At 43.9% G+C, this 61,058-nt stretch overlaps 2 protein-coding genes across 2 annotated transcripts; both read left to right on the forward strand.

Annotated features, from left to right (window-relative positions):
* Positions 1–48,623: 48,623 nt before the first annotated feature.
* LOC311015921 (protein NLRC3-like) lies at positions 48,624–54,897 on the forward strand (the record flags this gene model as incomplete). Its single annotated transcript, XM_084013363.1, has 3 exons — positions 48,624–50,282; positions 51,554–51,727; positions 54,720–54,897. Exons 1-3 carry the CDS (start codon positions 48,760–48,762, stop codon positions 54,895–54,897), a joined length of 1,875 nt encoding a protein of 624 aa, XP_083869489.1. The 5' UTR covers positions 48,624–48,759.
* A 1,407-nt stretch (positions 54,898–56,304) lies between these two features.
* LOC311015818 (stonustoxin subunit beta-like) lies at positions 56,305–58,198 on the forward strand (the record flags this gene model as incomplete). The annotated part of the gene is made up of 2 exons (XM_084013260.1): positions 56,305–56,314; positions 57,108–58,198. 2 exons carry the CDS (start codon positions 56,305–56,307, stop codon positions 57,623–57,625), a joined length of 528 nt encoding a protein of 175 aa, XP_083869386.1. The 3' UTR covers positions 57,626–58,198.
* Between the last annotated feature and the right edge of the window lie 2,860 nt (positions 58,199–61,058).

Genomic DNA, 61,058 nt, shown 5'->3' on the forward strand with positions numbered 1-61,058 from the left:
CCCAAGATCAAATGAAGGGAATTGCCCCCACGATACAGGGCCTTCTGGACGTCGGGGTAATATACGAGTGCCACTCCCCATGGAATACTCCCATATTACCGGTACAGAAAGCAGGGGGAAAGGGCTGGAGAATGGTACAAGATTTCCGCCCTATAAATGATGCAACGACTCCAGATGTTCATCCAGTACCAGACCCACACGTAGCACTCACGAGTTTAAGCCCAGTATTTCGATACTTCACTGTCATAGATTTGGCAAACGCTTTCTTCAGTGTTCCACTGGCACAAACATCACAAGCCATGTTTGCTTTCACGTTTGGGGGCAAACAGTACACCTACAATCGGTTGCCACAGGGGTTCAGGGACTCGCCAGGTCTCTTTAATCAGGTACTAAAAGCACACCTACTAGAACTCCAATGGCCACCAGGGGTTGTGCTCATCCAATATGTAGATGATCTTCTCTTGGCAGCAGAAACATCTACCCTCTGCCTGGAGGCCACTGCCCTACTGTTCTCAGTTCTGCACAAAAAGGGCTACAAAGTCAAGAGAGAAAAAGTGCAGCTATGCAGAGAAGAAGTCCTATTCCTAGGCCGACAAATCTCGGCATCAGGATTGGGAGTATCTACGGCCCACAGGGAATCAATCCTACACCATCCAAAGCCCACCACGGTGGCAGACATGCTGTCATTTCTGGGACTAACGGGCTACAGCCGATCCCACATACCTGATTACTCCAATCGGACACAACCTTTGCGGACAATGATCAACGAGGTAGGGGCTCGAAACCTCACAGAACGACTACCCTGGACTTCTGAAGCTGAACAAGCATTCACTGACATGAAACAAGTACTCTCCCAAGCTGCTGCACTCACCTCACCGGACTACACAGAAGTGTTCCATTTGGATGTTTCTGAACAAAATGCATTTTTAAATGCTGTTTTGTATCAGAAAAAAGGGGGAGAGAGGAATGTGTTGATATACTACTCTTCAAAACTCGACGCAGTGGAAACCGGACAGTCAATGTGCGCCAGATATGTTGCAGCGGTAGCAAAAGCTCTCCAAAAAACAGCACATGTAGTGATGTGTCACCCATTACAGGTCCACACTGAACATGGAGTTGCAGCGTTTTTGGCAAGTAAGGAGTTTACTTTCAGCATGGCCAGAAAAACCAAGATTCAAAGAGAATGCACCAGGCCACATATAACCTTTGTCGCAGCCGAAAGGAACATGGCTGGAAACTTTGGGAAAGGAACCCCACATTCATGTGAAGAACTTGCGGTCAAGGAAAGTAAGCTCAGACAAGACCTGAAAAATGACATAGATCCCAAAGCAGAACTCTGGCTCTACACTGACGGATGCTGCTACAGAGGAGAAAACGGACTGAACCAGGCATCATATGCAGTGGTTCAGCAACACTCCAATGGAAGACATGAGACGCTCAAAGCAGAAGTAATACCACAACCCGCTTCAGCGCAAATGGCAGAAGTCAAGGCGCTCACCGAAGCCTTGAAACTGGCCAAAGGAAAGACGGTGAACATCTTTACAGATTCTGCTTACGCACATGGGGCGGCACAAGTAGATGCACCCATGTGGCAACGGAGGGGATTCGTAACATCCAGCAACGCCCCAATCAAACACCAAAGAGAAATACAAGAGCTGGTGGAAGCAATCACCCTACCAAGAGGAGTATCCATAATGAAGTGCAAAGGACATGAGAAAACAGGCACCAGGATCAGTCAAGGAAACGAGGCTGCAGATCAGGCGGCCAAAAAGGCAGGAGGATATCAGCCAAAGCAAATGATACTTAAGCTGACGCCCCCCCAACCTAAACTCACCGAAGAAGACCTAAAAAAGATACAAGAACAAGCAGGCCCGTACGAATGGTCGACATGGACACAAAAGGGGGCCACAAAGAAAGAAGGTCTCTGGAGATCACATGATGGAAGGATAGTGGCACCAGCAAAATTAGTAGCGACCCTACTAAAAGAAGCCCATGGACCAACCCATGAAGGACAAAGACAAACACTGTTGAACATTTCAGCACTCTGGTGGCACCCACACCTAGACAGCATGGCAAAACTATACTGCGAAGAATGCGTCGTCTGTGGAAACCACAACCCAAGAAAACCATTCAAAACGCCCATGGGATCCTACCCCGTACCTCTCGCACCATTCCAAGATATTAGTATAGATTATACAGATATGGGACAGGAGAACGTAGTACAGGGAAAGAGGTACATCTTGGTAATGGTAGACAGATTTTCAAGATGGGTAGAAGCAATCCCCACAAATAGAGAAGACGGGAAGACAGTAATAAAGTGGTTGCAAACAGAGCTAATACCCAGATATGGGGTACCGAAACGTATCAGATCAGACAACGGGACACATTTTAATAATCAGATGCTGAGTGAAGTGGAGGCATTCCTGGGGATTGCACACAGTTTTGGCTCGGTCTACCATCCACAGTCCCAGGGACTGGTGGAACGCGCAAATCAAACATTGAAGGCTAAAATAGCCAGGGTATGTGCGGGCAGTAAGATGACATGGTTGGAGGCCCTCCCTTTGGCTCTCATGGCCATGAGAACCTCAAAAGGGGGAGGCACGCACCTGTCGCCCCATGAGTTGTTGACGGGAAGGCCAATGCCTGGCCCGCCACGTGATGGAGGACATATACCTCCTTTAGATGTGTGTCAGATAGAAAAATCCGACTACATGAGAGAACTAATATCTCTTGTCTCAGCCCTCTCAATACAGGTGCAGAAGGCACAGGAGAAGGATCCCGAAGAGCAGGGGACGATAGTCAAAGTAGGAGACTGGGTCAGGGTCAAGGTTCACAAAAGAAAGTGGACAGACCCCAGGTGGACTGGTCCGTACGAAGTGAAGGAGGTTACTTCACACTCGGTCCAGGTCAAGGGAAAAGCAGGAGCACCCTGGCACCACCTGACACATTGTGCCCCAGCATCACCACCTACTCGCTCACTCCAGGAAGTGAGAACAGATTTGGCCCAAAATGACGACTCCGAGGAGTTTTAGGAGACTCTCCGGAGATCCGTCTGTTGCACCGGAGGAAAGACGGAGGTGGAGATATGCAGACTATCTCCCATGGGGGAAAACGATGTGCACCGTGATCATGGGTGTAACCGGGGTGGCGGTAATACTCCTTCTACTAGGACTCGAACTAATAAACAAAGAGCGAGACAATTCCACCAACATTTACCTAACCCGTCCCAAAAGGGAACAAACGAAAACTTTCCAGATCCCCGAAGTCGCGTGCGGTGCTAAAATAGTTTTAAATTATACTGCCGGGGATACCACAATGTTCACATTCGACCTGTGCTCCGTGATAGACTGCGGGGAATCCCAAGCAAGTTGGCGGGGCTACGATGTCTATCTGTGTCATAGTCCACAAATAGTGGAGAGCTGCGAGGCCACTGGGAATGCTTACCAACGTGGGTTTGGGTTCTCGGTGGATTCACAGCCATTTTGTGCCGCGTGGTATTTAGTAACAAAGTACACTGGGACCTGGTCCGGTTTTACCAGACACACACACAGCGAGTTTTGGGACCACATTTCGTTCCAAAGAGATTTCAGTCCAACCGGCAATCCGCTCACTCTCTCTATCAATAACATTAAGGCAAGCTCCACGGGAAAAAATCGCATATGGATCGCATTAGGAGTAGACGTCACCGGAAAAGACCAGATACGAGGAATACAAGTAAACATATACCCGCCCAAATACGCCCCCACTAGTAAAGGTAGTGCAACGAATACGACCACAGCTAATTCCACTGCCCTAAAGCCGCCCACTACCAGTCCGATAGTGATGACCCAGGATTACACAGAATTAACTCCTTTAGACGTCGTAAAAATGGCTACAGGCTTCGGAGAAAGTAACATTTGGTTAAGGTGGATTACGGATAATGCTAAGCGCCAGAACATGACGGGATGTGTAGCATGCGCGGCTGCGCGTCCTGCCATGTTTGTCGAACCTGCCCCCTTATATCCAGACAAAGACAAAGTAGGTTATGAATGTATGATGAACTTAACCAGAAAAGCCACACCCTCAGGATGCCAATCCCTGGCATCAGTCTTCCCACCCATTGATAATAAAACTAGGGCCGGCTATTTTACCGCCATAAAAGGAAAAGATCCCAGGTATCAGTGTTTCAACTTCGCCAGCAGCAAACCAAAAGTCAATGTAGGAAACATACCCTCAGACTGGTGTAATAGGACAACATCTGGGGATGTGATAGGACCATGGGCCCGAGCGGGACTGTTTTACTATTGTGGAGGGTTGCGTCTCTATTCTCGAGTAGAGGCCGACACCACCATAGGCACCTGCGCCATGGTCAGACTAGGGATGCCCCTTACGTTAATAGGCAGTCGAGTGATAAAAAACCCCTCAGGATCTAACGCCCTCGTCCGGCGAAGAAGAAGACATATACTTGCTAAAAGGGACACAAGCTTGCAAGACCCATTTGGAGGGACCACATACGTGGACGCCATAGGTATCCCTCGAGGCCTGCCAGACGAGTATAAATTGGCCAATCAAGTAGGGGCAGGGTTCGAATCGATCTTTCTCTGGATACTCCCCAATAAAAACGTAGACCGCATTAACTATATCCACTATAATCTTTTGCGCCTCGCTAATGCCACTAGGGATGCAGTAGAAGGGCTGGCGGAGCAGCTCGCACCCACATCGATCATCACTATGCAAAATAGAATGGCGCTAGACATGCTCCTAGCTGAAAAAGGGGGTGTCTGTGCCATGTTCGGAAAACTTTGCTGTACCATAATCCCCAATAACACGGCCCCAGATGGCTCAGTCACTCGAGCATTAGAAAACCTAAGAGCACTCTCCAAAGAAATGCACGAAGCATCAGGGGTCGATGACTCGTTCACCAAATGGATGGAACTAGTGTTTGGAAAATGGAAAGCGGTAATAATATCTTTAGCAGCCTCAATAGCCATCTTCCTGGCCATACTAGTCACCTGTGGGTGCTGCTGCATTCCATGTCTGAGAACCATGGTTTCCAGGTTAGTGCATACTGCACTGACTAAAGAAAAAGACCCACCAAAATATATGATGCCCCTACTAGCTAATGAGGAACTTGAGGATGGGAGCCTGGACATGGAAGACGAGGAAGGAGAAGAGTACCTTTAAACAAAATGTTCACACCTAGTTGGTGTGAAAAGGGGGATTTGTGGAGAAAAATGTAAATACATAAGCTAATCACACATGTTTTAAATTACTACACACACATACACACCCACAGGCACAGGCGAGAGAGCAGCGGGGGTAGGGGCCAAACAATATACATAGGACACATTCCTTAGCGGAATCCGCACAGGGGGGGAGTATATGATATATGTGCATCTCGACAACATACATACACATACATAGAAGACAGCACCCGGAGGGATGGACCGTATGAGCCAGTGTGGGTGGAGATACCCAGCGCTCCAACCAGGCCGCGGCTTGCTAAAATTACGCTCCGCCTGCATCTATTGAATGAGCCAATCAGACTCATGGGGAGTCTCAATGAAATACCCTGCGCACTCTGTGTAAGCGCCTTTTGAGTGAATTCAACCCTATGTTGAGTTGACTACTAGGTCCGTGCACGTATAACTGCCGGAATATGTTTTCCTGATATTTGTGCTAATAAAGCGCTGTTATTGATATAACCCATAGACTCTCCTCGTATATTCAAGCTTACTATTTTTTTTCACAACAAGACACACACAGCCTGATCTCACATCGCAGGCGGAAGCGGTGAAGACGTCAGCTCGGAGTCGTTCCAGGAGAAAGAGGGTAAGACTTATTAGATTTATTAGATCCGTTTTTGGTGAATGTGACCAAACCTACCTAAACCTATTTTTCAGGTGCATTAATAGATGTGTTGTGTCCATGCGCAGTGCATCGCGCAGTACTGATTGTCTTTATTGATTGTTTTACAGCTGCTGGAAGCGAGACGGAGTGTGCTTGCTGGCGATGAGGTGGACCGTTGGAAGTCCGCCACCACATACATGATGTCTGATGAGGAGGACGGCGTCGTTGGCGGGGTGTCTGGATGGATTGTGCGACCTCCATCCTCTCGTAGCCAGGAGCTCACCGAGCTCTGTGCGACTCTACAGTCGCGATTAGAGAATAATCTCAAGTACAGGGCCACGCACCGCAGGCGGCTGTAAAATTGTTAATTTGTTTGTTGTGTGGGCAAATTTGTACAGTTGTGTTGTCAATAAAGCTCTTTCTTTGAATACTTCCTCCTGGCAATTTTTCCTTTCCTCAATAAATTCATTCATATTTATATTTATAAATATATAAACAAATAAAAATAAATATATGTGTGTATATATATATGTATAAATATACATATATATATATATAAACATATATATATGTATATATATATATATATATGTATATATATGTATATATATATATATATATATGTATATATATACAGTGATAGATCTGCTAACCAATCACTAGTGATTATTCTTGTTTAAAAGACCCAGTGTGACCAATAGTAACACATCTGCCAACGGGGGTGGGGTTTACATTTATAATGACTCATCAGGTTGACCAATAGTGACAGATCTACCAACGTGGGTTGGCTTTACATTTATAATGACCAGATCTGCCAACCAATCACGAGCGATTATACTTGTTTAAAACTAGTGGTTTCATCCAATCCTGAGTGAGGATATTCAAGCCATCTCTGGCCAGGCGGGGTTTCGCCGCTATTCATATGCTAATTAGAGCCTTCGCCGTGGTTCGTTTCCGACAATTTTCGGCACAGACGAACGCGGCGTTCGCAGCCTGTAAATTGATTAGATTACAGGGAGCCAAAGTTCCTACACTAACTGTACCTTCTTCTCTAGACAGACAGGTGTAGTCGCCGTCATATGGCTCAAACCAGGGTGGTCGCGTGTGAGTTGGCACAGGGGGAAACAATTGGTGTACAGTGGTGCAGTTCCTGTCAGCGGCTAGAGACACAAAGTTATACAATTTGCGGTCTGATTTCTCTGGTAGCTCTTAATTTGGCTGGTGTTGAATTAGCTAGCGTTGTATTGGCTAGTGTCGAATTTACAATCAGTGATTCAGCTGCGGTGCGATTGTTGTTGCCATTCGATTGTCGAGACTGAAGTTCGTGTACCCAGAGTATCGGAATAACCAATATCACTGCTATCAGACTGATTAGACACAATGTTCCTCTCATACCGCATCCCGTCCTTCGAAACGGATGCCACAGTCTATCTGCCATGGTGTGGTGTTTTTACTCATCTGTCTCCCCTGGAGTGCTGTATGCTCTCTTACAGTGTGTCAGATGAACCCACGTTCCTCTCTCAGCGATGTGGACTGCTGTCGGTGTAGATAGCAGAATCTGATATGGACCTTCCCAGCGAGGAGATGACCAGTGATAACTGCAATGAAACTTTTAGTTGAATCTTAGACATTTCTGATAATTTAGCCATGACTTGGTTTCTGAAATGTGGACCGTTATCACAATACATTGTTTCTGGGAATCCGAATCTTAGTGCAATAATAGTAGCAAGGATTTTTGCTACCACTATAGCGTCGTTTGTGGCTGTTGGTGTGATTTCAACCCATTTTGAAAACATATCTCCTATTACCAGACAGTATTTCTTCCCCTCTGATTTGTTTAGTTCGATGAAGTCCATGCATATTGTTTGGAATGTATATTAAGCTTTCGGGAATGCTCCTCTTTTAGGTCTGATTCTTCCTTGCGAGTTGTGCTTGGAGCAAATCAAACAGGATGCACAACATTTTTTAGAGTAATTTTGGAATCCATATGTTGTAAAACATTTACTTATCATTGTCACCATCCCTCCTGTTGAGACATGGGTAATTCCATGGCTCAAAATAGCTGCAAATCGATAGAGGGTTTTAGGAATGATGGGCTTACCCTCAGGTCATCTCCAGATGGCATCGTCTGTTTGTTTTGCTCCTTTGTCTCGCCATAGTGTTCTCTCAGTGTCTGGTGTTGTGGCCTGCATGTCCTTCAATATATCATGGTCAATGTGCTCTGTGTCAGTATCAGCTACAAAAATGTAATCTAAGCCCCGTCCCTCTGTCGCTGCGCGTTTAGCTTCTTCGTTTGCTTTGCGGTTTCCCCGTGAAACTGGATCAGTCTCGGTAGTATGTGCTGCGCATTTACACACTGCTACTGTTTTTGGTAGGAGATTAGCATCCAATAAAGTTAGTATCAAATCTTTGTGTTGAATAGCTTTGCCTGTAGATGTTACCATGCCTCTTGTGTCCAAATAATATTATCTCTGGCTGCCATAGGTTGATCATAGATTACACTCTGCAGAGGTTGTGCTAATTCAGCATAATTAGCAATCCATTGCCTGCAAAAGCCTGTCATGCCTAAGAATGACATCATTTACTTTGTGACCTTGTTCAGCTAAAAACTTCAGCAGTGCTAAAGTGTCTATTTTACAGTCAGCTTGAGTTTTTGAAGCCATCAGAATATCATCAACATACAATAGAATTTTGGTGGGTTAAATTTGGCTAAATTTGATGACATCGCCTGTGTGCTGTGTGTGTGTGTGTGTGTGTGTGTGTGGGTGGGTGTGTGTGTGTCTCGGCATGACCTGTCCGTTGAGATAGTCACGCAGTTGATGAGTCTCGATGCCGTCTGAGTCCTCTGCCTCTTGCCCCTCCTCCTCGTCCTCCTCCGGACCTGCAGCCTCTCACCCAATGTCCAGTTTTAGCAAACATCGTTCCTGTCTCTCGACCTGCTCCCCTCCGCGCCCCCTCCCTCCTTCTCCTCCTCTCCGCCATCCACCCCGCTTTCTCGGTGCACCCTCTCGGTAAAACACATTGCAATCACTCCTCCAGTCATCACCATCATCATCAAAACAAAGTAGTCACTTATCTCCTCCTTTCCCTTGTTTCTGTGTATGTGATGAAATAAGAGGATTGAATGTCTTACCGCTACAGGTTTTACCCCCTTGTTCTGCGCCCCATGGGTGCCCTGGTATTTGCAGAGCGGAGGCTTCTGGCGGTTCGGAGGAGGCCAGAACATGTGCCGGCCTGGGGTGGAGTGGAGGTGGCCGCAGATGAGGCTGATCCGGGTAGGGGGAGGGACAGGCGTCGGACCCAGAGTGACTTCGTCATCATCTCTCCGTTGTTCTCGGCGAGAATAAAGAACAGGATAAAGATTAGAACTTGTCTGTTTGTGTACTTCTTTTTCTTTTCACTCCTGCTCTAGTCTAATTTCCTTATCTTCCTGCTCCCAATCTCTTAGTTTCCTCCACATTTAGTCTTCCCCGAAACCCATATTTGTGTGACGGGTGGGAGGGGGACACCTGGCGTTAATCCTAACAATCAGAGCGCAGCGAGTCACCGGCCGGGTCCCCCCTCACGTGATCAGAAGTGACGTGGGTAAATAGAACGCCGTGCAGTCAGTCTTCCTTTTTCAAACCGAACGGCGCGACTATTGCAGTGGTGAGAGCGCTGTTAATTCTGCCGGCGTTGATTCAACACAACGGTGTACCTTTCGTCTGTGATCTGGTCACAGCTGTAGTTATCAGCTGTAGTCGTCCTTGTCCGTGTCGGGTGGATGGCTGGCAGAATGAATGGTCGGTGAAGATTTTATCAAGAAGCTGATTGTAGCCACTGTTTTTCCCTAGGTTATTATGGGTCAAAGCTATGTTGCATAGCTACTCTGTATGCCTTATTTGAGTGTAAAACCATCTCCAATTTGTTATTTATCATTTCTTTATTTTATTTTGGCGAGGCGTGTTTTCTTTTCTTTTCTTTTTGTCAGCCGGGGCGCGGAGAATTTAGAGGGTAGTGTAGACTGCATGTTCAGTCCAGTGGGTCTGTTTTGGCAGTAGCCAGTAGTGCAGTGAGGCCTTTTCCTTTTTGTTGTTTGTGTGCAGTAACATTAGCCTACGAGTGGTGCTTGATTTGCAGTGTACTTTTTGACTAGATGGTGCGTCAGTGAACTAGTTAGAGGACTCCATTGATAATATATATACATAACTAACCGTGTGCGGCTAGCCTCATTATAGTCCTGCTATGATCTGTCCCTCTGAATGATTCCACTCGCGGCTGGTTTCTCCTTTTCCCTCGCCCTTAGTGGAATGCTTATGCCTGGGTTTTGGGTTGATTGTTGTGTGCTGTGCTTTTCTTTTTGAAGCAAACAGAGTAGGTAAATCTAATGCAAGTAGTGACGTACACCTAGTGTTACAACTTGTGAGTGTGTGGAACAGTTAACGAAATCTAATTTATTCTGTTTATCCCTCTGCTATTCCAATATTTATTGCTAAGTATTTATTGACACATGTCCATATGTTTTTATTCCAAACAAATTCAGAAAATAAAGTGCAGTATTTTTGTACATTGTCTCCTCCCTCATTCATTCACTTGAATACCTGTTAGTGGGGAATACTGGAATTACACTGTAGCTTGTTAGCCCTGACACTTGGTTGTAGTCTTAGGGTTGGCTAGGTTACATTTGGCGTTGTCGGCAGGATTGGAGTTGATGTAAAAAATTTGCCTAGTTGCTTGCATTTATTTTATTTTTTTTTTTTTTCCTCTTCTGTTTTGCTGTTTTATTTTCTTTTGGAGGTGGTTCTTCAAAGTTGTTAAAAAAAACAAAAAAAAACAAACATCAAATAGGTGGGAAAAACAGTGGTTACTACAAGGAAGATCCATCCCTCATCGTGCTCAAGTCGGGCTGCCTCATCATCATGTCTCTGGAGGAGCAGGTTCAGAGTTTGACGGAGATGGTTAACCAGCTTAAAGCTGACAATCAGAGACTCAGAGGGCAGGCAGGTGCCTCTAATACATCAGACTCAGGCCATGAGCCTCTTGACAATCCTAATGTTCCAACCTCGGTTGAACGTTTATTATGTGTACCACGAGAAAGAAAATGTCCTCGGTTTTCGGGTAAAATGTCTGTTGATAATATGTCTGTAGAGGACTGGATTGAAGAGGCAGGCCGGTCATTAGCAGCCCGTCGAGCATCTAAACTTGAGCAGGCTTTGTTTTTGTATGATTTGTTGGATGGGGAAGCTAAGCGGGAGATAAAGTTTAGTCCAGCAACTGATCGAAATGACCCACAGAAAATCTTTGAAATTTTGAAAAACAACTTTCGTTGCTCTAAATCCCTTAATGCATTATACCGCCAGTTTTATCACCGCCGGCAGTTCGAAAGTGAATCGGTAAGGGAGTATTCCCATGTGTTAATGGAATTGATGGAACAGATTAAAGAGAAGGATGAAGATTTGGAGCATTCTGATCGTATCCTCCGTGACCAGTTTGTTGAAGGCCTTCGTAATGACAAACTTCAAGGTGACTTACTAGACCAAATTTCAGCAAGCCCGCGCCTAACTTACAGGGACATACGTAGTGAAGCCCTTGACTGGCTAAATAGGCGAGCACAATCTACAACTCGTGCCCGAGCTTACTCCTGCAATTCATATGAGGCAGATACTAATGCAGTGACAGCCAGTCCTTCCTCAGAACTATCAGAATTGAAGGAGTGCTTCCGTAAACAGCAGTCTCAGCTAGATGCAATTTTATCTCAGTTAGGGCAGACACACAGTAATCCCAGTTCCAATAGACCAATGTTCCAATCTAGACCATACAAATTCCAAGCAGATGGGAAACCTATATGCTTGCGTTGTAACAAAGCTGGTCATGTAGCAAGAATGTGCAGGGTCACGATTCCAGGAGGCCAGGGGGTGGCAGCACGGGGTGACTTACACATGGGAGGGCAGACAGTGGTAGCCAACAATAGCGTCATGCAGCAGGAAAACTAGCGCCCTCCGGTGTTGGGAGCTCAGCACCTGGAGGGGGTTTCTTGGGCTCAGATCAGAGTAGGACTCTCTCGACCAAAGCTCGTCTTATTGGAAGTTGTCCAGTCATCGACATCCGTCTTGGAGGTGTACTTACACGATGCCTTCTTGACACCGGTTCCATGGTGACAACAGTAACCAAGAGCTTCTTTCGGCAGCATGTGCAGCCTCAGACCAATGAAACGATGCAGCCATGTGCCTGGCTACAGCTCAAAGCTGCTAATGGACTGGCTATACCTTACTTAGGCTATATTGAGCTGGACTTGGAGGTACTGGGCAAAGCACTCCCAAAGATAGGAGTGTTAGTTGTGAAAGATGCAGGGGACCCCACCACTCGACAACAGAAGATGTCGGTGCCGGGCCTGTTGGGAATGAATGCAATCAGCCGTTGCTACCAGGAGCTCTTTGAGGAACATGGGCAGGATCTGTTCCACTGTCCGCCAGTACAGATGGTGGATGACGGGTGGAAACGAGCTCTCTCTGAATGCCAAACCTTAGAACGTCTCTCCGGCTCTGGCTGCATTGGAAAGGCAGTGGTGCAGCCAGGTCCAGCCCTTCGCATACCTGCGGGGTGCCTTATGTTTGTGCAGGCGACTTGCTCCCTCCTCCCAAGCCCTATTACATCATGTCTTTTGGAGCCCCTGCCTTATGGTGAGGGACGATTGCCAGTGAACCTTCTTATTTCATCTGCCCTTTTGCCAGTCATCCAAGGCAAAGTGAGTGTACCAGTGGTTAATGTAGGGACAGAAGATCAATGGCTCCAGCCCCACATTACTCTTGGAAGCCTTCATATAGTGGACCCCACCCCTTGTGATGATCAGGTAGTCCTAGTGCAATCAGCAGAAGCTACTACCTCAGCTTCAGTAGATTTCTCGGTGCTACAATGGCCGAATCTTTCTCCCTCACAACAACAGGAAGTTTGTGGCCTTCTAGAGAAATATAGAGAAGTTTTTAGCGAAAATGATGGGGACTTGGGTTGTACGTCACTAGTCCAACATGAGATAACCTTAGAGGATACAGCCCCAGTACAACAGCGTTACCGTCGTTTACCGCCATCACAGTTTGCACAAGTCAAAGCTCACGTTCAAGAACTAGTGGAGAAAGGTGTGGCCCGAGCTAGTAGTAGCCCCTATGCTTCCCCAATCGTAGTGGGGCAAAAGAAAGACGGTGCCATCCGACTTTGTGTTGACTATAGGCAACTCAATTCCAAAACGAGGAAGGATGCGTATCCCCTTCCAAGAATAGAGGAATCCTTGGATGCACTGACGGGAGCCACACTGTTCTCCACGTTAGATTTGGCCTCTGGATACAATCAAGTGCCCATGGCAGAACGTGACAAGGACAAAACTGCCTTTTGTACACCTTTTGGCTTATTTGAGTTCAACCGCATGCCATTTGGGCTATGCAATGCACCTGGTACATTCCAGCGCCTGATGGAAAGAATCTTTGGCGATCAAAGTTTCCAGTCTTTGCTATTGTACCTTGATGACATAGTCATATTTTCATCCTCTTTCCACCAGCATTTACAACGGCTACAGTTAGTCCTGAGCAGGCTCAAAGAACACAACTTAAAACTCAAATTGAGCAAATGTCATTTTTTCAAGGAGGAGGTACAATATCTAGGCCATGTAATATCGGCTAGTGGAGTGGCAACTGACCCTGATAAAATTCAGACCGTCCTGCAGTGGAAACACCCTACTACCCTGACTGAACTACGGTCATTTCTGGGTTTCGCCTCCTATTACCGCAGGTTTGTGGCAGGTTTTGCCAAGCATGCAGGTCCCTTACACAAGCTTGTAGCTGAAGTCCAGGGTAAGGGAAAGAAGTGTGGAGGATCTAATGCCAAGCTGGGGAACCGCTGGGATGACCACTGCGAACAAGCATTTCAGACATTAAAACAGGAACTTGTAAGCGCCCCTGTACTTAAATATGCTGACTTCTCAAAGCCGTTCATTCTTGAAATTGATGCTAGTCATCAAGGTCTGGGGGCTGTCCTGTCTCAGGAAGTAGACGGCAAGAAAAGACCCATTGCCTTTGCAAGCAGAACTCTGAGACCAGCTGAAAGAAATATGTCAAACTATAGCTCAATGAAACTTGAGTTCCTGGGCTTGAAATGGGCAGTGACGGAGCGCTTCAGGGAGTATCTACTGGGAGCCAAATTTATTGTCTATACTGACAATAACCCCTTAAGCCACCTGCAGACTGCCAAGTTGGCTGCCGTGGAGCAAAGGTGGGCCTCCCAGCTGGCCGTCTTTGACTTCCAGTTGAAATATCGGCCTAGAACGGCTAACCGGAACGCCGATGCCCTGTCCCGCCTGACAAGTGACTCGTCCACACAGTCCATTGCAGCCCTCGTCTCTGGCATTACTGTGCCGTCTGAAGTAAGGGCACCCAGGGTACTATCACCACAGCTGGCACAAGAAGCAGTGATCGCCACCATAGATGCAGCTCCTGTCCGGTCGCAAGCAGACGTACGAACACTCCAGGCAAAAGACCCAGTGATCGGTGCGTTCTTGGCATATTGGAGGAGGGCCCAACCACCTAATAGACAGGAGCGGACACAAGAAGCGCAGTCGGTCCTGGAGCTGGCCCGTCAGTGGCGCAGAATACGAGAACAAGAAGGCATTTTGTATCGGGAGATACAAATGCCCCCAGCACGTGATGTCAAGCTACAGTTACTCCTGCCCAAAGCCCTGCAAAAGGAAGTATTAGTGAGCTTACATGACAACCATGGCCACCAGGGGATCGAAAGAACAACACTACTAATCCGTCAGAGGTGTTACTGGCCGAAAATGCATCATGATATTGAGCAGTGGTGCAAACAATGTGAGCGGTGTACCCTAGCCAAGGGGGTGGTCCCTACTGCACGCAGCTATTCGGGCCACTTGTTGGCTGCCAAGCCTCTGGAAGTCCTCGCCATCGACTTCACATTAATGGATAAGGCCAGTAATGGCTATGAAAACGTTCTCATTGTCACCGATGTCTTTTCTAAATTCACCCAAGCTTTCCCCACTACTAATCAGCAGGCAGAGACGGTGGCTAAGGTCCTGACGGAAAAGTGGTTTTACTCCTTTGGAGTGCCTAAAAGGATCCACTCGGACCAAGGCAGGGCATTTGAGGGAGAACTACTGTGCAAGTTGTATGGAATTGACAAAAGCCGAACAACCCCATATCACCCAGAAGGAAACGGACAATGTGAACGTTTTAATCGTACACTCCATGATCTCTTGCGGACCCTCCCCCCTGAGAAGAAGAAGAAATGGCCACAAGCACTTCCACATTTGCTGTTTGCATACAACACATCCGTCCATCAATCCACAAACCATTCTCCATATGAGCTCATGTTTGGGCAGAAGCCCCAACTCCCAGTGGATTTCCTACTCGGGCTGACAACAGCAGATGCGGAGGACACCCCCCCAGTTGACTGGGTCACTACTCATAAAGAGTATTTGGCTGAAGTGTATGCCGATGCCAAGACCCGTCTGTAGGCCGCAGCAGCCTCTAGAGATCGTCACAGTCTGCCTCCAACCCTTCTTCCAGTGGGCACCAGGGTGTATCGTAAGAGCCACCTGCTTGGTCGGCATAAAATTCAAGATCGTTGGGATCCAAGAGTACATCGTGTGGTGAAATGTCGAGATGAGAAGAATCTTGTGTATCACATCACCCCTGAAGACGGGCTGGGCCCAGATGTGAATGTCCAACGTACAGAGCTAAAGACTCTCCCATGTCAGGATGAACCACCTGTTGACATTCCTGTAAACATCCCACGTGACCCAGGAAAGGAGGAAGAGAGTCCGGAGGCGGAGGAGGAGGAGGATGCATGGTTCCAAGTTCTACCTCACCAGCCAGACACAATCCCTCTTCGTGATATACGGCAAGATGACTCTACGGCTGAAAAACAAATACCCCGCCTTAGTGCATCAGCAGGTGACCCGCACGTAAATCAGGCCACCCCAATGAGGACATTGGGTGGCACAAGTAGTACCCCTCTGGAATCGTCAGATTCAGGACCCCCTCAAGATGCGATGCCTTTGGGCGAAGACATGATCTATCGGCCTCGGCGAGTACGGGCGGGCCAACACTCTAACCCCTTCCGGTTGCCACAGACGGCTACCCAACATCTGGAGGGCCAACAAAATGCCATTCAGTCAGTTGATTTTACTCCCAGCTGTTATTTTAGGCCGTGGCGTTAGAAAATATTAGATAACCGGCACCGGGACGGTGGCCTTTCAAAGTGGGAGGAATATGTGACGGGTGGGAGGGGGACACCTGGCGTTAATCCTAACAATCAGAGCGCAGCGAGTCACCGGCCGGGTCCCCCCTCACGTGATCAGAAGTGACGTGGGTAAATAGAACGCTGTGCAGTCAGTCTTCCTTTTTCAAACCGAACGGCGCGACTATTGCAGTGGTGAGAGCGCTGTTAATTCTGCCGGCGGTGATTCAACACAACGGTGTACCTTTCGTCTGTGATCTGGTCACAGCTGTAGTTATCAGCTGTAGTCGTCCTTGTCCGTGTCGGGTGGATGGCTGGCAGAATGAATGGTCGGTGAAGATTTTATCAAGAAGCTGATTGTAGCCACTGTTTTTCCCTAGGTTATTATGGGTCAAAGCTATGTTGCATAGCTATGCTGTATGCCTTATTTGAGTGTAAAACCATCTCCAATTTGTTATTTATCATTTCTTTATTTTATTTTGGCGAGGCGTGTTTTCTTTTCTTTTCTTTTTGTCAGCCGGGGCGCGGAGAATTTAGAGGGTAGTGTAGACTGCATGTTCAGTCCAGTGGGTCTGTTTTGGCAGTAGCCAGTAGTGCAGTGAGGCCTTTTCCTTTTTGTTGTTTGTGTGCAGTAACATTAGCCTACGAGTGGTGCTTGATTTGCAGTGTACTTTTTGACTAGATGGTGCGTCAGTGAACTAGTTAGAGGACTCCATTGATAATATATATACATAACTAACCGTGTGCGGCTAGCCTCATTATAGTCCTGCTATGATCTGTCCCTCTGAATGATTCCACTCGCGGCTGGTTTCTCCTTTTCCCTCGCCCTTAGTGGAATGCTTATGCCCGGGTTTTGGGTTGATTGTTGTGTGCTGTGCTTTTCTTTTAGAAGCAAACAGAGTAGGTAAATCTAATGCAAGTAGTGACGTACACCTAGTGTTACAACTTGTGAGTGTGTGGAACAGTTAACGAAATCTAATTTATTCTGTTTATCCCTCTGCTATTCCAATATTTATTGCTAAGTATTTATTGACACATGTCCATATGTTTTTATTCCAAACAAATTCAGAAAATAAAGTGCAGTATTTTTGTACATTGTCTCCTCCCTCATTCATTCACTTGAATACCTGTTAGTGGGGAATACTGGAATTACACTGTAGCTTGTTAGCCCTGACACTTGGTTGTAGTCTTAGGGTTGGCTAGGTTACATTTGTTTTTCCACAGCTTAAGATATTTGACGCTGTCTTTATCTTTTTCCTGCATATACTTTGAATCTCCTGTATATCACCTTCCGTGTTCCGGCCGCAACACGAATGGCTGTTACCCATTTTTATTTTATTTATATCTAGTTCACCCTATTCTATTTTATTTTAAATAGGTTGTATACTCACAAACAAATATAATAATAATAAGAAGAAAAACATACACGGCAGAAACTCACAAACAAATATAATACGAACGTGCTTAGCAAAAAACTAATGTTTGTCTTACCTGAATGATAGCGCTTTTCCTTTTTTTTGTTAACTCAGGCGGCCTGGTGGATCAAAGTAGTTTACGTCGTTCCAAAGACGTGTTACTGGCCTCAAGACCCAGTACTTTGAGGTAGGGATCAAAGCAGGTCTCGTCGTAACAAAGACGTACCTTATACTGTTCTCAGATCCAGTACTTCGAGGTGCTTGTTTGACCTCGGGTTTTTTACTGACTTCGCAAGACTCCCTCCTAATCAAAACTACCCGATAGGAGAATCCCTCCTCTCCTTTTTTTTGTAACTGGTCGACTGTTGTCAACACAGTTCTCTGTGTCTTGCTAAATGAGTAGAAAACCTTTTCATCCGATCTGGTAAAACCCTTCTCGGCAAGTTGAGAATCCTGGATTGCTTCGTTGCTTCTTGGGCCGTAGCCCCCGGACTTTAAACCGAGCAACCCTAGACAGCTTTGCGGCGCTTTTCGGGTCTCCCACCCCCTCAACGCTTTTCGGACCTAAGCCCCCGGACTTTAAACCCCACGCTTTTCGGACCGTAGTCCCCGGACTTTAAACCTGGCTGTCTATTACTGGCACCAGACGCAGTCTTCGAGATCCTAGATCTCGGTCGTTTTACCAAATGGTGAAAACTTTCTCACTCAGGAATTTTGTGTTTGCCCGATTTGTTTTTGATGCCTCAGATTCCTCCTTCGTTCGGACCCCGTCACTGCTCTCCTCTCCAGCCGGGCCCGCCTTGCAAGGTGTTCAGGTCCGGTAGTTGGAGAAAAGAAACAGATATTGGGCCCCACGTTGGGCGTCAAATGTTAAAAGAATTTTTCCGTAAACGACTAAATTCACCCAAGGAGGAGATCGGAGACATGGGTAAAGTCGACGTCTGACTTTAATCTTGTACAAGAGGAGCAGTTACAGTGCAACAACGTGTGAGGATGCTACAGAGGAAGTGCTCAAATCACTGTTGTGACTTGAGTCTTTTAAAGGCACAGGAGATAACGCGTCATTGACAGTTAACCTTCATGTAGAACAAGACATCATGACTACCAGGCCTCTGATAACATTTAGGTCAGCAATGGGGATACTAAAGTAATAAACAGTTCAACACATAAAGCTGTAACCTGAACTAAGAAAACTTTAAGACATGAGGTTATACAAAATTCTTATAACAGAATCTGTAAACCATGGGCGTCAGAAATAAAATGCCATAGCAGAGAAAGAAATATGGTTATACTTTGTAAAGTGGTTCGGTCCTGTCAGATTAATATTTGAAAATATTAAAAAAATTAAATAAATTGATTCCACAACTAATTTAGAGGATTTATTTATGCTCGCTTGCAAATACCATTTGTGTTAAATGCATTCCTGTTGATGTTATCAAATCAATGAGTTAGGTGGAGAGGACAAGTCAGAGTACAATCTCCAATAAACTACATTTCCCCTTTCTGGATTATTCCTGATGTATCACGTTCTTTCCCTTTTATAATAACAAGTCCTAATAACATGGAGCTTCTATTTAGAGCTAATTTTCCCAAGTGAGAGAAATCAACATCCTGGTAATTAACTACAATACATGTTGAGGACCAGTCAGCTGTTATTGACCAGAACAGGGAACCTCGTATCAAGAGACTGAACACTGCAAAACTCCTTCAGTGGTACTGTCCATATGACTTTACTTTTTAAAGTATTTTTATTGCGATAAATTAATTAATCTTCTTTTTTTGTTTTTCTAAGTTATGTGAAACTTAAAAGTGGGATTTTTTTTTCTAGCATAAAATTGATTTGACTGGACTACACTATAAATAGATTTTTACAAAACTCAGTTTAACAGCTTCTATCAGAAGTAAAACTCAACAGAGCAAGATCGCCCCCATGCACTTGAAGCAAGAGTCTGGGCCAGTCTGGGCATGTTACAGGCACTTTATTGGTTAACAGTTAATTTTTCACTCTGGACCACACCATCCACGGAGAGAACCAACATACAACGGATAATATGGAGTTAGATTTGAGTCTTTATTACATGCGAGAAAATAAATGATCTGAGAGAATAAAAATTTTTGAGAGAAAAAATTATCACACTGATAGCAAAAAAGCATTTGATGAGAGAAAAAAAAATATTTGAGAGAAAAAGTTTTCATACCAATAGCAAAAGATAATAATATTTGAGACTAAAAAAAGTTTTGAGAGAAAGTATTTTCTCATAGAACATAAAAAAATATACATTTTTAAAATTATTTAAAAAAGAAAAAAAAAATCTCTCTCAAAATATTTTTTTTTGCTATCAGTGTGAACACATTTTCTCTCAAAACCTTTGCTCTCGAAGCAATTCTTGCTCTCGTGTCAGGATTTTGCTATCGTGTCAGGATTTTGCTCTGGCCGTGAAAATGATGTCAGGGGCGGGGCCACGTTCCTATTGGCCGGTCGGGTGAGCCCCGTCTTGGGAGTCAAACTGAATCATTACGCCATTGTCGATTCACAGGCATGGGCTGTGTTCGAAATGCCATACTAACGTACTGCCTACTACATACTCAACGTGTATGTACTGCATACTGCCTACTAAATGAACGTTTGAGTATGCTGCTGTTCACATGGAAGTTTACACATATCATACTACATTTGTTTTTGTTTTTTAACTTTATTGACATCTCGTCCTGATCTTCTCTCACGTAACTGAATCGATTACATTAGCGGTTCTAGCTCCCGTTTAATGGAAATTACTTATCAAAATATAAAGCATGATTATTATTACACTTAATTAAATATTTCTAAATATTTTTAAGTCAAATTACAATTGTCAAATGTTTTCTACAGTTTATTATATATGCACGCTCTCATGCTTTCCCTCTTTCTTCCTCTTACCTGAGTAGCTTCTTCACTCGCCATCGATCGCGACTATTAAGCAGCTTTTATCGATCATTAATCGTCCGTTCATAGATCGTATTATACCTCTGACCACGGAACACCAGCAACCTTCACCGCGGAGACGACGGAGGCAATCTGCCCGTCGGAGGAGCTACATTATTCACATACATGGAATTTGTATTTCCCTCTGAAGTAAGTAATATGACTTATCTGGTTTAAATACGTTCCTTTATTATTTGATTATCAATAGATGTGCATATGCATGCATGAACAAATGTAGGCTACATGTAGGCTAATATAAGTGGTATATAATAATATCATGTATGAGTTTGGTGTGATTAAAAATAAACAAGTACAAGCAAGTGGGATATTAGTGAATAATTTATTAGACAAATAATCCATGTTATACAGGTTGCAATACGTGTATGATAAGAAGAAATAAGTAGTTTATCAACAAATGAATAGGAAAACATTCTGAATGAATGTAATATCTGATGTTTTCTGTTACAGGTTGGTGCCAGACGGCCGTACTGCAGGTCAATCCTCATGTTCCCCCGATGGGCCTCTACTTCGGGAAGGGGATTTAAGGAAGGACTTCTGTCTTTCAAGGTGCATGTCCACTGCTTACTAACAGAACAGATGGGTTCCATGTCCATAGTTCCACGGTGGTGATGGGGGTGACAGCGACGAAGCCAACGAGCCACTCCAGCAGTCCTGGGACATCCTCAGAGGCTCCAGCAGTCCTGGGACATCCTCAGAGTCTCCAGCAGTCCTGGGACATCCTCAGAGGCTCCAGCAGTCCTGGGACATCCTCAGAGGCTCGCAGCTGCAGTGTCTGCTCCAAATGTCCAGATCCCTGTGTTGCAGGAACATGATTATTGTTGAGGTTTTATTTGTGTTTATCAGTAGTGCAGTTTATAAGTAATACCACACAGTAGTTCTTTCAGACAAATGTTTCCTGTTAAATGTTTTACGATTATTAGGTTGTGTACAAATCTAAATAATAAATATCTGAATATATATATGATTGTTGACTCATGTTTTCGGCCTACAGGTCTATTTCCCTCCTGCTCTGGAGGAGAGACCCTGCTGCAGTGGTTGGCATCATGGCTGAGGAGATGGGGTGTAGTGGGGTAATAGCAGGTCTTTGCTCCATCACCTCATCCATGACGACAAACACTTCCAGTGTGCAGCAGTGACCCCTCCTCCCTCAGTGCTGACACCGTCAGTTCCTATAAACAACATATACATACATACAAACACTTATCGTAATCATTGTTTAGATCAACTATTCACCACTAGTCATATATTAGAATATGGACAGTAATACTGTTCCACATGGGATAAACTTAATGGACTCTGATGTTTAACACATTGTAGATATTACCCAGCACTGACTTTGCCTGATTATTAATAAGAAAGACAACTTCATTCATGTTCAACAGAACGTTTCAGGTAGACATCTCAGGAGAGCAGTACATCTCCCATCTATATACGCTGGTGTTCAACCTTATATCATTGAGAAGCTAAATATGCACCAGTAGTACTTAAGCCCTGCATATGAGAATTATAACATTTAACACCACATTTTTAAGTGAAGCCTCTCAGAGCAGCATTCCTCCTGCCGGTGAACGTCTCCTCATCGTTCCCTCCACCGGATGAGGGGCTCGGTGTCTGCATCCGTCCCTTTAACGAACAGTGCACCGCGTTATTTACCGCCGTTAGTAAATATATAACCACGGTTTAACATAAGCACTATATTCTTAGTTAACGTCGGTAAAAACGGCACATTTGCCGCTTCGGTTCCGCTCGCTAACCTCTATGGTAAATTACCGTCTGTAGGCTAGCCGGCTGGCAGGACCTTCGATTCGTAACGTTATCGTACAATTCCAACAACAATAAAGTAACGTTCATTATCAATACGATTTAAAAGTCAGCTGGAAACATAAAAATCGTGTTACAGTATACTTACATGTGTACGCGGTTTGTGTCGGGCTGTCGCCAGAATCACCGCAATCGTCCGCCATTATCCAAAACTTTTCAGAAGTCAGACGAGCCGCAATGCATTTTGGGGAAGTTGAGTAGATCTCCCAAGACTCCCAAGACGGGGCTCACCCGACCGGCCAATAGGAACGTGGCCCCGCCCCTGACATCATTTTCACGGCCAGAGCAAAATCCTGACACGATAGCAAAATCCTGACATTGGAGCAAGAAATTGCTTCGAGAGCAAAGGTTTTGAGAGCGAGAAGAAAAACGTTTTGAGAGAAAATGTGTTCACACTGATAGCAAAAAAAATATTTTGAGAGAGATTTTTTTTTTCTCAGAAATAATTTTAAAAATTTATATTTTTTTATGTTCTATGAGAAAATACTTTCTCTCAAAACTTTTTTTAGTCTCAAATATTATTATCTTTTACTATTGGTATGAAAACTTTTTCTCTCAAATATTTTTTTTTCTCTCATCAAATGCTTTTTTGCTATCAGTGTGATAATTTTTTCTCTCAAAAATTTTTTTCTCTCTCAGATCATTTATTTTCTCGCATGTAATAAAGACACAAATCTAACTCCATAGGATAACACATGGATTTTAGGAGTGACGGTACTTTTTACAACACATGTAAGTAAGTACTTGTTTTGTTTAAGGTTAGATTTTAAGCGAATTACAGTGATTGCATTGCACTGTTTGCAAAAACACGTCTCTCTTTCCTCCATTTGCCAATTTAGCTGTCGTGGTCACTAGGCCTTAACATACCGCCACAAACGCCTTACCAAATGTGCTCTAATCTCAAACCACCGGTCAACTTTAGCTAAATGGCCTACTGTTTATATTTTTAATGCTTTTTATAATAAACATAGGCTATGTCACCCCTTTTTCGGTTAGGAGTCCGACATTTTTACTACATTTGCCGCTCTTTTCAATAACGTTACAGGCCTGACAAGCAGGCCAGACCAAAAAGTCCCGTTCCTGCAAGTAAGCAAACTTTTAAGATGTAGTTAAAATAATCATTAGCCTATATGTTATTAATGTAGTCTAATGTGTATGCAGGCATTTCATTTTTGTGTGAGAGTGTAAGTTACTGCGTTTTGCGGTCGTGCCTGGTCAAGCGTTACACACTGTTTGGAAGTCTACAACTGTATTCAGTCTGACCATGAGCAGTGATGAAACAATATTGTGATCTGGTTTTCCGTTATCCGGTAATAACGGGACTTTTACTGGTAAAATCTACTGAAGTCCGGTATTTTTTAACTCCTCTGTCCGGTGAAAATATGTCAGGGCTTTCCACTAGCATCGGTGTTATGTCGAAGTCTGTTCCCTTGTCAAATGATGTTCCCCTCATGTTAGAATGGTGTTTTCCGAAGTACCACCTCTGCGGTTGGGGTTAGGATTTAAGTTTAAGGTAAAGCCTTACAGTGATAACTGTTTGTGGTTAAGATAAGCTTGGGGTCAAGTTAAGCAACTTAAAGGACGACTGGTTGGGGTTAAGGATAAGGTTGGGTGCAGATTAAAGTAAGTGAACACATATCGACGGGGTAACAGACTTTGACACCTGCTGCCGGTCATATAGCCTAATTAAATCCATTAATTTTCGATTATAATAAAATAAAATGTTTTTTTAACAGACTGACAATAATGTCAAACTGAACCAAACTTATTCAAGTCGTGATTCGCTCTGCTTGTACCGATAATAACCACAAATCATCGCCGACTTAATTGGATATACTTTATCCCCGAAGGGAAATTCAGTTGTCCAGCAGCTCACATTTAAAAAACATATATACCAAAGTGGAAAGAAATGCACCATTAAGTCTAATGTACAAAATCTCAAATTAGGATTGTTCTGGAATTTTCTAGTTTTCAAATAAGCTTTTCAGAGAAGCTGTCTATATGAATTAAATCACACATCTATTTAATGTATTTTTTCTTACATCGACAAGTGATATAGTTGGTTTTAGAGTAATTACTGTGTTTGTGTTTTAAAGGGAACAGCTGAGACCACTGTGCATGAGGACCTGGAAACGGACACTATGAGGATCTATGTGTGTCGTGATCCAGATGGGGTGGGCATCATCCTTGAGGGAATACCAGTACTCACTGATCTTGGCAATCTGGCCAGAGCATGCAGCCTACTCCTCGGGTTGGCATACGCACTTAATCTCCAGTATCCTTCCAAACATGTCAAAACTTTTGAGGTTTTTCAGAGACTTTTCGTGGGACTTCACACACGGCGCCCGAAACCATCCTCCAGGTTCATGACTCTCAAAAACATGCCTAGGCACTCAAAAATGTCTGTCATGCCTGCACATATGAAGAGCTGTTGTGTGTTGTTGTGTTTGTTCATACATTTTAGACATTTATCAGAGCCTGAGCACTAACATTTGTCAGGATGTTTTACTTGTTTGTTCCATGAAAGTTTTATAGAATGCTGCATAATTTCTGGTGTGTAAATTGTTTTCATGTTTTTTACGCACAACTGTTCAAGTCATTGTGTCAAAAGACACTATTCTTAACGAGTTCTGCAAAGCTGCACTTTATGAGTGGTCAGATGTCACATGTCATGTTTTCATGTAGTGATTCAATAAATCTTGAAAATTGATATCGCTTCACTTTTGTTAAATTTATGGTAATTGTAACTGCTTATTTGAAGCAGTTAACAGTCAAAATTCATATTTTTTCCTTTTAAATAATAATAATAATACATTTTATTTATATAGCGCTTTTCACAGATGTTACCTATTTGAATTAAGTTTGATTTGTTTAACATGCTAACATTTTTGACATTCATTTTACTAATTTAATGAATTTCTTGACTGTTTCTCATAGCCTCTATGATTATTTCACTGAACTTGCAAAAAATGATTGGAAAATGTTACCTTCATTTTTTTTAGTTACATCTACGCAAGAGTTTTAAGTCAATAAGTCAATCAAGTAATGATTTTAAAAAGTGAGTGGGACTTGTCTCACCCTCATACATTTGGTCTGACTAGAGATTGGAGAAGATTCACTCACCCACTCAACTTTGAGATTTGGAACAAAATAATACAAAATTAGATATCCCACAAATATCTGAGTTTGAATTATTTTGAAATATTGATTATTATCTCATTTGACATGTGTGGACTAGATTTTAAAGTCTGATCTGGATTCATTGTAAATATTCCACAAGGTTGCGCCATATCATTCTACTTTGACAGTGACATCATTGTTTTGAATTAACCCTTTGTACAAATTGTTTGTATGTGTGTGTTACGGCCACCACATAAAGTTGGCTCAATCTGTGGCCGCAAACATACCAAAGAGTCCAAACTCGACACTGAAGAGACAAAAACCCAAATCTTTATTAACGAAATATAAATCAAACAATTAACACCACCAGAGTCTGGAGGTCTGGCAAAAAAAAACACAAGAGTGGAGAGAGCCCAGGCCAGCCGCGCAATGGGCCGTAGGACCCGGACTCTTCCCTAACAAAAGAAATAAATGGTAACTCAGGTTACCAACCTAAAACCCCGAAAACATAACCGCCAGACCCCCATCCTCAAGGCAGTAAATCAAAGAACTAAAGTAGAACGAAAACTGCCCCGATCGCAGTTTGGCCGGAACCCGACAGCCCGGACGCCAGAGAGACAGAGAGCGCGCGGTACCTCCCGTGGCTCTTAAATGGACCACAGGTAATCACCTTCCTCCAGCGCACACCTGGTGAGGAGAGGAAAGGGGAAAAAAAGAAAAGGAGAAAGGGCGGGCGCGCATAACACCCCCACCCTAAGTTAGTGATTTATTTCTTTTCTCTTTTGAATGAAACAAATCACACACAAAGAAAAATATCAGCCAACTACAAGCGCGACAACGCATCTGCGATCACATTATCCCTGCCACGGATATGCTTCACATCAATATTGAACGCTTGCAAAAACAGGCTCCACCGCATCAGCCGTTGGTTCGCGTTACGCATCCTCTGGAGGAAGACGAGAGGATTATGGTCAGTGTAGATCATGACGGGCACATTAGATGAGCCAACGTACACCTCAAAGTGAGTCAAAGCCAGAACCAGGGCTAGAGCCTCTTTTTCAATGGTCGAATACACACGCTGATGACTATTGAATTTCTTTGAGTAGTAGGATACAGGGTGCTCTACTCCATCCTCCCCATCCTGCAGCAGAACAGCTCCTGCCCCCAACTCACTCGCATCAACAGCCAATTTAAAGGGCTGATCAAAGTTAGGCGCAACCAACACGGGGGCCTTCGTCAGCAGGGTCTTAATCTGCTGAAAAGCATGCTGACAGCCGTCGGACCACACAAAACTAATCTTGGGACTCAACAAGTCAGTTAACGGGGCCGCAACAGCAGAAAAGTTCTTACAGAACCCCCTGTAATAACCGGCCATCCCAAGAAAACACCGCAGATCTCGTCTCGAAGCAGGAGCAGGAAACGCCAGGATTGCTTCCACCTTCGACCATACTGGACGCACCTCACCGCGGCCCACCACTTTCCCAAGGTAAGTCACGGTCGCTTGGCCAAACTCGCACTTAGCCAAGTTAAGCGTCAAATTCGCCCCACACAATCTCCCGAATACTTCCCTTATCTGCTGCACATGGCTCTGCCAAGAATCTGAATAAATCACCAGGTCATCCAGGTAAGCTTCGCACCCAGAAAGACCCGAAAGCACGATGTGGACCAACCTCTGGAACGTAGCAGGAGCATTACGCATCCCAAAGGCCATCACGGTGTACTGCAAAAAGTTGTCAGGCGTAACAAAGGCTGAAATTTCCTTAGCACGGTCAGTCAGCGGAACTTGCCAGTAGCCCTTCAGTAAATCAAGCTTTGTCACATAAGAAGCATTACCTACCCTGTCAATACAGTCATCCATCCTAGGCAAAGGGTAAGAGTCAGGTTTCGTCACGTCATTAACCTTACGAAAATCCGTGCAAAACCGATCAGATTTGTCAGACTTGTCTACCAGTAAACAGGGAGAACTCCACGAACTCAAGCTGGGCTCCGCAATCCCGTTCTCAAGCATATACTCGACCTCTTGTCGGAGACGACGCCGCTTATCAGGATTCGCCCGGTAAGCGTGTTGCTTAATCGGTAAACAGTCACCTACGTCGATGTCATGTTGTAAAACTGATGTGCGTGACGGCACATCAGCAAACAGTGCCTTATGTGACATAATCACCTCCACAATATCGTCCCGCTGGGCTTCAGGCAGGTGAACCAGATGAGACTGAAGTTCCGTTAATATCTTTGAGTTCTGTAACCTCCCCTGCATTACAGCAGTAGAGAAAGACACAACATCCTCCTCTCCCCCCACAGAGGTTACAGAACCCGCACTCGATCCAGTAAGTTCAGCACTGGACACCTCTGCCACACAGATGGACACAGCCTTGACAGGATCAGCACACGACAGCTCCACAGAGTGAATGACAGGTCTGACAGGATCAGCACTGGACAGCTCCACAGAGTGAATGACAGGTCTGACAGGATCAGCACTGGACAGCTCCACAGAGTGAATGACAGGTTTGACAACATCAGGGCTAGCTGATACACAGACCGGCCCAAGCCTCGCTTCACGCTCATGATAAGGCTTCAGCATGTTGATATGGCACAGCCTACTCCTACGCCTCCGCTCTGGAGTCGCAACGAGGTAATCACGGTCTCCGATTTTTTTCTGGACAAGATACGGACCACTGAAGCGAGCTTGCAGACTAGAACCAGGGATCGGTAATAAAACCAACACTTTATCACCTGGGGCGAAAACTCTACTCACAGCTTTATGGTCGTACCAGCCCTTCATCTTCTGCTGAGCGGACACAAGATTATCTCTCGCTAACTCACAAGCGCGATGCAGCTTCAAACGAAACGCACACACAAAGTCCAGCAAATTCTGGGGTTCACCTTCACCCAACCATCTCTCCTTCAGGAGCTTCAGTGGACCACGCACAGAATGAGCGAAGACCAATTCAGAGGGACTAAAACCCACAGACTCCTGCACAACTTCCCTCACCGCAAACATCATCAAAGGAACTCCCTCATCCCAGTCTTTTTCAAACTCCATGCAGTAAGCCCGTAACATCGACTTGAGCGTTTGATGGAATCGCTCAAGTGCCCCCTGCGATTCAGGATGATAAGCGCTGGAATGAACATGATTAACGTCAAGCTGTTTGAGAACCTGAGCAAAAAGTCGAGACATGAAATTCGTCCCCTGGTCCGTTTGTACAACCTTCGGCAGCCCAAACACAGAAAAAAACTTAATCAGAGCCTTCACAACAGCAGGAGCAGTGATCTTACGTAGTGGAATAGCCTCAGGGAATCGTGTTGTTGCGCACATGATAGTCAACAGGAATTTGTTACCGGACTTACTACGCGGAAACGGACCAACACAGTCAACTATAACCCGTTCAAAGGGTTCACCGACAGCGGGAATGGGATATAATGGTGCTGATGGAACCGTCTGATTCGGCTTACCAGTAAGTTGACACACATGACACGACTTACAATATCGCACCACATCCCTCTTTAAGCCTGGCCAGAAGAAATGACGCAGCACCCGGTCGTAAGTTTTATTTACGCCAAGATGACCAGCAAGCTGATGATCGTGGGCCAAGCTCAAGATGTTGGGGCGATACTTTAATGGAACTACAACCTGCCTAATCACGCTCCAGTCATCATCCTGTGACGCGTAAAGTGGCTTCCATTTACGCATAAGTACCCCGTCTTGAAAAAAATATCCCCGAGAATCAAGCACTTCCTCCTCAGCCCCCACAGCACTGTCAAACAGAGATAACAGCTCGGCATCCCCTTTTTGATCACGCACCAGCTGTTCACGTGCCATCGACATACCACCAAGATTTAATACTCCCACGTCACCATCCTCCACTGGGAAACCACTAGATGCACACGACTCAGACAAGCTCAACTCGTCGTTCACAATAAAGCTGTCAGACAAATTTATGACATCTTTGTTCACCAGCCCACGTTTGGACATGGCACGGGTTACAGAACAGGCCGAAAACACTTCGGGATATTCTCGAGCTAGTTTATCTGGATTCTCCGCTACCACAGGAACTACTGTCACCTCAGGTTTCACTAGTATTTTACCCCCTGCCAAATCATTCCCCAAAATAACGTCCACTCCCTCAATTGGAAAGGATGAGCGAACGCCCACCGCCACTGAACCCTTAACCAGATCTGACTCGAGGTAAATAACATGTACAGGTGCATCCAAACACCGCATTTCAAAACCCCGGAAGACAACATCAGAATCCACAGCAGTGTCAGAAGAAAAAGGCAACACGTTGCTCAAAATAAAGGACTGCGATGCAGCCGTGTCCCTCAGTATCGTTACTGGTATCTTGTCACCCTCCTCAGTTAAAGACACAACACCATCCATAAGGAACGGAGCAAAAACTTTAAGCTCAGACTGATCAGACCCTGGGGTTACATCGGACACAGGACTGTCTGCTCTGACAAAAGCAACAGTTTTCACAGGCCTCTTATCGTCGTGCAAAGCGTAACAATTTGCCACAATGTGTCCACGCTTCTTACAGTAAAAACATACTGGGCTTTCCCTAGTCCTCTGATCAACTTTAAGCCTCCCTTCCACACTGCTGGACCCGCCGGACTTAAAAGGCACGCCATAAACGCTCGAATCTTCCGTCAGCCGGTTATCATTAATGCGTACGGGCACAGACGTCTCACAGAACACAGACTTGTGAGTAAGCACAAATTCATCCGCAAGAATAGCTGCGTCAGAAAGCTTTACAGCCTTTTGCTCACTCAAATAAGTAGCAATCCTCTCAGGCAAGCAGTTCTTAAACTCCTCCATAAGCACCAAAGCTCTAAGATCTTCCAAAGTTTTAACCTCTCGTGCTGAACACCACTTGTCAAATAATATCTCCTTCTCACGGGAAAACTCAACATACGTGTGCGAATCTAGTTTCTTAAGCCTGCGAAACTTCTGGCGATAAGCCTCCGGCACTAGTTCATATGCTCTCAAAATACAAGCTTTTACTTTCTCATAATCAAGACTATCTTCAGGAGACAAAGCTGCGTAAACCTCCTGAGCCCTCCCGATCAATACGCACTGCAACAGGAGTGTCCACACATTTTTAGGCCATTTCAGCGTTTTGGCAACCCGCTCAAATAGAATAAAATATGTATCCACATCCTTTTCACGGAACACTGGGACCAGACGAATATTACCTTTAACATCAAACCCCACTGACTGTTGCGATGACTCGCGCGGGGCCGGAGATCCCGCCGCACTAAGTTCTAATTCTTTTAAACGTAAGACGCGTTTAGTTTCCTCCTCTAATCTCCTTACCTCAAGGCTGCACTGCATTTCCTTCTCCCGGAGATCTAATTTCCTCAATTCCACCTCAAGTTCCTTCAATTTCACCTGATCAGCCCCACCTGCCTCTGATTTAGCGACAATTACGCCCTCATCAGCTGACAGCACTCCCCGCTCGACCAAAGCAGAAAACAGCTGATCCTTAATAACTTGCTTTCTGTCCTGCTTACTAACAGAAATCTCAAACTTTTCCGCAACCAATTTGAGATGTTCCTTCGTACAAGTTTCCAGCCCGGACGAGCCCCCAAATATGTTACGGCCACCACATAAAGTTGGCTCAATCTGTGGCCGCAAACATACCAAAGAGTCCAAACTCGACACTGAAGAGACAAAAACCCAAATCTTTATTAACGAAATATAAATCAAACAATTAACACCACCAGAGTCTGGAGGTCTGGCAAAAAAAAACACAAGAGTGGAGAGAGCCCAGGCCAGCCGCGCAATGGGCCGTAGGACCCGGACTCTTCCCTAACAAAAGAAATAAATGGTAACTCAGGTTACCAACCTAAAACCCCGAAAACATAACCGCCAGACCCCCATCCTCAAGGCAGTAAATCAAAGAACTAAAGTAGAACGAAAACTGCCCCGATCGCAGTTTGGCCGGAACCCGACAGCCCGGACGCCAGAGAGACAGAGAGCGCGCGGTACCTCCCGTGGCTCTTAAATGGACCACAGGTAATCACCTTCCTCCAGCGCACACCTGGTGAGGAGAGGAAAGGGGAAAAAAAGAAAAGGAGAAAGGGCGGGCGCGCATAACAGTGTGTAAAGCCACCATGACTTGTTATTAATGCAACACATTAACACTTACAAATAAACAATGAAAAACAGAGCAGGCTACAATGAATTTCTGTGCAAAACAGCTTTTAGTGCAAACATTTCCACACAATTTTACACTACTGTAATAAAGGATTATTAAACATTTCACACAAGAATATTTTGATAGAAAAACAAAACACATATTACAAAAGAATATTTCAAGTATTAGAAAAATAGATAAAATTAGAACAAATAAGAGGAAAATATTTACATACAGCCCACTATTACTACTAATATAACATCTGCATATATGGTGGACTGTCCTGGGGAGCATTTTGCTGCTTTTTTTTTTTTAAAGTGATTGTCCGGAGTGAAATGGACCCTAGGTAATTTCCACCAAGACCTCCAGCCAAACACCCCCTCGGAAGCATTTTTAGCGATGGTCAGCAGTGGTCAAGATAGGGCGATCAGCCGAACGGCTTCGTAATAGCGCTATGGTACTTACAGTATATCTCGTAAATTTCCCCACTAATAATGCATGGAATGTTACCAAACTTCTGCAGTAGTACACATAGGGTCTGTACTCACAAAACGAGGCATTTTAAAGTTTGTAAGTACATCAGTATTTAGTTTATTTAGAGTTTAGAGTTTATTATATTATTATATTATATTTATAGAGTTTATTTAAAAAGAACACTTGCCTGATAGCTTCTACTGCTATAGATACGCTGTTTGCATAGACGGCACGTTGGTGTTTACACAGCTTCTTCTTCGTTGGTGTTTAATGGCAGTCGGCGTATACCCGGCTGTTTCCGTGACGCGAGTTTCACGCCAGCGTATGAAAATGTTTCGGCGATTTTTTTATAAATGCTTGTATTATCATGTCAACACTAAAAAAAATTAGGCGAAACCTTTTCATACTTATTAGCGTTACAATTAGCGTTAAGGAAGACAAGTGATCTGACCTTGGCTGGCTTGAGGCGACTTCTCTTCTCTGAGATAATTTGCCCGGTTTTTGAGAATATTCTCTCAGAGGGAACTGATGTCGCCACAACACACATCTTCTTGGCCAACAGCTCGCTAAGCCTGGGGTACACAGGGACCCGACTTTCCCACCACTTGAGGGGATCCTCATTTTTTGCAACAAGAGGCTCCTGTAGGTAGGCTCGCACCTCCATGACAGCATCTGCCGTGGGATTCCTGGCTGATACTGTTCCCTCCACCTGCTCATATGGGTGGGAGATATAACAATGGGAGATACTGTACACCAATTTATGATATTGTGATATTAAACTGATGTCATCCTAGATTTAGAGAAAAAATTGTTATCAATTTTGCCACACTTATATCCTCATGGAAATAGCTCCAAACAATCGATTCAGATGCAGCCGCACTGCCTGCTCCTTCCACTTCGACTGGTTGCTGCTGGATGGGTTCGCTGCTGCTGCTAGGACTGAGTCTGCTGCAGTTGATATCCGCTGGAAGGTCTCATCTGCAGTTTTTGCATTAGCGAAAGCCATCCTCTTAAATCGAGGGTCAAGAGCAGCAGCATCTGCAAGCATGTGGTTTGATTCGATGGAACCTAGCCGACATGCTTGCACAAAGACAGTTGACCATGTCTTTTGCTGCCTGTGTTGTTGCCTTCCTCCGGAAATCGTTTGTGGCTCTTTGCAGTCCCCTGGCCAGCAGAATGACTTTGGAAGCCGTCACTTAGCTAGTGAGAAGAAAAAAAATACTTTAATGATACAATTATAAAGTTGATACAATGTACTACACATATCTATTATGGTACCAAAAATGTATAATTTAGTATCAGGTAATTTGCATGCATGCTATAAATCTACTGCTGACCAGCTGAACAACATACCTTTCTGCACTGAGTTCAACAGTGACCTCCTCAAATGGCTTCAAGATGGTGCACATTTCCTGCACTGTAGTCCATTCTTCTTGGGATAAAAGGCGGACTGGTGCATTGGTGACAGCCAGGGTGGACACAATGGGATTTTTGTTGGTCAGAAAACTCTGCAACATGTAATATGTTGAGTTCCACCTTGACACAGTCCTGTTTGGGTCTGAGTTCCCTCATCTTCATTTGGAGCTGTGTTTCCTTGAGTTTTTGTGCAGCCACTGTGCTCCTATGAAAGTATTCCACTGCCTCTTTCACTTGGTGATGGTAGATTGTGGACCTTTGAGGGCATCTCTGACCACAAGATTGATGGTGTGTGCCAGGCATGGAAGGTGGGTCCATCCTAATATTTGAATGGCCTTTGTAATGTTTGCCGCATTGTCAGTTAAGCAGCACACCACTTTCTTATCAATCCCCCACTCTTCTGCAACACTGAAGCTTTTCTGCCAGGTTGTCTGCTGTGTGCCGTTCATTGAATTCAGACAGTCCAGTAGGCAGGAGGACATGTGAAAATCTTCAATAAAGTGGCATGTTACAGACATGAATGAGGTAGTAACCCTTGATGTCCAACAATCTGTTGTTAGGCATACTGCTGACACTTTGGACACCCTTCTCCTAAGTGATGCTGCTTCTCTCTCATAGATTTCAGACACTCTCTGGGTTAGTACCCTCCTACATGGAGGAATGTAGGAGGGGTTGAGAGCATGGCAGAAGTTTTTAAATCCTCTGTCTTCCACTATCTTAAATGGCTGAAAATCAGTGGCTATCCTCTTTGCCAGCTCTTCATCTATCTTCCCCTGTCTCAATGGGGTCAACACAGGAGCTGCATAAAACTGACTCAGTGATGTCTGCTTTGTTTTAGTGGTACATGTAGCAGCAGGAACGCTTGGTGCCTGGTCAGGCAAAGATGTGGAGGCTGGGGAAGCACTAGCATCAGGGGAGACTTCCTTGTCACTTGTGCTTGGCTCTGTTCTCACCTCCGCCACTTTTACTGTGGGGTGCTGTGTTTTCAGGTGTCTGTGCAAGTTGTTTATTATTTTCTGACAAATGTTGCATTTTGCCTCACTTTCTTCCTCGCGAGAAGTGCATCCAAATGCTGCTCCTTTTCCCTTGGCTCATTTTTCTTCCAAACGAGGACTTCACGACTCACGACACACGACAAACTCTCCTCCTAATTAAGACATGCTGCACATGCTGCACATGCTGCTCGCCGGCAGGGGCTGTCACGTGTTTCTGTTTTTTGTTTGTTTTGTTTTTTAAGCAAAGGCAGCGTGCACAAGTCAGGTGGCGTCATGCTACGTTTGCATATCTAAATAACACTGTGCAGCTGGGCTGCGCTGCGCTCCTCTCTGTCCCACACAGAGGAGGAGCACACACACACACACGCACACACACACACACACACACACACACACACACACACACACACACACACACACACACACACACACACACACACACAGGGATATAGATTTTAAAAAAACGGTTCCCAGCTGCGACTCGGTTCCATCGTTCATGTTAACGAGCCGTTCAATAGAATCGGTTCGTTCGTGAATGTCACAACACTAACTACAAGTCTGCGTCTCCATTGTGTTGAAATAAATAAACCAAGTGAACATGTCACACTTTAATCCAGTCGATTACAAAACACTAGAAGAAGTGGTGCTGCGTCCAAAGTCCTACCTGTTGATTTGACAGTTTACCAATAAACTTTATGAAGCATGTTTATGATTGTATTACTTCAGATGTATTGCATTTAGTCAACCTTGAAAACTGCAGATGAAGCCGATACACAGATTTATATTGCTTTATCATCTGATGACTATGACCCAATGGACTCACTCCTTAACTGCATTGAACAAATGAATGACTGGATGGGCCACAATTTCTACTAAAAAAATAAACAGAAATAATTGATTTTTTTGCCAAAACAGCACAGACTTAAAGTCACAGCTGACCTTGAATCTCTAACTGGAAACTAAAGACCAAGTCAGAAGTCTTGGTGTAGCTGGATTCTGACCTTGACTTCAACAAACACATCAAGAAAGTTCAAATAACTGTCTGCTATCACCTCAAAAATATCACAAGACTTAAATAAGTCATGTCCCAGCACGACCTTGAGAAGCTTCTTCATGCATTTATTTGTAGTAGACTCCACTACTGTAACGGTATCTTTACAGGTCTCCTGAAAAAAGCTGCTAGACCACTGCAGTTAATCCAGAATGCTGCTATCAGGGTTCTAAGTAGAACACATCACACCAGGACTGAAACTGCTGCATTGGCTTCCTGTGTCTCTTAGAATTGAGTTTAAAATGATTGTCTATGTTTATAAAGCACTTAATGGATCTCCTTCTGTGTTGTATACCAGGTGGACCCCTCAGGTCTTCAGGTGCTGGTCTGCTTCCTGTCTCCAGAGTCAGAACGAAGCCTGGAGAGGCAGCTATTTAGTTTTCAGCTTCATGTCTGGATTAAATTTCCAGAAAACCTAAGGTTTGCCTCCACATTACAATCTCTTAAATCTGCTCTGAAAACATTTCTGTTCTGAACGTTTTTACTGTTATTCATCTGTTTGTATTTTCTTACTTTTTATATATTTTTTACTGTTCTCATCCCCCCTTTTTTATCTTGTGGACTTCTTGTCTGTATTTCTGTTGCTTTTTAATGATTTAACCTTTACTGAATTGTTTTATTGGTCTGTAAGGCACCTTGAATTGAAGGTGCTTTATACCACATATGAATAGCCCGGATCTGTTGCCATGGTGATGTATGGACTCTGATCCCTGGTTACTTCCTGGTGTATGAGATCTGCTACACATCGTCCCGTCGTCTCTCCTCCGTGTGAACAGTTTGGTAAGTGACAGTTTCTGATATTTCAAATAAACAAGAATGTGAAAATGTTCAGTATTTACTGCAGTAAAAGTACTGAAGCTGTAAAATACAGCTTCCACTTGAATGCATCAGTAAGAATAATCTAGTCATATCATGTATTATAGTACAACACTGCTCTGTGTACTTTTACTGTGGATACTTTAAGAACATTAAGCTAATAACAAAGCAGAACTTTCATATTTACTAGTATTTTACCGTGAAAACTAGTTTAAAAACAGAACATACTACAGACGTACATGTAATAAACTGTAAGAGAAAAAAATTGTAAAAAAATAACTATAACTATACAAATTCAACGTATGTGATTCAAATTCAGTTTTTAATGCAATAATTGAAGTTGAGTCATTCTAATCAACTATCATTCAAACTCTGTTTCTATGATGCATATTTCGGTCCAAACAAAGTCCACGACCAACTTGACATAATAAACTGAATAGCCAATCATCAGCTTTGATTTATGACCAATGAAGATAATAGTTGCATGGTAGTCCTTGATAAGGTCCTCTGCTCATGGTACTCGACCTCTCTTCATGTTGATTGGGCGACATGGATCCATGGGACTCATGGAGTTCTGTGTGCGACTAAAAGTCCCTCCGGTTGTCAACGAGTCGCGATGGTTCATGGGACCGGTTGTTGTTTTGGTCTGATTTGCACCGCAGCTCTCGGACAGCAAGTGAGAGAGTCATGAGCAGTGTTTCATACGACCGGTTGCTACTTTGGTCTGATTCGCGGTTCATACGACCGGTTGCTACATCGGTCTCGGTTGGCAAGTGAGTTGTGAGCAACGGTTCATGTGGCCGGTTATTACTTCGGTTCGCAGTAGCTCTATATAGCCAGTAGAGGCGCTAGTGGACCAGGAGACTCATGTTAAACACCACAGAACAAGATGGGTTTCCTGCTGCTAAGACCAGAAGCATTTGCGGCCACTGGGACAGACGGCAAAAAGAAAATATATATATTTGAATAAGAACCGACTCATTTGCTGCCGACACCTGATTCCACCGTCTCAGTGGATTACCTCGGTTCAAAGAACTGACTGTTCGGTCAGACCGTTGTCTCTAATCCCTCTCATTGACCCGCTCTGGAGTGTGACTGTCCAATCATTGAATTAATGTTGCCTCCAGATGTACAGCGTTGCATCTCAGAAACTTTTCATTTATTTGTTAAACACAAGGAGGAGAAAACACAGAAAATAAACTCCTTTACGTCGTACCAGTACGACACACTTCGTAACTGCTGACATTTGCAATTAAATAAAGGGTTCCCGTTTTCCTAAAGTCAATCTGATTTGTGGAAAACAGGGAAAATTTCAATAAGTCCAAAGGGCATTGACTCCAGTGTTTTGGTTTTTCAAGATTTTGTAAATGTTTATTAGCAATGCTAGTTGAAGTCAGCATGGTCAGTTAGAATGTATCTGGATAAAAAGGCCCTTAAAAAGAATGTTCTAACCATTAAACAACATTATGTACTATGTCTATGTAGTATTTTGTTGTCTAAAGCTAACGTTGGTTTTGTTGTCTAAAGCTAATGTTGGTTTTGTTGTCTAAAGCTAACGTTGGTTTTGTTGTCTAAAGCTAACGATGGTTTAGTTGTCTAAAGCTAACGTTGTTTTTGTTGTCTAAAGCTAACGTTGGTTTTGTTGTCTAAAGCTAACATTGGTTTTGTTGTCTAAAGCTAACGTTGGTTTTGTTGTCTAAAGCTAACGTTGGTTTTCTAGAGTAATGTCATCCTGTGTCCTGAAAGCCTTTGAGATTATGCTCCTGTCGTCTGGCCTCAGCAACTTAAACGGGACTAAAACATTATTGGTCTCGCCGTTTAGAAATGAGGTCCCCTTCGAGACACAGGAAGGGGCGGGACTTTGCCTCTCTGTTGTCAGTGTTGCCGTAGTGACAGTGTGCGTCTCTGCCAGCAGGTGGAGACTCTGCTATGAATCAGTGTGAGGACCAAGAGGACGGAGTCCTTCCCTCTAAAACCACTCAGGATGGGGGACATGACAGCCAGACCAAAGCTCAGAGGTGAGACGAGGATCTCCAAGTGTCCAGGACTCAGATCACTTCACCTTCATGATTCTCATTCAACAACATAAATATACATAATATTAACTAGATCGCTTTATTGAGTTTAAAATTCAACCTTTTTATTATCTGACTATCCTGAGGTGAAGAACCAGGTCTTGGTCCAGACCTTTGTAGTCCATGTAGGGGATGATCTGAATCTAGTGTCGACTCTCCTATTGAATCCAATTGTTTTCATTTTGGGGAGCACTCACTGAGACCAGAAGCTTTAACTGACCTCTGTACTTTTAGTTGTCTGAGAAGAAGAAGCAGTAAAGTTTGATGATAAGTCAAATAAAAAGACATTCGGATTAAATATTAACCTGACATACACCTGGACCAACACTGTAACCTGCTGACACTTCAGCTGATCAGCTTCAAATATTGAATGAAAGGAATGAAAGTTTAACTGGGAAATTCAGATTCTCTGTTGGTCTGTTGAACCACAAAAACACACGTCCATCAACATTAAGTCAAGTCTGCTGAATGAATAATGTGATGGTCTGAACTGCCAAACATATTGTGATAATAACGTTTATTGATAATTTCATGTTGTGGCTTATATTGTGATGAATTAAGTTTAACTAGTGAGAATCTTGGGAAAGTATTTCCTTAAATTGTATTTATTGTATCAGGATGCAGCAGCAGAGACCAGACTCCCTTAGACCTGGACCTGGACCCAGCTGTGTATCCATAAAGAGTGACCAGTCTATGGGTCACCCTTTTCAATTTAAAGCTGAACAAGCTGCTGATGGAAGGTAAGAAATGAAACTGAACTCTCCTTACAGGATGAACCAGGTCTAGACTAGCCCCTTAAACAATAACTCCAAGTCCACCAGCCCTGAATCCTGCAAACTGTTAGGTCTTCTGAGCCACGATGATATGAGAGAGACAGTGTCATGTTTCAATGAAGCTCTAACAGAAAGGACCAATTCAAATCTTTTTAACCGATATTAAACTAAAATAATAAACAATCAAACCTTAAAGAGACAGTGAGGAGAAAATTTAAGAGTCGGAGAGAAGCTAACTTGGCTAACGTGAAGGCTAATGACAAAGAAGAGTAGAGGCTAAGCTAAGCTTAGAACACAAACACACCAAACCAAAAGACATCAAACTCGAGTCAAGGGAGGTTGTAGAGTATTAAAGTAAGACATTTATTTTAGGTTTTATGCAACTGATAATGCACAAGATGGTGTCTATTATCAGGAGGTAATGGACTACATGGAGGCCAGAACCGTCAGATGCCCAGTGGAGATTTTGCAACTAAAAAGTAAAGGTTTTTCACAAGTCATAACTCCGTTTCCACATCATTGTCACCCCATAAAAGATAGTTGTAGTCCAATCAGCTCATAGAACCCTTTGGCTCAGCTACGAACCACAAACCCAACAATATGCTGGCAACACTGAGTGCAGCACTAAGACGAATGTCCACAACATGGTCTCATGTGACCCAGATCCATTTATAGCATTGATCCTGACACTAGCATAAACTATCAGAACAACACTCATCAATGTAATGATAAACAGAGCAAACTCATTTCAGTCAGACAACTCAAGTTTAGACTGTTTATTGTAGCAACAGAACATAGTTAGTTAGTTTGGCGTCTAGGCTCCGGCCTCATCACTCCCCATATGTGATTACATAGAGATGATGGGAAGTGATGATGAGTAAATATCTTAACCCACCAAAACAGCACGAGATCAGAGAGCATCTTGGCTCATAGCTCACACTACCTAGTGACTAAAATACTAAATTCGGATGCTGTGTGGCCATTCCCCATGAGCACCTTGGCTCATAGGAGAATATACTACCTAGACTTCTCCTATGCTAAGACAGATGGAAGTTCTCAACCCAGCAAACCACCTGATATGCAGCAACAGTATTGGCAGCGAGGCAGACAAACATTTCAAACACAAAAACGCGTGGCAAAGTTCGGAGTGGGTTTTTAAATGTAAAAAAGGGGGGGGGGGGGGGGTCAACAACACCACCTAGATACTTGCACCCCAGGATATGGAAACCAAATGTACTCAAGGACACATTTGAGACTGATGAGGCAGAGATGGGGTAAATAAAATAAATGTTTTATTTTATTAATATTGTGAAGGAAACCAAAAAAAAGGAAAACTAAAACAGGGATTTAAAATAGTACAAGAAAAAATATTTTATTAACAAATGCAATTAAACCAAAGCCAACTATAATACTAAAACAAATGAAATTAAAGATAATAAACTAAAATCAGGGGGGCTGAGGCCCTCAATGGAGCAGACTACGGAGAGAACCCACCACTTCCCTACTCTGGGGTACAACACTACAAACATAAAAACATGCACTAAAAGAGCCGCAGTGCCAACTTGCATACAACAGGGGTGAGGTTCCATACGGTGCCTAGCCTCCCAACTGAGGACACACAGGCCACCCTGAAAATCAAGAAAGAAAGAAACATTTGCTGAAACAAAGAAAATCAAAAGTGAATGAAAAACCCAACAACCCCATTGATGAGTAATCGATCTCAAAACAAACCTAAACAGAAAGAAAAGCAAACCTAATCAAAAACAAAGTAAAACAGAACAGCAGCAGGTGAACCTAACAACACAAAAGGCACACGTTAGTGGTGGAAACATATTTAAGCTACATGGAAACAAAATGGGGGCCCTACTCACCACCTCCAGCAATCGACCACCACCGGGAACGAGCAAGAGGCCAAATTCTTCTTCTTCTTCTTCTTTTGGAGTTTATTGGCGGTTGGCAAACCAACTTAAATGTGCATTACCGCCACCTACTGGACTGGAGTGTGGAACAGTAAATTGGCAGAAAAAATAAATTAAAACAAACAAATAAAGCAAATATACAAAAAATAAATAAATAAAATAAAATAGCCGGAAAACTAACTAAATAAAAAACTAAATAAAGTTGGAATTATATCCTCTCCATTAGACCTGTATCTTTCAGATATGTCATCAAATGCTTGAGCATACTGGGGTCATTCCATGTGAAAACAGCCAAAATCGGGGTATCATGTACATGACACCTCTCAGATTTTGCTGAAAAGCTGGGAAAATATGCCTTATGTTACCAAACGAGGGAATCTGAAGTTTCAGGTCAATATCTCAAACGGTTTGCCCGTGGCGTCCATTTGAATTTCAAGTGCGACACCCCTTTTTGACACATTGGAATTTCGCATTTCATTTGTTGGCATTTTTGTAGGCCCATAACTTCTGTTCTAATAGTGATGGAAGGCTGAAAACTGATCCGTTAGTTCAGTGTAATGTGTACTACACAATTCTACAGGCAGAATCAACATTTCTTACTGTTTGGGTGAGAGGTGGGTCATCAAAGTCCAATTTTTTTTTAAAACGTAACGTCTCTACAATTTGTACGTTTCCTCGTGTTTTTTTTATATTTTCTGCACTAACAAAGAAGAATGTAATGTTCTTAATGTTTTCTTTTGCCCATTGAAACATCTCCATTGGTGTCAGAATGTGGTTTGCATCAGTGGCCTGCACACTTGCTCGTGCTGCAAGTCGCTTGTCACAGGCGGGTCTCTTTCATCGGGGATAAGGGGTTAATTTGTGATTTTCAGGAAATGAATAGCCAGCAGTCTAAATATTTAATTGTTTGCCATCACTGAGCATAATAATAAGTTATTCCCACTATGTTCATGCTTTATCATCACTAAATTCTCCCTGATCTACATTCCAGACTTCTGGAAAAAAAGTCCAAAATGGTGCATTTTCACGAATAACATTCATATTAAGGAGCTTCATAGTCAAAGGTTTTATTTCATTAAAAGAAAGAACAAATATGTATCTTTATCTGGTATAAATCTCATTAGGATCATCAAGTGCCCACGCGGTCATTTGGGGATCCAAATATGGGGTTCCAAAAGAGTCACCTCTGCCCGGGAGGGTTTTTGGACCCCCATAAAACCCCCACCAGTGGTACCATACCCTTCAAATTCATTTTGGCAAGAGCAAAGGTCCCAAATATAACAAATAATCCTGTTTAGAATAAATATGATCATTCATCGTGGTGCTAGGAGCACCCAAAAAGTGAGAAATAATTTTGGCCGTCAAAAATAAATTGGACTTTGGTGACCCACCTCTCACCCAAACAGTAAGGAATGTTGATTCGGCCTGAAGAATTGTGTAGTACACATTACACTGAACTAACGGATCAGTTTTCAGCCTTCTATCACTATTAGAACAGAAGTTATGGGCCTCCAAAAATGGCAACAAATGAAATGCGAAATTGCAATGTGTCAAAAAGGGGTGTGGCACTTGAAATTCAAATGGACACCACGGGCAAACCGTTTGAGATATTGACCTGAAACTTCAGATTCCTTTGTTTGGTAACATAAGGCATATTTTCACCGCTTTTCAGCTAAATCTGAGAGGTGTCATGTACATGGGTGGCTGAGTTGGCACGGAATGACCCTACTGTCAGCCTCTGCTCCTAGCAGGTTCTCCATACTTAATACCCCCATGGATTACTCTGCAGCTGCTGACAATGTTCTTCTTTCCTCCTCGTACCCTCTACAGTCCAACAGCACATGTTGGTAGGGATGTGACACTCGAAGCTGATGTTTCGAAACAGTGTCGAGCTTCCGTAACGCAAGTGTTTCGGACAGTGTTTCGAAATGTGGTTCAAAACGCCCTTGTCACGTGACCACAGGCTTCGTAGTGTTTCATTCAGGTTTCAATCTGTTTTCCACAGGTGGCGCTTGCCGCGCGAGGCAATTGCCTAATTAAACAGCTGGTTAACCTAAAACACAAAGCCCCAGAATGCTTAAAAGCCACTCAAACACATCTCATCTTTGTGGGTTTTTGTGAGGAGAGAGATTTTGAGAGATATTGAGAGTTAGTAGAGCGATTTTCCAAAACCAGAACCAGAAACCGACTAAATGCCAAGACTGCAGAACAACTATTATTCTTAAATAAAAATTTATCTTGACATACAAAAAATTTGTTTTTATTTGTCCATGTTGAACCTGATTAACATAGCCTAACTTTCCCAATTCGTTTATCCTTTCCCTACAACATGTTCTCAAGAAAAAGCCTGGGCCATCAGCCTACATTTTAAAACAGAATCATGTAGGCTACTATGAACCTGAAATAACAAAACATCTGGCAAATTTCGATTTAAAAAAATTCTATTTAAAAACACTGTTGGTGGCACTTCTTGGGAATTGAACACCGGACTTTCGGGTGTACGACGCGATTGTTCACCATTAGGCCACGTTACTTTTCGCGGTTGGGCTGACTACCTGACAGCTATTTATATTCTCTGTCTGAACCAGTTGAGTTTCACAGTCAAATTGTCATGTTAGCAAAACTGGCCACTAGATGTCACCATGGAGAACCAGGTTTCGGATTGTTTCGAAACCTCGACACAATTCCGGCGCAATTGCTTCGAACGCTTCGCTGTTTCACAAAGCCTCGTTCTGCCCATCCCTACATGTTGGACAGATTCAGTCTGCTCACATTGGTCACATTTGCCATCCGGATGCTTTCCTATTTTATGTAATGTACCGTTCAGTCCTGTGTGCCCTATCCTAAGTCGTGTGATGACTGCTTCCTCCCTGCGGTTCCTGCCCCTCCTTCTTCCCAACCCAACCTGTTTCTGTATGTTATAAAGGTGTAAGAGGCCAAATTGAGCCAGCTGAGGCCTTTAATACCACACCCTGTCAGAGGGAGGAGCTAAGGGAGGAGTTTGGCTGGACTACCAGGATGCGTTCAACAGCTCACTGTGCTTCAGTACAATCGCATCAAGGGGTGCAAGTTCTCATGAGCTTTTTAGCGGCTAATATTTCTTTCTTATGGAGTTTGACATAGCAATAGAAAGCAGATGATGATCGGCAGCTCAGGGATTTAAGATTAGGTTGGCATGTGGAGGGCTGCTGTTGTGGCTCCACCGGTTCTTATGCAGTGAGGGGAATAGTGTACGGGTGGAAGGCTGCAGCTCAAACAGAGATCTCCAAGCTTGGAGGACACCAGGATCTCTTCTTTGGGTTTGCAGTCATCTGTGATGAAGAGGGGAGTCAACCGATGGATTGAGGACCGATGATTCAGGAATTTGGTCATGGAAGAAAAGGAACAGAAAGCAGTATAATTCTTAGCAATGATAATTTGCAACAACAATGGAAATGGCTCTAGAGGAATTGAACTGTTTATATTTGGGATAGAGAATCGAGAGATGCTAAAATCGATAATTTGGTGTTTATTTATTTGTTTAATTATTTATTTATTTTTTATATCGTATTTCCCAGTGGCAACACCTATCGGGCTTACTTAGATGAGGGAAAAGGGGGATTTATACAGTGAACTATCATATATCCTACTATTTCTGGCTCTGGCATCGACCTGATACATCACACTAAGCCAGTGATAAGGTAATAAATGAAGCATCTATTAGGTTGCTTTGACAGAGCTTTTTAGAGACTCAGGACATTGACTGGAATGGTCAATGGACCTGCATTTATATATCGCTTTTTTAACTTACTAGCTACTCAAGGTGCTTTACACTACATTCAGTCACTTAGACATACCCATTCACACACACACACATTCATGATTCACTGATGGCAGAGGAGCCGCCTGTACATTAATCATTCATACGCATTCACACACTGATGGCGCAGAATCTTGCCCAAGGACACTTCGGCATGTAGACTGGGGGAGTCGGTTACGAACCGCCAATCTTGGAGGACAACTCTACCTTTGAGCCACAGCCGCTGCCGAGTCAAGGGATGTTTCCTGTTTATTTCCCCAACTTTTGCAGGTCAGAACTTCCTAGGACACAGGAAGCTTCTGTGCACCAGATACACACATGCATACATTTACATTTTCATTGATCTATATGCAGATGGGAGACTTATGACGCGTAGGAAATTACACCTGTTTCTTTGGAGGATGGTTTACAGAGTTGAACACTCGATATATTTTACTGGGGCTGAGATTTAGAGGTGGACAAACCTTGCAAAGTTGATTTTGGACAGAGGGAGGAGTGTAGGAGAAGGAACAGGCCAGGCGATGAAAAGTCCTTTTGTGTTTAAGTCCCTCCGGTTGATATTAAATATGCTATAAAATAAATTTGACGTACTGTGCATTAAAATGTCATATCCACCTCTAAAGAAAAAATAAATAATATCAACCACTACATTAATAAACTACACTGTGCAATAAAACCTGGATTAAAATCATCTCATCTGCCATCAACAGTCCATCCATCCATCCATTGTCTACTGCTTATCCTGTATTCAGGGTCGCGGGGGGCTGGAGCCGAACCCAGTTGTCATTGGGCGAAGGCAGGGTACACCCTGGACAGGTCGCCAGTCTATCACAGGGCTAACATGTAGAGACAAACAACCATTCTTGCTCACATTCACACCTACGGGCAATTTAGAGTCACCAATGAACCTATCCCCATCCTGCATGTCTTTGGACTGTGGGAGGAAGCCAGAGAACCCGGAGAGAACCCACGCTCACACGGGGAGAACATGCAAACTCCACACAGGAGGAGCCTGGGCCGACCCCGGAATCAAACCCGGGACCCTCTTGCTGTGAGGCGACAGTGCTAGCCATCAACAGTCAAATTCTTAAATAAAACCGGGGAAAGCACATGTAAAAAGCTGATGAAAACAAAACATGGAGGAATGGTTAATAATTGCGTTTGGGAACAGGCTGATTCTTTATGACCAGTCCCTGTGTATATATACAGGGACTGAATTACTAAAACACGTGGCAGCCCTCTTCTAGCTATAACAGCATCTATTTTACACAATAATAATAAAGAAGACAGAAGTAGCCTGAATAAGCCGGCTAGCAGGAAGCGCTATTAATGGCTGATGGCTGCGTCCGCAAAGGCAACTCCCCCATGAACCAGACACGCCTTCCCTGGTCCATCAACGGGCCGTCAACAGAAAGGTGTAGTGTGTACACGGCCTGAGTATCTGTGATAAAACACAGTTCTTCCCCTGAGGACCAAGAATCACTGAATCCGAAACGGCGAGAGACATAGCGATCGAGAGAGAGAGGTAAGCTAGCAATCCCATTAGCGGTGATATAGATAGCAACAAGCAGACCGCAAACCTACGTGGCAGCAGAGGCACTGACAACCAAAAGGGGGCGATGGGAAGTGGCATAGCTTAAATGAACCGCCAAATAGGGAGGATGTGAAGGAAGAATATTATTGGAGTATGAGGTATGTCACATGAGTATGACGGTGCAGCTCGAGTTGTCTGCCTGAACTAGCTTGCAGGCTTCGCTCCATTAATGAAGAGCTTAACGAGTGAGAATCTTAAATTGTTGGTGGATTCAGGTCCAGATCTTGACGTTTAAGTGCAAAGTATTTAAATATAAAATATGCATGTACAAATATGGCCTCTACTGGTTTGAATCTAGATGGAATTTCCAGCTCCACTGTCATTCTCACTGCTGGCCACCAGGGGGCGACTCCTCTCTGGTTGTATAAAAGTCTATGAGAAAATGGTCCTACTTCTCTCTTGATGTATTATCTCAGTAAACATTGTAAACATGAGTTTATGGTCTCAATCTCTAGTTTCAAGTCTTCTTCAATCCAGCATGAAGTTCATTTAGTACATTATGGTCCATTTAGAGTCCAACAGACCAGAAAGCAGGGGATGCTTTAGGGGGCGGGGCTTACCTGCTGATGTCGCTACTACACTACCAATGCAGTTATCTACTAAGATGACTTCAACACTTAGCTGTAAAGTTGACCTTGAATTATGAAGCTAACTTTGTCAGCAGCTTCACACCAGAATCCAAATTGATCCAGATCAAGTAAGGTTGCTGCTTGGGGTGCCGCTTTGCTGCTCGTGTTCATCAGATCGCTCCAAGAATCCAAGACGGCAAAATGCTGAACCTGAGGCTTCAAAACCGTAGTCCACAAACACAATGGGTGATGTCACCATGACGACGTCCACTTCTGATCTCCAGTCTGTGGTTTAGTGACTCTTTAAACTTGGTTTTCTCCACAGAGTTCAGCAGATCTCAGAGGTTCCGTTGACCCAGCAGCATCAAACACACCTGGACTCCATATTTATGGTGAGTACATGTACAAGCTCACCTTTCACTATTAACCACATCAACTACAGACTCAATGCTGAACAGGTTCTAGTGGTCTCATGCTGCTCAGACCCACACATGAATCCCATGTTGTGTTCTTCAGAGTTCATGTTCAGTTTATCCTTCTGTTCCAGCTGCTGGAGGAGAACATCGGCACTTTTGTGAAGAACGAGCTGAAGAAGATCCAGAAGGTCCTGAGTCCAGATTACACAGAATGCTTGGAGAGTGAGGACGAGGAGTTGTTGGACGGTGAGGATGAGGAGCAGAGGAGGAGCAGAGAGGCGTTTCAGAAGATCACAGTGCACTTCCTGAGGAGAATGAAGCAGGAGGAGCTGGCTGACTGTCTGCACATCAGTAAGAGGATTTTAACAGATTTAACATGGTGGAAAGAAGAGAAGGATTCAACATGAAGAACTTCATATTTCTCCTAATAGGCTGCAAACAACTTCAATGTTTAGGTTCTCTGGTTGTCTACAGACCCGATTACAGCCGATCTCATCATAAATATGCGTACGCATGTTGTCAACGTTTATGTTGTTTTGCTTCAACCATCCAGACGAGTTAGAAGCTTTAAACAGTGAATTTAAACTGTTAGCAGCATCTAAATGTCTGCTTGTTACGTGTTCGGTTGTCAGAATCGATATTCTAACAGACTCAAGTTCTACTGAGTTCAGACAGGATCACGACCGTTTCAGAGGAACAGGTGTTTCACTTCACCCAGTGACCGTGTTAACTGGTGACTTTCAGCTCGTATAAGTAAATTGTTGGTAGATGAAAAACAAAGGTGTATTTAAAATAAGCTTCTACGAGGACACCTCCATGTTCTGTTGGTGTTTTCAATGGTGGCGTCTCAGGGTGGAGGATTATATATTATATTTTCACTTCATCAGCTGAACATGATTGATTTTGTGTCCTATAGTTATGATTTAATAATGAAAGAAGCTCATGAAGACACTACAACTGAGGACTATAGGAATACATGGCTCTGACACATGGCTTGTTCATAGACTGTAAAAGGGTCTGTAGGATCCACTAACTGGGTTCCTTTGTTGTTTATCCAGGAACCGCTGGTCCAGTGTACCAACGTAAACTCAAGTCTTACCTCAAGAATAAGTTCCAGTGTTTGTTTGAGGGCATCACTAAAGCAGGAAACCCAACCCTCCTGAATCAGGTCTACACGGAGCTCCACGTCACAGAGGGAGGGACTGCAGAGGTCAATGACCAACATGAGGTCAGACAAATTGAAACGGCATCCAGGAAACCAGACAGACCAGAAACAACCATCAGACAAGAAGACATCTTTAAAGGCTCACCTGGAAGGGATGAACCAATCAGAACAGTGATGACAAAGGGAGTGGCTGGCATCGGGAAAACAGTGTTAACACAGAAGTTCACTCTGGACTGGGCTGAAGACAAAGCCAACCAGGACATACAGTTCACGTTTCCATTCACTTTCAGAGAGCTGAACCTGCTGAAAGAGAAGAAGTTCAGCTTGGTGGAACTCGTTCATCACTTCTTCACCGGAACCAAAGAAGCAGTAATCTGCAGGTTTGAAGAGTTCCAGGTTGTGTTCATCTTTGACGGTCTGGACGAGTGTCGACTTCCTCTGGACTTCTACAACAACGAGATCCTGACTGATGTTACAGAGTCCACCTCGGTGGATGTGCTGCTGACAAACCTCATCAAGGGGAAACTGCTTCCCTCCGCTCGCCTCTGGATAACCACAAGACCTGCAGCAGCCAATCAGATCCCTCCTGGGTGTGTTGACATGGTGACAGAGGTCAGAGGGTTCACTGACCCACAGAAGGAGGACTACTTCAGGAAGAGGTTCAAAGATAAGAAGCAGGCCAACAGGATCATGGCCCACATCAAGACCTCACAAAGCCTCCACATCATGTGCCACATCCCGGTCTTCTGCTGGATCACTGCTACAGTTCTGGAGGACGTGTTGAAGACCAGGGAGGGAGGGGAGCTGCCCAAGACCCTGACCGACATGTACATCCACTTCCTGGTGGTTCAGTCCAAACTGAAGAATGTCAAGTATGATGGAGGAGCTGAGACGGATCCACACTGGAGTCCACAGAGCAGGAAGATGATTGAGTCTCTAGGAAAACTGGCTTTTGAGCAGCTGCAGAAAGGAAACCTGATCTTCTATGAACCAGACCTGAAAGAGTGTGGCATCGATATCAAAGCAGCCTCAGTGTACTCAGGAGTGTTTACACAGGTCTTCAGAGAGGAGAGAGGACTGTACCAGGACCAGGTGTTCTGCTTCGTCCATCTGAGTGTTCAGGAGTTTCTGGCTGCTCTTCATGTCCATCTGACCTTCGTCAACTCTGGTGTCAATCTGATGGCAGAAGAACAAACAACTTCCTCGTGGTCTGAAGTCTCCAGAGACAAACCTAAACTAACACATCTGCACCAGAGAGCTGTGGACAAGGCTTTACAGAGTCCAAACGGACATCTGGACCTGTTCCTCCGTTTCCTTCTGGGTCTGTCACTAGAGACCAATCAGAAACACCTACGAGGTCTGCTGACAGAGACAGGAAGTAGCTCACAGACCAATCAGGAAACAGTCCAGTACATCAAGGAGAAGGTTGATGAGGATCTGTCTCCAGAGAGAAGCATCAATCTGTTCCACTGTCTGAATGAACTGAATGATCGTTCTCTGGTGGAGCAGATCCAACAGTATCTGACTTCAGGACGTCTCTCCTACAATAAACTGTCTCCTGGTCAGTGGTCAGCTCTGGCCTTCATCTTACTGTCATCAGAAAAACATCTGGACCTGTTTGACCTGAAGGAATACTCTGCTTCAGAGGAGGCTCTTCTGAGGCTGCTGCCGGTGGTCCAATCCTCCAGCAAAGCTCTGTAAATATAGTTTTTCATTCAGAAAATAACAAACCATCTTGGAATTACAAGGTTCTATCTGCATTCTGAACGATTTGATTTGTTTTCCCAACTGCAAAAGGTAAAGAAGTAAAAAGTAGTTCCAAATAGTTACTTAAGAGTAAAGGTAAGAAAGTATTTAATGAAAAAACTACTCGAGTACTGAGTAACTTTACTGAGTAAATTCTGATTATTGTGGCCCCGCATAGACGTTGGAAGTGAGTTTTGTCAACATAAGAATGACTCGACCCACAAGAATCCGCGTGATGAGCAGCTACAAACTGAGGGGGGGTTAGGGGATGGCTACTTGGGCTCAAGCCCCTGATGTTTTTGCCAAAGCCCCGAATGTTTACAGTAGGGGGGGGGGGGGGGGGGGGGAACGTTTTTCTCAGCGGCGGCGCAACGACCAACAATTAACGACCAACGTCGGAACATACGTTTTAGGTCTGTGAATGTTAAGATTAATACTCGGTGTGTGAGAAGTTATTGACTGACAAAGTAGTATCTTTCAAGTGTGCAGGTGGCCGAGTGGTTAGAGCGCATGCCATGAATACCCGTATACGCAACCGACCCTGGTTCAAATCCAGGCTGGTGGTCTTTTGCTGCATGTCACACCCCCTCTCTCTGCTGTGTTTCCTATCTGTCCACTGCTAATAAAAGGCATCTATGCCAGAAAAAAATCTTAAAAATAGAGTTTTTGCTAGATGGTTTTCATTACCGTCGGTTGTAATAACAGTTAGCATATGCAGAATATATGCCAGAACTTTGCACATACATCTTTCGTCCCTCTGGGCTAAGCCTCGGATCTCCCATAATCCTAGATCCGCCCCTGGACTTGACCCACAAGTATCCGAGTGATGAGCAGCTACAAACAGAATCTCACATCAGAAACATTCAGAAATGAACTGATTCACAACTGAAAGTGAAACTTTAATAGGATCGACAGATTCAATGACTTTAGACGGTAAAAGTCGGGGGGATTTCAAAAAGTGGGCGGTATATTGTGACTCCTCCATAAATTATTGCACATACACTTTCATATTTATGCACATTTGTCTGAATGACAAGGATTTAGAATTAGAACTACTAGAATGTTTTTTCAGTAAATGTCTTTGATTCATCATAATGTTACTAAGTTGTCATAGAATAAGAATATGTGAATAACTTAATTATGACAAAAATGTCAGTTAGAACCTGAGGTGATGAACAGTTGTTTGTAATTGTTTCATCACTAATTTCTGATTCCTCTTCAGACTCAGTGGCTGTAACCTCTCAGAGAGAAGCTGTGAAGGTCTGTCCTCAGTTCTCAGCTCCCAGTCCTCCAGTCTAAGAGACCTGGACCTGAGTAACAACGACCTGCAGGATTCAGGAGTGAAGCTGCTGTCTGCTGGCCTGGAGAGTCCACACTGTCGACTGGAAACTCTCAGGTCAGATTCAACTACTTTGAGAAGTTTACCTATGAAGCTTTCAATGATGCGTTTACATGCACCAAATATTCAGTTATTTATATTCACGTATTCCTAAAAAGACACGTTTGCTACTAATCTGTTTACATGGCTGATGAAATACTGTTTCTGCTGCTAACGACTTTCCAGCAAAAGAACAAAACAAAACTTTTGTCAAAACCAAACCTCTTGTTTATCTTTTCCCTGCCGTTCAATGTTTTAATAGTTTTATAAATCCACCTGGTGTTTATAAATGCTGTTGCAAACGTCAGTCTACGTTTGTGAACGTCACTCCATGAACATGTGAGCCTGAACTACAACACCAGACTGTCTCTGCTGTCAAGGTGGAGCCAGTTTGAACCACTTTCTATACAGTTGAGTTTATTGAGTTTTATATGAAATGAACTAATATTCTTGTCACGGTGGCTGAAGCAGCAGGGAGGACCCACATGCAGACTCAAAGCTATGCAGATGCAATGAAGACATAATTAGAGTTCTCAACGGGCCTGAAAATTACAGCCCGACCCGACCCGGCCCGCGGGTTTTTAAACCCGAACCCGACGCAGCCCGACACACCAGCATGAATTGTCGGCCCGAACCCGACCCGAACCCGACCTCCCGCGCGCCTGCATTGTTTTCCTCATACACTTGTTATCACGATAACACGAGTGGATGGACTGAGGCGCGTCCTCCTCTCCTCAATGGTACGGCCAGCCACACTGAACAGTCTCTCGCTGCTGCTGCTGCTGCTGCTGGCTGGCACACTGAGCACCTGCCGCGCCAACTGAGCCAGTTTAGGATAGACACTGCTGTTGGTCTTCCACCAGCCCAGCAGGTCCTGGTCGTCACTCATTGTTGGCCTTTGACGGACGTAGCTGTCCACCTCATCCTCGTCTGTTCCCGTCTCACCCAATATATTCTCCCACTGGTCGAAGCGCGGTGTCTTCTTTGCAGCGGGAGCGGGTGCTGCTGCTGATGTTGACGCATCATCTGTCTCCTGGCTCGCGTCACCTGGGCCTTTTTTATTTTTTATTTTTTAATGAAATGTGTTTTATAAAAAAAAGGAAGCCCGAGGCCCGACCCGACCCGGCTCATTTGCGTATTTTTTCGGCCCGGACCCGGCCCGAAACTTCGGGTCCCGTCGGGTTTGTCGGGCTGGACCGACCCGTTGAGAACTCTTATACATGGAAACACCACCTAGTGGCCAGCAGAGAGAATGCAGCTTTAAGGACCTTCAGGCTTGACTTCACTTTTCTGAACCAGAGGTTGATGCCTGATTGGAATATCAACTCTGACAACTGAACATGAACCAACCAGACATTTTGATGCTGCTGACAGTTTTAATTCAAAGTTTAAAGCTTCTAACTCGTCTGCACGGCGGAGACAAAATGCCATTTTAACACCAACATGTGCACACACATTTATGATGACAATGACTGTAAAAGGCTCTATAGCAAGGGTCACTAAGAGGTGGAGCTTGGCCCAGATCCAGACCCCGTCCTATCTGGACCCAGACCCATAACTGATAGATCATTGAGAATTATTAAAGGAGTCATCACCTGGAAATCGCAATTTCTCTTGTTAAAACATGCATATCTGTGTTTGACCTCAGTTGAAACTTGCCTGAAAGGCTGGAGTTTGAAAGTGGCGCCGTTTTTTCGCTTCTGCTCTTTTTCCGAACAGGAATAGCACACAAGGGTGTGCATTCCTAAAGCACAAGATTTTGATTCTGCGCCTTCGGTGACGTCACCGTGGCGGCTACTTGCATAAGCCCACCCCTCTTTCACCACCCAACCCCGCCCCGTCCGCTACCTGAAATCGCCGAAGCGCCGCCATTATGTTTTGGAGTCTGCATGCAGGCAAGCCCCCCCGGCTCTGTCCTTCCTGCGGCGAATCAACGCGCGCCTCATTACATATTATACAATGCACATCCGGACCAGTCAAAACCTCGCGCGTAATCTCGCGTGATAAAATCGCGGTACGAAAAAGGGTCAGAACAAGCTCAATGTTTGATTAAATTTTTTTTTTCTAATAAGTTTTACGAATTGATCCAAAGCGATCCAAGGGGGGCTGGATACGTATAAAACCAGGTGATGACTCCTTTAAATGATGACGGAGCGTTTCCATTTTACTGCTGCAGCGTTAGCATCACTACACTGGTTCAGATGGTTGGAGGCTAAATCATCTCACTGGTTGCTACTCACAAACACTAAATTACCCAGTAATGCAACGGGGTGAAACGTTAACTCTGAACTTAATCAAATCTGTGCAAACTGGAGTTTCTGTGAGTGACGTTTCTATGGTGACAACTGACGAGACTCACTGACAGCTGACAGATGGATCAGAGAGTGGAGGTGATAAACGTCAGTCAGGTCGGTGAAATCTAGAGCCGATAGATAAGTTCACACGGCTGCTCTCAAAGAGGAACGCTGACAGTGAGAACAGAGCTTTGAATCAAGACAGACTCTTTTCTTCCAACTGGCAGTTGAACACCTGAATGCCTCATATGTTCTGAGACTCTTAAGAAGCACATTTTCAAAGCTGTGTTTTGTATTTTACTGTTATTATCAGAGTACTTGTTATTCATAATTCCTCCAGTTCAATATGAAAACTATAAACATTGTTGAAATGTTATTGAATTACAGCCTTTTTTCTTTGCTAGATGGTTTAAAATCAATACCAGATCTTTGTTGGCACACCAGGTCTGAAGACAGACCACATAGACTGTTTCAACTGTTGTTTCTTCTCTTTTCTAACGCTTCAATTTCTCTCTCAATCATTTCAGCTCGTCTCCTTTCTTTCTTTTAACTTCCTCCTCTGTCCATCTCTGTCCATCACTCAGCCACGCTTATCCCACCCAGTACAACATCAACACAGCAAAAGACAAATATCACTTTTTCTCATTTTAAAAAGTGGACAAATGGCCATACGTCTATGTAAAGTCCCCAGAAGTGACAGTAGTGTGTGTCTTCAGTCTGTCAGGTTGTCTGATCACAGAGGACAGCTGTTCTTCTCTGGCCTCAGCTCTGGACTCCAACCCCTCCTATCTGAGACAGCTGGACCTGAGCTACAATCATCCAGGAGACTCAGGAGTCAAGCTGCTGTCTGCTGGACTGGAGGGTCCACACTGGAGACTGGACACTCTCAGGTGAGGACAGGTGGACAGACATCAGACTGGACTCTCAGGTGAGGACAGATGGACAGACATCAGAGTGGTCTCTCAGGTGAGGACAGATGGACAGACATCAGACTGGACTCTCAGGTGAGGACAGATGGACAGACATCAGACTGGACTCTCAGGTGAGGACAGATGGACAGACATCAGACTGGACTCTCAGGTGAGGACAGATGGACAGACATCAGACTGGACACTCAGGTGAGGACAGATGGACAGACATCAGACTGGACTCTCAGGTGAGGACAGATGGACAGACATCAGACTGGACTCTCAGGTGAGGACAGATGGACAGACATCAGACTGGACACTCTCAGGTGAGGACAGATGGACAGACATCAGAGTGGTCTCTCAGGTGAGGACAGATGGACAGACATCAGACTGGACTCTCAGGTGAGGACAGCTGGACAGACATCAGACTGAACACTCTCAGGTGAGGACAGATGGACAGACATCAGAGTGGACTCTCAGGTGAGGACAGCTGGACAGACATCAGAGTGGTCTCTCAGGTGGGGACAGATGGACAGACATCAGACTGGACTCTCTAAGGTGAGGACAGATGGACAGACATCAGACTGGACTCTCTAAGGTGAGAACAGATGGACAGACATCAGACTGGACTCTCAGGTGAGGACAGATGGACAGACATCAGACTGGACTCTCAGGTGAGGACAGATGGACAACAGCTCCAGCCTGTGTCTCCGTCTCTGACTGAGGAACTGGGGTTCATGTTTAATGGTGGACCTGATTGAGGTCTTTGAATGTCTTCCTGCAGGGTGGACCATGGGGGACAGCAGAATCTGAGACCTGGTCTGAGGAAGTGTGAGTATGTTTTCAGTAACTCAGCTGCTCCAGATTTGAACGTGTTCATGACTGAAATCCGATGATCACGTTTTCTATCAGGATGTAGCGTTTGTTTCTTCGTGGCTGTAAAGATGTCGTGTTGTGTTCACACCAAACGCCACATTTTCACACTCAATTACACACAAAGTCAACGCAGAGACACAAACGGACGGCAATTCCTGCCGGACGGCAACGGAGACGTGTTTGTGTGAGTTTAAATATTTCAACTCAAGAGATAAATTCCTCTGTGTCTCTAAAGCGTCTCAGCGTTGAGATCGTCCTCCTGTCGTCCTGACGTCCCTGAATCCTAAATGGAGGAACCAGATGTTGTCTCCTGGGTCTGTGGTCCCCTAGAGGTCTATAATAGCAGCTCACATTAGTCCAGAGACCAGACCAGACTATGTGGAGGAACCAGAGACTGTCTGTGGTCCCCCAGAGGTCTAGATAGTAGCTCACATTAGTCCAGAGACCAGACCACAGGTTGGTCTGGTTTCAATCTTTAGTATTTTAAGGTCAAACTGTGATATTTTTACGACCAACGATGTCATTTTGTCGTGTTTTTGTGTTGTCTGTTGATCGTCAGTGATCCAGAACAGACAGGTTGCGTTCTCACTAATCCAACTTTCCTAATGGCTCTACATATATTACACTAATTATACACATATATAGAAACCTGTTCTCCAGGCAGGACCACACGGCCTCCCACAAAGAACACCCCCACTCCACATGGCTGACTGGTCGACACCCACAGCCGCCATCTTGTAACACACACACACACACACAGACACACACACACACAAACACACACACACACACACACACACACACACTTGTATAGTATTTAGTTAGATAGACCACTTAGACTTAGTGTATGTTTCTTTGTTTATTGTTAATAAACCCCTTATGAACATACTGCTGTTTATTAATGTTGTATAAGAATGAATGATATCAACCTCTTCTCTGTGAAGAATTCACAAATCCTTCAACTGTTTGTACTCATATTCTAATAGTTATTAATTATTGGCATTTGAGTACAAACTCCTTTATATTGAGACTGAGTATTGATATTAATAATTATCTATTAATAACTGAATCTGCTCCTGCTAGTTCCCCAACACTGTGTTTTTCTCAGCGATCCAACAAAACACACACCACTACACACCGGTGTCCTATTTATCAATGAAATGTATGACGTGACCCATCACCATCAAGTTACCGCCCCCTTGTGATGTCATATACCAATACCCAAAGTATATTTATTAAGCTTTCAAAACACACACCAAAAAATACCCAACTGACTCCAACAATAACCTTTAGCTGCATTGTGTTTGTTCTCTCCATCAGATGTCTGTGAACTGGAACTGGACACAAACACAGTCAGCAGAAAACTCAAACTGGACGACACCAACAGGAAGGTGACACGTGTGTCAGACGACCAGTCATATCCAGATCATCCAGACAGATTTGACTCATATCCTCAGCTGCTGTGTAGAGACGGTCTGACTGGTCGCTGTTACTGGGAGGTCGAGTGGAGAGGATGGGTTTATATATCAGTGAGTTACAGAGGAATCAAGAGGAGAGGAGACGACTCTCTGTTTGGAAGGAATGATCAGTCCTGGAGTCTGAGTTGTTATGATGGTCGTTACTCTGTCTATCACAAAAGCAAAAAAAAACTCATCTCCTCCTCCTCCTCCTCTGGTGTGGTAGCAGTGTACTTGGACTGTCCTGCTGGCACTTTGACCTTCTACAGAGTCTCCTCTAACAAACTGATCCACCTCCACACCTTCAACACCACATTCACTGAACCTCTTTATCCTGGGTTTAGAGTCTGGTCTGGATCATCAGTGTCTCTGCGTCTCTGAAACTGTTCACAACAAACACAAAGCGGTGTGATTACATTCAGAGTCAATGCAAAGATGTGAATGAAAACATTGCAGTTTGTAATCAGTCAGGTTCATTCCTCCTTGTACTTGTTGTAAATGTATTAATGCTTGTGTAAATGTACTTAAATGAATGGAGTATATGGGGATGGCTTTGTCTTTAGACTGAACCTTGTCGTGTTGAGGAACATGCATTAGTGACTGGAGCAAATAGTTGCTGTCCAGTGAAAACCATCAACATGAAACACAGAGCACACACAGGTTAGAATAGAAAACATAATGTATTTAACATATTACAAATAAAAAACATATTAAACTGTTTCTTCATTGTTGGAGAAAATGCTCCTGCTAAATCCACTAAGGAATTATAAACTATGATGATGCTGCAGCTGTGATTTTCCATTCATCAACGCTTTATAACGCTTGCTCTTGGGTGATGTTGGGACTTTGAACATCATGAGGGTGTTCTAGTCCTGCTGTATGTGAAAACATGTATGACATAACTTTTGTTATGATATGGAACAATAAATAAAATTGCATTTAAAAGAGAATAAACTGTTCTTGAACTGATATTTTAGCAAAAGTTTAATTAAACTATATTTTAAAACCAGTGTGACGATCTGAAAGATGCCTCGTCATGAAAATGAAAACAGGGCTGATGTTTGTTTCATTTCCCCGAGTACAGTCCGATACTATAGTATATTGAATGTGGAGATTAGTCCCATTATTATCACTAGATTGTGTTATTATTTCTAATACCTGCATCAGTTGAACTTGGTACAACTTGTGCAGGAGGCCTGCTGAATGTTGTGTTCCCAAGGACTCGTCTTCGTGTCCAGAGATACACAGACCAGCTGATGAAGACGGCTGCATGATGCATGTGAACGTGTCTGGGTATAAATGGTGACTTTGCTGCAGTGAACCTCCGTTGAATTGAATCCGGCGTCACCAACAGGCTTGGAAGAAGAGAAGCGTCCGCTGGCTGCATCTCGGCTCTGGGCAACTCCGACACTGCAGACCAAATAAAGGTCGGAGGCGTTTTGCCACTATTTTATCGTCAGCTTCACCTCGGCCTAGACGCAGTGAGTAACGCATAATATTCTCCAAAAGGAAATTGATTAAGATCAAGATGAAAGAATGTGTGGATTCAAATCAAATGACTGAAATAGTAAAAAGACAAAAGCTCTGTGTAATAAGGAAGTTACATGAGAACAGGTTCCAATAAAATAATAATACTAAGAATGTGAGTTAAAAGTAGACGTCCTGAGGGTAAAGTTAGGGCCGTTGATGAGACCCAGACCAGAGTGTCCCAAAACCAAGACTGCAAACTGTCCATAAATGCAACTTGGGGTCCTTCATGAATGCAACTCCTTCACTTATAATAGGCTCGTTGGAGATGAGCCAGCCGGCGCAGAATCGATCTCGACGGACAATGCATGCTGGGTAGTTTTGTGTCCGACTTGATCCTGACTTGCTCCGACGTCATGAACACGTAGGCAACGATAGTCTCATGAGAACAAGGCGGCCACAGGTGCTCTCAACCGACTGCAAGACCCGGGGCATGATGGGAAACGCCTGGCTCTCGCCCAAGACAGCCCCACAACATCCAGAGACTGGATGATGAAAGTAATAATATAGTATAATGTTTATTAATAATTCTTTATTATAATTATTTAATAGCATATGACATGTTTGTATTAACACACTATATTACTGTTTCATGACATTATTTATGACATTTGTTAGTTTTGATGGCATTCTATTCAATGATATTTTATGTCATACATAAGGTCATAAAGGTATACTATAGTATGCCTTGAAAAATAATATAGTGTGTTAAAACATTTTTATAGTATAAATGATTTGCCCTCTACAATATCCGCAGGATTCGGACCTTCCTCACAAAGGATGCAACGCAACTCCTGGTCCAAGCACTGGTCATCTCCCGCCTTGACTACTGCAACTCTCTCCTGGCCGGACTCCCGGCCTCTGCGATTAAACCATTGCAGCGTATCCAGAACGCTGCAGCACGCCTTATCTTCAATCTACCCAATTCTCCCATGTGACCCCCCTCCTCCGTGACCTCCACTGGCTCCCCGTTGCAGCACGCATCCAATTCAAGACGATGGCACTGGCCTTCAGGGCCATCAATGGAACGGCACCCATCTACCTTCAAACACTGGTCAAACCTCATGCCCCGAAGCGAGCACTTCGCTCCTCTACTTCAGCTGGCCGGCTGGTACCGCCATCGCTGAAATCAAAGAAATGTCGCTCAGCAAAGTCCAGACTCTTCTCTGTTCTGGACCTCAGTGGTGGAACGAACTCCCGACTAATGTCAGGACAGCAGAGTCATTTGCCATCTTCCGAAAAAGGCTCAAGACTCACCTGTTCAGACTTCACCTCGACTAGCATGACCCACTAACACCCCCCCCCCCCCCCCAAAAACAATATAGCACTCTGATTGCTCTTGAAGTACTACTTTACTCAGATGAGGACCTAACACTTGTTCTATTTTTAGCTCTTACTTTATCGGCAATGATACATTGTGGTTTCCTTGTTTTCCTTCTTTATTGTAAGTCGCTTTGGACAAAAGCGTCTGCTAAATGACCTAAATGTAAATGTAAATGTAAATGATTATATAGCATGTCATGAATAATGTCATTCATCTCACCGTGTCAGCGTTTCCTCCCACAGTCCAAAGACATGCAGGTTACCTGTAGTTGTGAAGCTGAGCATGGTTGTATGCTCACATCCCTTTTTTGGACTATACTATGACTTTTTTTAAATTGCTATACTATGACTTTTTTAAAATTGCTATACTATGATTTTTTTGGACAAACAATATTTTGACTTTTTCATGACTTTTTTCAACATACTATACTATGACATTTTAGTCATAGTATATATATTTTAGTTTTTTTTTCACAATACAATAACTTTTCATTTACTTATTTATCATAATATAAACTTGCTTGACTATAGTTACACTTGTCTAACTTTACCTGACCTTTATACTATGACTTATTTATGATGTTTTGACATACTATGTTCTAGACATGCTGTACGATGACTTTATTACTTTTTTGGTGAGATTCAACACCGACACTATAGTATGACTTGTGTTTGTTTTCTTGATATACTATACAGTAACTTTTTAATAATAATTAATAGTAATTTCAAATTACTTTATTCGACATACAATACTATGTTCTTTTCAAATTGCATTTTCATGGCATGATATAAAATATGACATAATTATTACATACAAGACTACGACTGACATGTTTATGACTTTTTTATTTTATTTTACATACTTTATGACATTTTTATGTCATACAGTTCTGCAATATTTTAAATGAAATAAAATATCATAAAATATCAGATTGCCTTCATGGCATACTATGCCATTTTATGC

This window comes from Eutrigla gurnardus (genome assembly GCF_963514095.1).
Source record: "Eutrigla gurnardus genome assembly, chromosome: 7".
Classification (NCBI taxonomy): Eukaryota; Metazoa; Chordata; class Actinopteri; order Perciformes; family Triglidae; genus Eutrigla; species Eutrigla gurnardus.